The sequence below is a fragment of the Lactuca virosa genome, chromosome 3 (assembly GCF_052849685.1).
Source record: "Lactuca virosa cultivar CGN04683 chromosome 3, Lactuca_virosa_CGN04683_v6, whole genome shotgun sequence".
In the NCBI taxonomy this organism is placed as follows: Eukaryota; Viridiplantae; Streptophyta; class Magnoliopsida; order Asterales; family Asteraceae; genus Lactuca; species Lactuca virosa.
The window spans coordinates 147,112,079-147,180,821 of record NC_136428.1 but is presented as its reverse complement, the minus strand read 5'-3'; the positions used below and the strand labels follow the sequence as shown (position 1 = coordinate 147,180,821).

At 35.0% G+C, this 68,743-nt stretch overlaps 2 protein-coding genes, 1 long non-coding RNA gene and 1 other non-coding gene across 8 annotated transcripts; 1 reads left to right on the top strand and 3 right to left on the bottom strand.

Annotated features, from left to right (window-relative positions):
* Nucleotides 1-1,898: 1,898 nt before the first annotated feature.
* On the bottom strand, nt 1,899-3,971 carry LOC145166680 (uncharacterized). The gene is made up of 2 exons (XR_013740657.1): nt 3,804-3,971; nt 1,899-2,765 (listed from the first exon to the last, which is right to left on the bottom strand). It is a non-coding gene; the product is annotated as an uncharacterized LOC145166680 (long non-coding RNA).
* A 6,182-nt stretch (nt 3,972-10,153) lies between these two features.
* LOC145166679 (trihelix transcription factor ASR3-like) lies at nt 10,154-19,973 on the bottom strand. Of its 4 annotated transcripts, none has more exons than XM_079085702.1 (2): nt 19,542-19,973; nt 10,154-10,317 (listed from the first exon to the last, which is right to left on the bottom strand). In XM_079085702.1, exons 1-2 carry the CDS (start codon nt 19,936-19,938, stop codon nt 10,313-10,315), a joined length of 402 nt encoding a protein of 133 aa, XP_078941828.1. In that variant the 5' UTR covers nt 19,939-19,973; the 3' UTR covers nt 10,154-10,312. The 4 variants fall into 4 exon arrangements, with proteins under 4 accessions (XP_078941828.1, XP_078941827.1, XP_078941826.1 ...); XM_079085701.1 differs by lacking the exon at nt 10,154-10,317 and adding an exon at nt 11,566-11,905; XM_079085700.1 differs by lacking the exon at nt 10,154-10,317 and adding an exon at nt 14,676-15,289.
* A 76-nt stretch (nt 19,974-20,049) lies between these two features.
* TRNAA-UGC (transfer RNA alanine (anticodon UGC)) lies at nt 20,050-20,122 on the top strand. Its single transcript has one exon. It is a non-coding gene; the product is annotated as a tRNA-Ala (tRNA).
* Nucleotides 20,123-22,341: 2,219 nt separating this feature from the next.
* On the bottom strand, nt 22,342-26,909 carry LOC145166677 (auxin response factor 8-like). 2 transcript variants are annotated; one of them, XM_079085697.1, is made up of 14 exons: nt 26,846-26,909; nt 25,927-26,039; nt 25,724-25,822; nt 25,561-25,617; nt 25,314-25,469; nt 25,142-25,226; nt 24,924-25,014; nt 24,682-24,846; nt 24,477-24,599; nt 24,278-24,353; nt 24,064-24,211; nt 23,104-23,981; nt 22,833-23,023; nt 22,342-22,755 (listed from the first exon to the last, which is right to left on the bottom strand). In XM_079085697.1, exons 1-14 carry the CDS (start codon nt 26,892-26,894, stop codon nt 22,578-22,580), a joined length of 2,409 nt encoding a protein of 802 aa, XP_078941823.1. In that variant the 5' UTR covers nt 26,895-26,909; the 3' UTR covers nt 22,342-22,577. The 2 variants fall into 2 exon arrangements, with proteins under 2 accessions (XP_078941823.1, XP_078941824.1); XM_079085698.1 differs by lacking the exon at nt 26,846-26,909 and adding an exon at nt 26,272-26,835.
* Nucleotides 26,910-68,743: the final 41,834 nt, after the last annotated feature.

Genomic DNA, 68,743 nt, shown 5'->3' with positions numbered 1-68,743 from the left:
CCTTCGTCCCATATTTATTGTCAAATTTTGACTTTTGAAGTCTTTATTCTTCAAATTTGATCTCAAATCTTTTTGTTTTTGATATGTAACACTTAATGCAAAATATATGAATGGATTGTGTTTTAAATGTCTTTTCATTGTTATAAGTTTTATCACGTAATTTATAACACAAATAAAAATATTTAAGGTCAAAGTATAAAAATAAAAACTTCAAAAGTAAAAAATAAACAATAAATATGGGACGGAGGGAGTATAATTTTTTTCCGTTTTACCTCCCAACTCCAGCATTTCACATTTTCATTTTTTTTCCTCCATGACTCTTACTTTTCAACCTTTAAAATGTTTCAACCCGACATGACACAACATATCTATAAGGTTTAAACCTTAACCCGAAACCCGACACGAAAATAAATAGGTTGACACGACACGACACGATAATTAAACGGATCGGGTTAGGGTCAAGCACTCTCAACCCGTTTAATGTCTTGACACGGCACGAACCCGACACGACATGACACGTTTGCCAGGTCTACGTTTAACCCACTTATTTTTCTCTTCCAACTACCACACTTTGATAAGTAATTTCTCATTCATTTCTAATCCGTTTTGGACGTGTGATATATCAAAACGAAGGTATCACGGAGGAGAACACGAACACATAACCATTTGTCCTTTTTGATTACATTGAAAGTTCGAACCATGCTCAAAAATGGAGAAAATCAATTTTTGGAAATTAATAAAATTAATTTTCCAACAAAAGTGAAAGGAAATAAAACTGTTTACTTGGTATACAGTCTGATAAATCTCAAGGAATGATGGATGTAATCTAAATTTATTTCAGTTATGGTTCATTGGCCTAATTTTTGTTCATTTCTAGTCTAATTATATACGCATGGATCGAGTTGAACAAGATCAAGCCAAATAATGTCGTTTATGTCATGAACATCCACACATCGGACTAACTCGTGACATTGTACTTGAAGATGTTTGAATGTAACTAGTTTCAAGATACGTGTGTTTGAACTTACAACTGGTTGAGTGGCATTAACTATTTGCAATATAAAAATATAGGGTTTTCTATTAATATGACCAAAATGAGGGTTGTTATGATACTATATGACACTTTTTAAGTACCACAAATTAACAACTTACTTTGTAAAAATGAATTTTGAGAAATAAAAATTGAAATGACAGAATTTTGTTCTAATCTAGCCACACCAAACTAAACCGAAACTCATTTATTTCCATAATCTCAATTAGGTAATCCCAAAGAAATCATAAGTTTTATCAAAATCGACATATAACACCGTCAAAGATTAACCATCATGGCCTATAATTTTGAGAAATTATAGCCGAAGAGGTCTTAATTTTGAAAAAATATGCTAATTTTCATAATTGTTTTGCTGACCATAACATCAAATCTTGACTACTTCTTTCAAAAGTATTTCAAAAAATATTACTTTAATTTGTGAAATTGTTTTGTTGAAAGGGCATCATAGTTCTCAAAACAACATCATACTTCGAAACTTTAGGTTTCACAAATTAGATAAGAAAATTGTGTGTATATCACAAAGCTTGCAGTATCTTCTATCACAGAAACACACTTCAATGGAAACTCTGTAAAGCGTAACGACTGAAACATTGACTTTGTAACATCTCATTTTTAGGGATAAATTAAATTTATTAAATAAAATTATAATAGTACTAAAAGAAATAGGTGTTGTTTGTGTTTGCTTATTTAAAACAATTTACTTTTTTGTTTAAAAATGTTTACCGACTTATACAGTTAAAAAAAATAGAGTTTTAAAAATATATTTGAACTTTTAAAATAAATAAAATAATAAAAGAGGTCGCAGGTTCTAATAAATTCAGGGGTTCCTAGCTTTAAAACTGAAAGATAAAAATAAAAAAGTGATCTTGAAATAGGGATGGCCTATAAATTACATAAAGTAACAAATCATTCAAGTCAAATTTCTCCTAAATAGTAATCTTGCCAAAATTATTAAGACAAAAGCATCTCAAAAGAAACTACAAATCATCACACACGTCGCTGTTTCCTGAGTCGACACCCGTTATGTGGCTTCCTAGTGGTATCCTCAATATACACAATCGGATTCCTATCTGATCTGGAATGCGTATATCCATCTCTAAACCCCAAAATCGCCAACTTTTTCCTTTTAAAAAAAGTAAACCCATTAACCTTCACAACAACCGACTTCAATCCCATACTTTTGGCCACACGTCCCACATGTTCAGCTGTTGCTTCAGCCGCATATTTTGACACCTTGGGCCCACCTTTCATTTCCGCCAAACATCCCGCCGATGCCCCCATTTTCTTATTCCCCTTTGAATCCGTTACAGTCACAAACGTGTTGTTTCTCATTAGTTTGATGTGGACTATATCCGCGTTTTGCTCGCTTCCGGATGAAGGATTGTCTTTCATTATTCCTCGGACAAAGTTCATGTCGCGAGTGAACGGCCGAGTGTCCCGATTGAACCGAAGCGGTTCAATCGGACGGTCTGTGCCGGAGAATCTCCGGCTCAGACCGTCAAAGTAGCCACCACCACCGCCGGTTCTGACCGGGGGTTGTTGGTTTGGACTGGTGGTGGTGGGGCCTCGCTCGAACTCGAACTCCTTTCGAGTAATGGAATGTATAGGACTTGCAAATTTTAACGAATTTGGTTTTGGAAAATTGAGTTTTGTTGCCAAATTAGCCAAGAATCTAGGCATGGTGTTGTGAAGAAAAGAGTTAGGAGTCTAATTCCTGCAAAATAAAGCGTGTTTTGTAAATGAAGAAATAGTTTTTGTTGGGTTGTTTTTCATTTTTTTCTATTGTAGTATTGTACTTTGAAAAATCTACTAAATTATAACAGCTATGTCATAAGGTACATATCAAACTTGAATGCTATAAAATGGTAGATTTTTCTGGGAAGAATGTCTTTAATATGAAAAAAATTACAAGTAGGATGCTATAATAAACAAATAAATGAAAGCATGTTCCTATTTTACTTGTTTTAGCCATAATACAATTTTTTAAAGTAGAATGCTTTAGAAAGAAAAAAAAAATTAACAGTACAATATTCTAACAAAAAGAATGTGAAGATAAACAAATAAATTCAAGTAGGTTTCTAGTTCTTGCATTCAGCCCTAATGTAAATTTAGTGTTAAATGCAACAAATAGCAATGGAATTTTATTGATTTGCTTATTAGAAATTTTGAAAAATTAATGTCTAACAAGTTAAACCACATTTTCTTGCATCTTAAATGGACGTGTGGCTTTATAAATTGGCAAACAAAGTACTGCACTTCTAGTGTTATCTACTTATGTTGATCATTCCTGATGATTTGTTTGTTACTTTTAAACAAGTTTTTTATTTGGTGCTAAGATACATAATGAAGTGGTTTTTCTTTTCCATAGTTAGCTTATTGAATCAGATAGGCCCATTCAAATCTTGTTAAAAAAACAGATGCACGAGTATCTTTTATCTTACTGGATCAGACATATGGATGATTAAGAGGTTTATTAAGTGAATTTTAAAACAACAGCCCAGACTAATATCAACAAAATAGATTATAAGCTTCATTGATTCCAATAAAATTCATGATTAAAAAATAGCATCAGCTTATCAAGAGGTGTACAGAACCAGAAAAAGAAAGTGGGATTCCAACCCAGAAATTAGGAACAAGAATTGAGCTCGAGATTCAAAATCGAAAAAGAAAGTCATATGCTTCATCGATTCCAGAAATCAAACATCATGTATCGATCCAGATGGTGTAACCGGATAAAGAAAGTCGGACTTACCAGATGAAGGAGCAGTAGCCGTAGCCGGCGCCGGCGATAGGAAGTCTGGAGCGGAGATAGGAGAAAGGTCGCAGCTCTTCTCTCAGTTGAAGGTTGTGAAGGGAATGAACCTAACGGCGTGAAAGAGGGTATTTCGATTGGGGGAGAACGGGGGTATTTCGGTAATTTTAACTTTAAAAGGCCAAAAGCTATTAAAAAGTCAGTCCTTACTTATGAAAAGTTGAATTTTGATTTTTGAGCAATACCAGAAAATTATTTCGAATAAATTCCATATTTCATATCCAAACGTTTTTTTTTTTTTTTTTTTTTTTTTTTTTTTTTTTTTAATAACGACCTTACTAAACCAATACTAGAAAGTAATACAAGACGATATGTTTATTGTTTTAATTTTCAATGAAATCCATAAAGGCATGTTCGTTATATGAAAATTTAAAATACTTATTCAATTAAATTTACACACAACAAAACAATATTCGGTTTTGTTTAGAGAAAACCAAACCCACCATAAAAGAAAGTATGGGTTTTGGTTTTTTTGCACATTGCATACAGTAACAATGTACTTCCAATCAATAAAGCGCAATCCAATGTTGTAGCGAAATGAAAGTATGTTGTTATCATGTGTAAAAATTAAGTACGTTGTTAAGATGGGTAGAAAAATTGATGCAAATTGAGATGTTTATGCTCAGATGTTTAACAAGGAAAACGAAAAAGCAGAAGATGCAAAACCGGCAACAGTGCCACCTGTTGCTACAAGTTAACAATATGATCCCATGGATTTTAAACATGGGGTTATCACTAGCAATTTCTATCACTAAATAGCAACCTACTTTTTCATTCTACTTTTTTTCTTTAATACTTTCAAATTTCCTTCCAATCAATTGGTCATAATATATGTTCTGATACATATAAAAAAAACAATACTAATAATAAATAGAATGATAGTAGTATTGATTAGAAAAATAACCAAGTCAAATATAATCAGATAACAATGAAACGACGGCTTTTAATTAAAGAAAGTTATGCAATAACACGAGAGACTTGATCACATTCTGGATTCCTAAGTGAAATAACTACCTTTTTTTCCGTTCTAAATTTAATGTGGTAAATTCAATCCTAAGCTTCTAACACTAATACTACATTTTTTTAAATGTCTAACAATTGTGTTTATGAATACACAACCATCACCTACGGCCTGGCGGCCTGGCGGCCTGCCATTTTGAAGTTTCATTGTGGTTTGTTAAACAAAACTAAATGTTCGTATAATATTAAGTAAAAACAACCCAATTTTTGCACATGAATATATATGTTAAAATAAAGAGTAAAATGTCCATGAATGTATATCATATATAAAATAAAAAAAGTCTAACGGGTGTTTGGGATTGCTTATTCAAAACAACTTATGATAAGTAAAAGTGTTTATCAGCTTTTCCAGTGTCAAAATGGAGTTCTATAAAAGGTGTTTGGATTAGCTTATCCGGTATCAAAACATAATAAGTTGATATGTTGTTTTTTAGTGAATGGCAATTTATGCTTATAGATGTGAAATGACCAATAAGGATAGGATATATATAGAAATATAGTTACAATAGGGTTAATATGGTAAATTAGTTTAAATAAGTCAAAAGTTATTTTAAATAAGTTATAACACATGAACTTATTAAAAACTCCTTATTTAAGCCAACAACTGTTTGACACTTTTATTTTTAATCCATCTAAACACTAAAAACAGCTTATTAGCGATGTCAAACCGCAATAACCTAATAAGCACCTTAAATAAGCAATCTCAAACACCCCCTAAATGGGACATTTTGGACATGCACCCATGCTATTCGTGTAAATCTCATACAACATGTTACAACCTAAAGGGTGGTAGAACCAATGGACATATTAAAGAAAACACAAACATTACAATACAGTTCATCACATTGGGCATATACTTATGTAATGTAATCTAAATAGAACATACCTCCGAATATATAAAGTGACAAGTACTCTCATCAATCTTCCTAGGACAAAAGGGTGATCAACTAGTATCGATTCATCCTTCCGAATATATAAAGTGACAAATACTCTCATCAAGGGAATCGACCAAAGGGCATGAATGTGGGTGGGCATGTCCTCTCCTTATCATAGGCACCACAGAGACCTCAACCAAATCAAAGGGTTCCCATATCTTTGTGTACACGTCTTGTATACCGGTGGAGTTTTGAAATATGACTAAGGCACCTCCACGACATCATGTGTAGGTTTGTCACCTTGAGAGGTACACTACAACAAGAAGAGGGTACAATATCGCAAACATTTAATATTAAAACTATACCTCGGGATCCTCTAAGGGCTACTTCTGCTGCTCCTCCTTCTGGGGTTTGTTGATGTACAGGCGTAGTAACATCACCGTAAAATAAGAAAATCTTTATAAAATGTTAAATGATCAACAATATTGTAAACACATAATATTAAAATTATACCTCAATAACCTATGAAGGCACCTAAGCTTGAGCTACGTCGTTATACAGGTGCAATAATATTACCCTACAATAAGAAAATGATTATACTCCCCCCATCCCATATTAATAGTCCATGTTTCCGTTTTGGTTTGTCTCAAAATAATAGCCTACTTCTAAAAATAAATATCCATTTTACCAATATACCCCTCATTATTAGTTAACCTATCATGGAATTAAATGCAATAAAAGGGTGGAATTAAATGCAACTAAAGGGTACAATTGTCATTTCATTTAATAAAGTTAGAGGTAATTAATGTTTTCTTAATTTGTGTGTTTTTTGTATGTGGACAATAATTTTGGAAAGGAAGGAGTATAATTTTAAATGATCAGCAATATTGTTAGCACGTAATATTATAATTGTACCTTGGCATCATGTGAGGGCCTGTATCGGGGTACGTTAACAACATTACCATACAATAAGAAATGAGTTATATAATTTTATGACCGACTTATTATAATAAACATGTGATATTAAAAAAGTATTGCGGCATCTTGTGAGGGCCTGTGCCTCGAGGGTACGACAAACGATTCTACTACGAACATTCACTCGGGAAAACGCCATAATGTATGGGGTTTAGCATCTCTAATCTAGGTTATGGAAGTCTTCCCAACACACCCTCGATCAATGAAAGACGAACATAATATGCTTGTACAATACCATAAACGAATATCAACAACCTCTTATATTCATTAACATCTACTCGTAACTCCATTATGATTATGTTCTTTGCTTCTGATGTTGTGCCTCTAGTGGTTTGTGGTGGTGGTGATGGAGCTATTGGTTGTGGTGGTGTGGATAGAGATGTGATGGGATTGCACTACATCTTCTTATGTTGTGGTGGAAAAGGAGGTTACCTTTTTGGGGATGGTGTGAGAGATGGTAAACTGCCATGCGGTGATGGAGGTATGCATCCTCGTATATAGTTTGATAGTGTTGTAGGTAAATCATATGTGTCCATGTACCCTTTTTATTAACATTTTTTTTCAAAAACCTTACTTAGGGATATGCCTACAAAGTTATACTTCAACATTTTTTTTCTTATGAAGGCAATGTGCTTTGAAAATTTTATCAAATTTATTGCAATAACAATTGTTATGTATTCTGATGAAAATATTATACTTGGTTATATTTTTAAAATATCTCAGGCTACCTCGTGTGGAAATCTTTCATGTAGTGTTTGTGATACTCAACTTTTGTTGAATATAAAATATCGACCTCTGAAAATTCTAGGTGCAAAAGTATTCATATTTTGGTTTAAGATGTAATTTAGATGGTTCATTTTTGCATGTATATCCTTCAATTTGGAGTTAATTTGATGTGTTGAATGATCAGACTCTCCAAAGTTGCAGTTTAAAGTGTTCCAAAATTCACACCCAACAATCATTTGCTATTTGTTAGTTTCCACATTCATTATCTTCCAAAATGTCAATGTAAGCTTTTGCCAACGCCATTTCTTCATATTCAGTTATGGATTTCTGATGTTGTGTCGATTTGTCACTTTATTCTTCGTGTTGGTTTGGGTGATTGTAGGGGAATGGCGACGACTAGCATCCATTTGGGTATGAATTGGAATGAATATGGAGAAAATGTAAATGGAATTGGAAAGAATTAGAATAGAATTGAAGAAAGTTGAAATGAAATTGGAGAGAAGATGTGGCTTTTGAAGTGGATGAAGGTTGTATTTATAGTTGGTAAAAACGATAACTTTTTTTTGAAAATTTGACCATTGGTCAAACGAGAGAGAGAGAGAGAGAGAGAGTTGCAATGGTTTAGTTAGCCCATTTCTTCTCCCAGATGGTGGTACCACTCGAGGTGTAGCCAGTTGTGTAGCCGAGCCAATACCGCCTGCCGCCTTTAAATCAGGTGTTACCCAGCTCCGCTTCGTCCACCCTTATAGTTTAAAAAATTTACCTAGTATGATCCATATAATATACAATTCATATAATACAATTCAATAAAAGTTATCTTATTTCTTGCATTTAACCTAACATATCTATGTAATAAAGCCAATTTTGTGGCCTAAACTTATAAGCTCTAAGAATCAAACCATTCTAACACAATTTTTCTTATCTCTTTTCATCAAGTGTTGTCTTAATAAATAATACTTAAAACATATTTGAAAAACATGAAAGAACACTTTAGAAATTCAAAAGGAAAACAAATATGTAACGAAAATAGAACTTAATGGGATAAATCTAGTATCCCCTGTATTTCAATCAAGTCGTTCTTTCTCCATATATATATATATATATATATATATATATATATATATATATATATATATATATATATATATATATATATATATATATATACTAGCCGTTTACCCACGCCAAGCGATGGGTACGATTAATATCTTTCAAAAATTAGTTTCTAGGGACGATTAGTTATTTTGTGGAAATAGTTTACTATATCTAAATAATAATCAGTCAGAGTCATTCCAGCAAATACAAAATTAGTTAGAATAAAAAATGAAGAGTTATGATTGTTTACAAATGTGTACAACACATGATTGATCGTACATTATTAATCATCAAATACTTTTTTATACACAACATTTAATGTATAGACTTCACTGCCTTTGAATTGTTCGTCCCACTTCACTAATACTTTTGTATTGACACGTGATATCCCTTTGGACAATGCCACATAAAGTTGGTCATGCGAGAAATAGATTCTCGAACTACATTTGGAATTGTTTGTCCTGAGCTTTATTGATTTTCATCGTGAAACATAATCGAATTGGACATTATTCTCTTTAGCTTGAATCAGAACATGTCATCCTCAAACAGACATAGATAAATCCATGGCAAAAATACCCTCTTTCCATCATGTTGACCAACAACTATTTCGGCACTAATGACACTAAACTGAAAAGTTTTACATATCAACCGATTGCTATTGCACAATCCATTTCATGGGTCAAGATGCCATAATAGTATTATCGACATCGAACTTTTAAACATAGGTAATGAGGGGTAAACCACTAACAGTAAATGTGTTCAGGAATTACACATGATAGAAGTTATTTATATCGTCTATGACTTCATCAAAACTATAGTAAATTATGTATTCTTCATGGAGTCGGTCGATCAAATAATCATTAATCTCATCGACATTCTCATTTTTTGTGGATAATATTGCCCATGAAATAATATAATATGATTCAGATCCGTTAATTCCAAGGATAGAAAGATTTTATTTTGTTTTAAGCAAATAATTTTCAGACGACTCTTATTTTTATTTGGACGAATATTCGTTTCAACCTTTAAAGTTTAGGTAGGTGTTTGGTGAATATTTTTTACATAATATGGTAGTACTCGGGCAATGCAATGATGGCACAGATATATAAGTTAGGGATGAACCTTTTAAGCTAAAAATCGAACTGGAACCGATTAGTGGTATTTGATCAGGTTCTCGGTTACCCCAAATAAGGGGTGACAAATTGTTTCGTTCTGGCAGCGACAAATAATTTTATTTGAACATAGTCTTTTTTTGGAAATTTGTTTTATTTTAAAAAGATGACTTACAATTTAAAGAATACATAATGTTTTGGAAAGTGTCATATGAACAAAGAGACGAATGAGAGAGTTACAACATGGTAATTTTAAATCGGCTTAATGAATATGAACCGAAAGTTTGAATGAAAAAGAACAAAGTTTAGAAAGAAACATATGCGGTTATTACAATTAGATTGGACAAAAAGGAGTGGTAAGCGCCAAGCCTTGCCAAGAACGCCAAACACTACCCTTGGCTCTTGACAAGGACCTCGCCAAGCAAGCCTTGCTAGCCGGCTAGCCAAAAGAGAGAGGAGAGACAAGGGAACGGTGGTTTGTGACCGGTTGGCACTAATTTGTTTGTTTGTTTTTTTTTAAATCAAACTTATTTAAATGACATCATTGTCACTCCCAACTTTTACATGGCAAACATATTTTTGTGGCAAATGTTACATGGCTTCAAAAGGTCTATGTAACATCATGCTAGCCTCACCATTACTCCCTCTAACCTAAGAGATATAATATTGAGAGGTGGGAAATGGAAAAGAAAATACGATGTTAGTAAAAATATATAAATAATCATAAAAAAGAAAAATAAAAAAATATAATATTTCTTGTACTAATATACATTTAACGATAATGTTTTGGACAAAAAGATTAATCGTTGTTCCTTATCAAAGAACTTAGAGAAAAAAAATCAATTATACAAGGTGTTGAAACATACCCTTTCCCATCAACAATATCATTTCAAGTAATATTGATCAATGAAAACTTAACTAATATTATTTCAAGGAATATTGACCAATGAAAACTTAATAGCTTCCTAATTTTAACATAGTTAAATTTATCAACTTTTATAAATGACGTCTCCAGTTAATTTTTAATTTAGTAATTAACAATTCATTAGGATAATTAGCCCTCCCAATATCTGCTAATACACAGTAAAATTCAATTTACCAGTTCTTGGGCAACCCAACACGTACGAAAAAATATTACAAACCTTAATTTTTGGCATCAACAAAAAGATTAGCCCTCCCAAAGTTTTTTTTGGAAGCTATTGTTTTTCTGATTCTTTAATTAATTCAAGCAAAAAAAGATCGCAGATCAATGTCTTTTTTTTTTAAAACAAAAAATAACAAAAAAATTGTTTTGTAACATTAGTTTTATCCATGTGACAAACATCTTGCCAACATATTTAATTTTTTTTGTTTGGCAAAAATCATGTTTTCCATTTAGATTTATAAGGCTAATAATATGAGATTAGCATCCAATATACGTTTCCATCTTAAGGTACATTCCTACTTCACATTAAGATATTCACATGCTTATTAGTTTTGGTTAATAGGCATTCAAGGCTATAGTAATAACACTCAACCATCTTAAGGTACATTCCTACTTCACATTAAGATATTCACATGCTTATTAGTTTTGGTTAATAGGCATTCAAGGCTATAGTAATAACACTCAACGATCCAATTTTGGTAAGAATTAGTGGTGATTTCAACATTCCATAATAACCTCCTTAATTCACTGTATTCGATTTTTGGTAAGTATTACTTGTTTGTCTATGCTTCACTTATTTGTACATCAAGTTTTATATTTTATACCTCTTAAAATTCAAGAATTGTCCAATATACTTAATAATATAGTAAAGATATATATATATATATATATATATATATATATATATATATATATATATATATCTTACCATACTAAATCGATTAAGTAAAAAAAAAACATCATTTAAAACCATAAAGCACAAAACATCCCAATTTTCACTTCCAACAAACTAATGAAGATTATGAAACAAATTTAGAAAGGCGATCAAGGGCGACAACAAGATTGCTAAGGCAAAGTATCAACTTATCACCATCGAGTCTAGTCAACTCCTCATTAGATCCACCATTGACTAAATCCTGTTTCACAATAGCTTCGATTAATTCTGCATTTTCTCTAAGATTTTCAGCCATTATTTGTTCTTGATTCTCATAATCAATTACACTCAAAATGTCATTTGTTGGTATGGAACTGTATTCCTCCACTTTAATCTCTTCGGTTTTGATGGGTTTCTTTGGCTTTGGTGTGTCTTCTATGCTGCGTTTTTGAGGTATTTTTCTTATTTTTTGTCTTCAAGAACAAATATAAACAACAAAAACTTAAAACAATTGCAGATAACAACTTTAAAACAAATACAAAGACTGTTAAGTTCGAATATTCGGATATGGAAGATGATGAAGCAGAATCTTCTTATACAGCTACAAGAAGAGGCAATAAAAAGAAATATGAGTTCAAAATGCCTGTCCACAATGGTATTCCAAATAGTGGTCAAGGATCCAATACGATCAATGTACTCAATATTGATTGTATCCAAGATCTAAAACTCAGAGAAAGAGTTGTAGAAAAATGGGTTACTGAGATTTCACTAATCTTACAGACAAACCCAGATGAATTTGAAAAAGCAAAAAATGTTCTACTACTTTTAGAACACAAAACTGATGGAATTGTGCAAAAATTCCTAAGAAACAATAATTGGAATGAAGAAATGCATGGTTCAGATCTTTTTGATAATATCATAAATGTCATATACACTACTTTCTTAGGTCTTGATTATATTTCTAATAAAGACTTCACCATTAATAAGAAAGTTGACATAGCAAGAGTTTCAATGACAAAACTCCAATTACATGATATTAGTCTTCTCGACAAATACACATGTATGTATGAATCATATCTGTATGATATTCCACAAAGAAGTGAATATGCGCAATGGATATCTGCTTACCTCATGAAAATTCCAATTATTGGAGAAACCTGTACAGACAGATGGAAAAAAGAAGTTACTGGAGAAATCCAGCAAACCAGTCTTTCTTATGCAACAAAAATTGCAAAAGAAGAAATTGATAGAATCTGTCAAGACAGATATAAACAACAAAAACTTAAAACAATAAGCAAAAATTATTGTAGCATTCTCTCTGATTTCAAAAACTTTGATATTGGAAAGAAAAATTATAATAAGAAAAAGTATAAAAACAAAAAGAAATTCAAATCTTTTTGGAAAAAGAAAAGAAGAAAATTTTCACCAGGAAAATACTTCAAAAAACCTTCAAAAGAAACACCTAAGAAGACTACTTCCTGTCCACAAGGAAAGAAAAAATGTAGGTGTTGGATCTGCAATGAAGAAGGACACTACGCCAATGAATGTCCAAATAGAAAAAAATACCCTGACAAAGTCAAGGTTTTACAAACCGCTAACAATGGGGGCTATGAAGCTCTTGAAGAAGAGTATGATGGTACACAACATGTTTTTATATATCATGTTGAGACAGAATCTTCATCAGACACTGATGAATACGAATCAACAACGGATGACTCAGACTAGTCCCATACAGACCCCACTTTTCAGAGAGGAGGAGATTAACCATTTTTGCGCAAACCTCCAGAAGATTGATGATTCCCTTATCATGAATCTTACTAATCCAAACTCTATTTATGTTTCTGCCTTCCTTAACTTTAAAGGATATAAAAAATTTAGAGTACATTGTTTTGTAGACACAGGTGCATCTTTATGTCTTGCAAGCAAATTCATCATTCCGGATGAACTCTGGGAAAACGCTCCCAAAGAAATTAGTGCCACTATTGCAAATGGTGAAACCATAAAAATTAATAAAGTTTGTAGAAACATTAATCTCGAACTTTCAGGAGAACATTTCAACGTTCCCACTATTTACCAACAAAATTCAGGAATTGATATCATAATTGGGAACAACTTCTGTCAAGTTTATGGACCATTCATACAATGGATAGATAGAATCGCCTTTCATCTTAATAATGATATGGTAATTATAAAAAAGGTTACAGAGGCCTATAGCAAAGGAAACCCAGGTTTTCTTGAAACTCAAGAAAAAAGTTCTAAAGAAAAACAAATTCCAGGTACTAATATAACCCATGAAGGGATTAATAAAGAAAAGATTATTTCTATTCAAACTACCAGGTTCAAACAGATTGAGGATCTTCTTGAAAAAGTTTGTTCTGAAAATCCTATTGATCCAAATAAAACCAAAGGATGGATGAAAGCTTCAATTAAGCTTATTAATCCCAAGACGGTTATTAGAGAAAAACCTATGGTTTACTCTTTACAAGATAGAGAAGAATTTTCCAAACAAATCAAGGAATTACTTGATATGAGACTAATTATAGAATCAAAATCCCCTCATATGTCTCCTGCCTTTCTTGTCAATAAAGAAGCAGAGAAAAGAAGAGGAAAGAAGCGCATGGTTGTCAACTACAAAGCAATCAATGATGCAACTATTGGAGACTCACATAATCTTCCCAATATGCACGAACTCTTGACTCTTCTACGAGGAAAAAACATTTATTCAAGTTTCGACTGCAAGTCAGGTTTCTGGCAAGTTCTACTTGATGAAGAATCGCAGCTTCTCACTGCCTTCACATGTCCTGATGGACTCTTTCAATGGAAAGTACTACCCTTTGGGCTTAAACAAGCTCCTAGTATTTTTCAAAGACACATGCAGAACGCTCTTCGAGGCCTTGAAGGTTTCTGCACTGTATACGTTGATGACATCATGATCTTCAGCAAAAATGAACAAGAACACTATGTTCATGTCACACAGGTTCTCAGAACTATTTTAAAATATGGAATAATACTTTCAAAAAAGAAAGCTCATCTTTTCAAAACAAAAATCAATTTTTTGGGTTTAGAAATAAATGAAGGTACTCATTGTCCTCAAAAGCATATTCTTGAACATTTACATGACTTTCCAAATGTTTTAGAAGACAAAAAGCAACTACAAAGATTTCTTGGTGTTTTGACTTATGCTGAAACATATATTGAAAAACTTGCAGCCATGAGAAAACCTTTACAGGCAAAATTAAAAAAAAGATGTCATTTGGAATTGGTCAAGTGCTGATACAGACTACATCAAAAAGATAAAGAAAGTTTTAATCAATTTTCCAAAACTTTATCTTCCAAACATTGAAGACAGTTTAATTATTGAAACTGATGCTTCTGATGAATTTTGGGGAGGTGTTTTAAAAGCTAAAAACCCCAAAAGTGAAGAACAAATTTGCAGGTACACCTCTGGCAGTTTCAAAGCAGCTGAGAAAAACTACCATAGCAATGAAAAAGAATTACTCGCTGTAAAAAGAGTTATTACAAAATTCTCTGTATATTTAACACCAGTAAATTTCCTGGTTCGTACAGATAATAAAAATTTTACTTATTTCCTCCGAACGAAGATCGCAGGAGATAACAAATTAGGCCGGCTAATACGATGGCAAGAGTGGTTCTCACGATATACATTCACTGTTGAACATCTCGCAGGAAACAAAAACGTACTGGCAGACTGCCTCACTCGTGACTTCAGGTATGCCTTACATCATCCATGATCTCACTCGCTCCTCTCGAGCCCTATAAAAGGATATGATCCTCATGACATATTTCCTCACAAAAAACTTCACCTACAAAAAAGAGAGGGGGAGATTAGAGAGAAAAGTAAACAAAAATTGAGTTTACAAAAATGGAAGACCTCAACATTTTGAGGATGAAGAAACAAATGCTCCTCATAGAGCTATCTGCAATTGAGCAGAAAATCAACTTGTATGAACAAGTAACAACGGTCACCAATGTACCGGAAAGCGAAAGCTCAAAAACAAAGGCTATTCCAGTGCAAACGGCACCTGGTAAAGAATCAACAAATCCGTTGAAAGCTGATGCTTTGCTAAAAAGCATAATAAAGGAGACAGCTACTCCTCTTCCTAATGGAAAAACTAGCTTATTGGTTGATCCCAATCCTTGTACTGAAGGAATCAGTAAAATGACAACTTTGTCACCCACTAACAAATCTGTGCAGGAGTTTACACCAGATTACAAAAAAGCTCTTAACAAAGAAGCTGAAAGATTTTATGTAATCTATAAAGGACCCCATGCCGGTGTTCATACTGACTGGGAAATTACAGAAACCTTCTGTAAAGTTGATAAAGTTACTTGCAAAAAATTCAGAAATGAAACATCTGCAAGATTAAGCCTTGCCACTTATCAAGACGATACAAGCAAGACTAACCAACCACTTCTTCGACCAAAAATTCAAAAAGTCAAAGAAGCCCACAGAGACCAAAGGTTTGACGTTCCAATTGACGTTCAACAAATGGTTAACTATCCTGAAATCTCTTTTGAAGATTTCAGAACAATCTGGAAGAAAGCAAGAGCTGCATGCCCAGAAGACCTTGTTCATGAAAAGTTTTTCACTACGGACAAGAAAACAAAAAGTCTGTTCAACTTTCTCGAAGGAGCAGATGCAAAATTAGTCTACCAAGCCTTTCAAGCTGGACTAATCGACAATATCTACCCAAGCTGCAACCTTCAAGAACTCAAATTCTTCCCAAGCAGCATGGTAGAATCCATTAAGAACTTTCGAAAGAAAGTACTTAAAGCAAAAGATAATCCGATCTACATCAGATGCATCTCTTCACTCCCAGAATGGATTCAAGAATCAACTCTTTCTCCATACCACTTTCTGGAAATTGGTCTTTCTAAAGCCAATAGAGAGATTGAACAATCTCAACCAATGGAAGATAAAGATCTACCTTTCACAGAAATTCTTCATCCTAATCGCATCAATGGTTTAAGAAGAATATCAGAAAAAATCATTGAAATTATCTCTGGTTCAAAAAAGAAGATTAATTATACCGATTCACATTGTATAATTACAAGCTGGAGTTACAACAACACCAGCCAAGAAGATCTTCGTCTAGCCTCCAAGTTTGGAGAAAAATTCATGAACAATAGCATGGAAGTATCCAATGCTACACGCCAACACTTCTGCCGACATGCAGAACAACTTTTCGAAGAACATCTTTGTCACTTTTGCGAATGCAAAGATTCGGAGACAAAGGAGGGACCCCCCTCTGAAGATGACAAATCCTCATCATCTTAAAGAAAGATGCTTCACGTGTCAAATGGCCCCGCCACTCAAAATAATAATGCCTTTTCTCCATTATTAGAAACTTTCCAGCTGTCCACAATAATGTAATCTTTAGTGGATAAAAACGTCATGTCTGACATAATAGGCAAGGATCAGACCCTCTCAATGTATCTATAAATTGAGAGTTATGTTTTGTTTTAGGGGGAGGAAGGACGAGTGCAACAAAAACACTCTCTATCTTGTAAATTTTCAGTTCAATGTCTTGTGAGTAAAATCTCCCTTAGAAGGGAGAGATGTAAAATATTGTAGGAGTACTCCCATTTCGGGAGCTCTTTTATCAATAAATCTATGTTTTGTTATACCTGAGTGTTCTTACAAATTAGAGTCATGAAACTTGTAAGTGACAGAGTGTCAGGTCGACGATGGTCAACAGTACCACAGGCATGAGGCCAACAGGGAAAGCAACCACACAGACCAATGAATGACACAGGCTGGCTTGAATAGTTTCTATCTATGTAAGTAATACTCATACTCCAAAACACTTATTGATTAATGAGTTTTCTCTTTACAATTTTGTGCATCTATTTCCTTCTAAAAACATTAAAAATAAGAAAAATTCCGTACACACAAAAATGGTATCAGAGCCTGGATAAAAATGGCATTACATTATAATAAAACACTTTACAGTGTAATTTTTGAAAGAATTCATAATAAAGAAATTGAAATTTCTCAACATAAAGAAATACTTTTCAATAATAAAAAAGATTTAGTGCATATAAATTTCAGAATTCTACAAGCACAAAATAAACATACTCACGAATATATACCAACCATGGTTAATATACGTAAGTACCTCCTTCATAGGCAAAAAATGCATCAAGAACACCTTGATAAAGCTTTAAACTCAACTTTCTCGAAGGAGCAGATGCAAAATTAGTCTACCAAGCCTTTCAAGCTGGACTAAAATAAGAAAAATACCTATGAAGAGGCAAAAAAATGCCTCTTCTTCTTCTGATTCAGTGTCAGGTTCATTTATTTTAGTCATTCTAAAATATTGATCAAAAAGTTTGGGTTCTTTTTGATACAATTCTTCACATTCTTTAGTTTCTAATGATAAAAGTCGAATAAGTTTTTGGTCAGCTTTATCATAATCTTCAAATTGAAGGTTAAAGAAATATTTCTCGAGTTTCTCAGAGATTGTTTCTTTCATTTTCACTCTTTCCTGAAAATGTCAATTTTCTGGGAAATTTTTGAGCTTCCTAAGTCAGGGTTTCCAACACTAGGATTGGGAGGTGAGTATTTCTTAAGACCTGAATATTTTCCTGGCTTGGATTTTTGTTCTATGATGGAGATATTTTTGATGTGCTCAAGAATGTCTTTATTACAAGGGCAAGAGTTAATCTTTTCAGATAACTCCTTAATAATGTCTGCAATAATTTTTGCAGATGCTACTTCCAACTGGGCAATGGTTACGTATTTATTGACTATTAAGTCCAAGTTTATAATCAGCCCATCTATTTTTTCATTAAGGAGGTTGATTGATCTATTGAGCTCGGGTATCGAGGTCATCCTATTAGTTGTTTTAACTGATCATGTATATTAGTGATCTTAAGGTTGATTTCCTTAAGAGTGCCCTCAATATTCATCAGAAGCATCAGTTTCAATAATTAAACTGTCTTCAATGTTTGGAAGATAAAGTTTTGGAAAATTGATTAAAACTTTCTTTATCTTTTTGATGTAGTCTGTATCAGCACTTGACCAATTCCAAATGACATCTTTTTTTAATTTTGCCTGTAAAGGTTTTCTCATGGCTGCAAGTTTTTCAATATATGTTTCAGCATAAGTCAAAACACCAAGAAATCTTTGTAGTTGCTTTTTGTCTTCTAAAACATTTGGAAAGTCATGTAAATGTTCAAGAATATGCTTTTGAGGACAATGAGTACCTTCATTTATTTCTAAACCCAAAAAATTGATTTTAGTTTTGAAAAGATGAGCTTTCTTTTTTGAAAGTATTATTCCATATTTTAAAATAGTTCTGAGAACCTGTGTGACATGAACATAGTGTTCTTGTTCATTTTTGCTGAAGATCATGATGTCATCAACGTATACAGTGCAGATATTATCTTTGATCTTTGTTTCTTTGAAGCTTCAAGGAAACAAAACAAGTTTGTTTAATAAGGGCAAAAAAATTTCACATGTTAAATAGTACCAAAAAATTTTATAGTCAAGACAACTTATTTTGTAGATTTGAACTTTTTGTTTTTATACACAGGCATTTGTTTAAGCTACAAAAGATAGATTATCCTTACACAAGTAAGAAAGTTTGTGACCTTGTATAACTGAATGAGTAGTTTTAGCTTGATTATAAAGCTATATCTGGAAAGGAATGGATAATCATATAAATTACCAACAGGGTTGTTTAGTTTCAGATTATAATGCAAAATTGCATTAGTTAAAAGTTCAAACAAAGCAAACACTTTAATACCATTTAAATTGGAGCAAAATCAGTTCAAATTTAGAATCAGTGAGCTCCAACTCCATTTTAGAAGCTTAAACTGAAAATCCCAATGGAGATTATCAAAAAGAAGGAGTTAATCTAAAGAACTAAGACTAATCACAGCATAACAAAACCTAATCCTTTTTTTTATTTAGTTAGAATTCATACCAACTTTCTGGTGATTTGAGGCAGATATTGGTCTATTTGTTGTATACTTCTATTCCCGATTTTCATTCAAAGCTGAAGCCCAGATTACTTAATCGAAAGGCTATGAAATGCATAAATTACATACCAGATTGTACAAAGGAAGCAAGAACAGGCTCCGGCAGCGCCTCAGGATCACTATCGGGATCCGTATCACATCCACCTTCGTAGTCCCTCACGTACCATTCAATCACCTTAAACAACTCGGAATTGAAGCTCACCTTTTTGGATCCAGACTGTTTGATTTTCTTGTAATCGGAGAGCAAAGAGTCCCACTTCCTACGACACTGGTTCAGGTTGCGATTCACGCCCAACGCGTTGCAATTCTCGACAATGATCTTCCATTTCTGGAAGGAAGCGAGGGTGTCGCCACAATCAGCTTCCACCGCAGAGACCTCGTTGACCAGAATTAGGGATTCCTCCACGGTCCAATCGGGCGCCAGCTTCGATCGAGTACGGAGGGCACCAACGCCGTCGTGCTCCATGGTATGGTATGGTGAGTGTGATGAGTTCGATTACGCGCTAGAGATGCGTAGGATATCATATTTATCATGTATATTTAGTTTTGAATAATTATCGAAGATGCATAAACAAATGGGGATGTAGCTCAAATGGTAGAGCGCTCGCTTTGCATGCGAGAGGCACGGGGTTCGATCCCCCGCATCTCCATTTGATATGATAGTTTTTAACTTTTTTTTTTTTTTTTCTTGTAATTTTCAAAAGGACAAATCATAATAAGAAATAATGTACACATATTTTGGAGTTTTAATTTAGGGATAGTGTTTTTGAAAAATAGTTACCAACTAATGGTACTTTGAAAATTATTTACATATTAATTGGATTATTATTTAAAGAGAAAAGAAAACGGTCAGTTAATGCTTAAAATGGAAAGAATTACCCTCACACGCATTTCTCTTCTTTCCCTCACAAACCTCTTCTTTTTTTCTTTTCCTTGTGACTTCGTGATTTCGCCGTTGCCCCACCATTCGTCATGGGTGCCTCTTTGTCAGACGTAATTGGTTCACCATGCCCTTACCGTTTCCGACTCATCTACTATTATGTTTGTGCCCTGAAGGTTGATGAATATAGACACAATATTTGTGCAACCGGAAGAGAGATAAAACATCTCTAGCATGTTTTTGAAGTATTGATAAATAAAGTTTTGATAACACTTTGTTTTTGTATTTTTTATAAAAGATAAATTAAATAAGAAAAAATGTACATATACTATGCTAGTTTTCAACTTATTTATTTATTTATTTTTCTTTTTGTAATTTTCTAAAAGGACTAAATACAATAAGAAATAATTATAGGGAAAATGATGTGTAAAGGAAAGTATCAAAATTGTAAAAAAAAAAAAAAAAAAAAAAACAATTAAGTTTGTGTTTTTTTTTCTAATCTGATCATTAAAATTATACTTAATAGGTCATTAAAACACAATTTTATTGAATCTGGTAATCATGTTGCTTAGATTACATGACATGACACATAGTTCACGTAAGTTATACATACGAAGAATTAATGTTATTTTTTTTCTTTTGTTGATTGACAAACAAGGGCAACTAAAAGAAAGTTATGAAACCTTAGGGACTTATTTAAAAATTTGTTATTTGCAAAGATTCCACTCCCCGTCTCCTATTTAGGGCGTGTTTGGCACGGAGCTTTTGGAAGCGTTTGAGGTCTCCTATTTAGGGCGTGTTTGACACGGAGCTTTTGGAAGCGTTTGAGAGCTTCTAGCTTTTACCTTTTGACAAAACGTTCTAGTTTAAACAAAAAACTTCGTTTGGCAGTACGAGCGTTTAGCTTTTAGATTAAACAAAACGCTTTAAATCTAAAAGGTACTTCATGTAGCGTTTAACAAAACGCTAATGAGCTTTTGAAAGCAATTTCCATAATTACCCTTAAAAATATATTTATATATTTATTTAGTTTTAATCAATTGTCCTTTTATGTAATTTTATATATTTTAAAAGCTAACAGCTATTCTTGCCAAACAATCATATAACAAATAAAAGATACAGCTTCACGCTACCAGCTACCCGCTACACGCTACCAGCTACTTGCTACCAGCTAACCGCTACCCGCTTCCAGCTAACAACTACTTTTGCCAAACACGCCCTTAGTTCGCTGTTTGAACCTTGCTTCTCCACACTCCTAAAAGAGAAATTTCATTAAATGACCAAAAGGGAAATGGGTGTTTGAACGTTTTGACTATGAAAATTTGAGTTTTATAGAATGACCAAGGGATCCTCAGAGGGGCTCTGCGAAAGTCTTTTACCTTTTGAGGAATGTGAATAGTAACGAGGAATTGAGGTGGCAAGGTAAAAAAAAAACAGTTTGTTGCATAGTTCCTCAAAAGGGGCTTTGAGGAAAGGTTGTTGAGGCTCTGCGAATCTGTTCTTCATCAGCACACCTCTGAGGAACTGTTCTTCGGCTAACTGTGACAAAAATCGGGATTTCATTAGCCGAAGAACAGTTCCTCAGAAGTGTGATGATGAAGAACAGATCCGCAGAGCCTCAGCAACCTTTCCTCAGAGCCCCCTCTGAGGAACTATGCAACAAACCATTTTTTTTTTGTCTTTTTCCTCTGCCACTTCAATTCCTCGTTACTATTCACATTCATTAGAAGGTAAAAGGTTTTCGTAGAGTCCCTCTGAGGATCCTTTGGTCATTCTACAAAACTCAAATTTTCATGGTCAAAATGTTCAAACACCGCCTTTGTTTTGGTCATTTGATGAAATTTCTCCTCCTAAAACCCTAAAAGGTTGAATTCAAGAACAAAATTTATATTTCCGGTTTGTCAATAATATTTTACTTCAACAAAATTATCTTCGAACATTTTGCTAAGCTAACAAATGATAAATACAATTCCAAAAAAGAGAAGGAAAGAAAACAGAAATAGCGCACACGATTGATAAATGTATGGTCAAATTACAATTCCACAATAGTCAACCACTCATAATAAGTCAAAGATTGTGTTCTAAACTTGGAATTATTACCACAAGTATTCATCCACATCCACAGAGAGCGAGCTAACACAATACCTACTAAACGCATCAAATCAAAACAGACCAAAACAAGCCAAAAAAGAAACTCGGACTCAGTTTCTTTTTTCCCTTTTTGATCAAAAATCAAGTGATCCGGACCCCATCGATGGAGGAAGTCCCGAAAGAGACAGGTGGTCTCTGTGGATTCTTTCACCCGAGTTTTGGCCTCCTAAGGATTCCACTTCTTGCTTCCCGAGTTGTTGCACATCCTCAGGAGATAGTATCTTGATATACCACACACTATTTACAAATGCCCTGCATACACATTACACACACATATTTCAATAAATCTTCAACTAACTTAACTTTCGATTAATAAAGCGACTACTTACTCCCAAGGGTCGTCTCCAAGGAGAAGAACATCATTCTCCCTGTCAACGAATACAAGCTGCCAGCCTGATCTTTGAGGGTCTTCAAGCAAACCCTCGATCCCAAACATTTCACCCAATTCCTCACGCAGCTCATGGTAGCTGTTGAATCGGCTCATGTCCAATGACCTCCCTACACACCCCGATTTATAAACCTACAAAACACACACACCAAACATTTCACTTCGCCCAAATCCATCTACGTCTTTACTTTTTACAAAATTAGCAATAATACCTTCACAAATGTCCGGTTACGATTAGGGGTAGTTTGGTCAATTTGTCCTCCTCCTCCTCCTCCTCCTGTAGGTGTTAACAACTCGGAAGAGTCTTGCATGTAGTAAGGCATTGTGGACAAATCGGTGGTGTCGATTGTTGGAAGTAGAAGCCCGGATGAATCGATGTTAATTTGATTAAATAAATTGTGATTTTGTGTCGCATCCAAACTTGAAGATTCCTGATCAATGGAATTCGAACTACCTCCATCTTTCCCTTGAAAGGGTGAAGTCGAACAAGTGTTGACTTGTGGTTGACCAAATTTCGATACCCACGATTGTGTTTGACTTTGACCTTGACCGGTTCTTGAAAAATTTGGATCGGATCCCAACATGGTAGGAGGAGGAGGGGCGATATTGGAAGTGAATTTGGGATCCATGAAGTCTGTCTTTGGAAACGAAGGAGAGGGAATACTCGATTGCATCATGTTGTACGTCTCCGTGTATGGATTTTGCTGATGTTGTTGACTCTCTTGGTTCTGAGTTGACCGTGTCAAATTCTCCAACATTTGACCATGACTATGAAGAAATGACGGATCTACCCTTTGCTGTGGGATGATCGACATTGACTGGTGGGTTGAATGTTGAAGGTATTGAACAGGTTGTTGAAATTGTAAGAGTTGTTGTTTCAAAGCATCGCCACTTCCTACACCCTGTAACCCTGCTGCTAATGCAGCTTGATACTGGTGGTTGAGGTTGGTTTGGAGAAATGACGGATCTACCCTTTGTTGCATCCATGGAAACATTCCACCAGATTGGAAGTTTAGAGAATTAAGTGCTTGCTCACCTGTTTCCCCTCTCAACCATGCCATTCCATTGACTGCATCATCTCTGCTGTCTCCTGAAATAAATAATTTCAAATTGAATATAAAAAAGATTTGGAATTGGAATTGGAATTGAAAGAAAGATTGATAGTTTCATACCTTGAAAAGATGAAGCTCCAGGGTACCATGGTCTTTTCAACCGAAGAGGAAACAAAGATGGATACATGGGAAAAGTTGTTAATGGTTCAATTTCCCATAATGACACACGTGGCTGCCTTTCCCCTGCTGTTGATTCATCCCATCCAACCTATAAAAAAAATAATGGTTGAATGGAATGGAATGGAATAAGGAAGGTAATGGAATCAGTAATTACCTTGACAGATCGCCAATGAGAATTGGGCCAACGAGTAGGATCTAAATCACCAATGCCAGTAATTGTCCCCATGTATCTGATTTATATTTAGATACAAATCATTCCCATGTAACATTAACATAGTACGAAACAAACATAAAGTTTGATTTTCATATGTTGTTGTGTAGAAACTAGAAAATTGGAAAAGAAATAAGAATACCTGCGTACACTTGATTCTTCAGTTTCAAACAGCATACGAAAACGCATCCCAACAGAAACACGCGTATGATACACAGCTTTCACATATTTCGAAAGGGGAATCACAAATTCCGAAGGACTAGCCCTGAATGGAATTGGAATCACATTTGTTAAAAAAAGTCAAAAACCAAAACAAAATACTAAATCATAAATTATTTAAATTCCACCTTGGATTGTAGAAGATTGTGAAGCAACTGTTAGTTGCAGCTGCATGAGCTGCAGCTGCAAGAAGACCAATATGCATACTGTCACTTGATAGAACAGATGATGGCATCACTGTTTGTGGGCGACTTGCTCGCCTGATTCCCAAAAGAAGCTGATTTTTCTCATTCCTGATTTTCATATCAACAGTAAAAGTCAAAATTTAAATAGTCAACTACTCAATTGCAATATCAAATTGATAAATTACCAGATGAAAAGAACAGAATCTCCTGCAACGAGTCTTTTTGCACTAACAAACACACTCCACCCTGTAGTGAGAAGATGGCGTTTCGGCTGCCCTGAATGTGAAGGAGAAGAAAACATGTAATGATTCAAGATTCAAGAATGAGAGTGAGAATCTTTACATTTTTTTTTGTAATATTTGGCTCATATAAATGAGAAGGGATCCAAATATCCAATACCTACCCCTGAAAATGTGTCTGAACTTCCATTCAACATCATGGAGATCTCTTGCAATAAGTTCTTGAGCAGGTGGTTGTTGAGAGAAATCCTGAAGGAAGAAAAAAAGAAGATGATTTAATTAATTTAGAAAAATGTGTAAGTTTTAAGTATAAAATAGAAGGAATAATAATAATACCAGTGGAGGGAAAACTTTTTCAGCAGCACGTCTAGGAACAGAGAAGCCACCATGGGTGCTTGTGTCACTAGCTGTTAATGTCTTGCAGAAGTAATTAGTTGGTTGTCTACTTGGAATTCCCAACTCAACAGGAAGAAATGTATCCTTCTGCTCTTGCTGACATCATATTACACAAAAAAAGAAAAAAATCAACTTTTTTTAATCCTCCAAATGGTGAATACATCAACATTGGTGATTTTTAACTTACGGGTGTCAATGGCTGCAATGTCATTTGAGCATACACTTCATCTGTCTCAACATCTGCCTGAAATTGCAACATGATCAGTCTTTCTTTGAGGATATGAAATTATACAAACAAGAAGTCAAGACCATATATATTTGAGGATATGAAATTATGAATGAAAACACACATGCATTGTGACATTGTGGAGTTGGCAGATCAATTGAGGAGGAAGGCTTGGGTAGTTGGGAATGTGAGAATCGATTTCTTTATTTGTAGTTGCAGCAACCTGGTTTTCATTTTCAAGTAGATAGATTATAAGTCATCAAAATTAAGTAAATATATACACAATTTGGGTGAATAAGAAGTATATAAGAAGGAAGAAGGAAGAACCTGTTCACTATGACCCTGAGGGAAATAAATTACACGAGAGCCTACTGTCGGTAGGGAAACAAGAGGGCCTGCACAAGCATGCCATAGCTCCGAATTCAAGCTTTTCTTTTCTCCTTCAATAAGCAATAAGAAACAATCAATAAATTAATCCCCATAGACACACAACTTTAGGTTAAAATACTTGATTAATCAAGAGTATACCACGCGGCCATTAATGTATACAATATATACATGTACGTAAGAAGAATCCAAGAAAAGGACACTTACAGACATGAAAAGTCAAAAACAAAAACAAAAGAGTTGGAAGGAGATAGATAGATATAGATAATTAGATATGATATATACCTTCTTGAGGCTGCTGACCAGACCCTGATGTTGAAAGCTTCATATTATTTTATCTAAATCTTAACTTATTATATAAATATGTGTATTATTAATTAACTAATTTCATAAGCATGAGCTAAACGAATCCTCAGTGCAGCAGCAGCTTCTCGGGGCTTAACGATCGTCGAATCCTAAACCCCTAAAAACTGCTGAATTAACATTCACCTATCCTATTATCAGCTCAATCTCTTCCTCCACACTCTAGAACACCTAACCTTCACATGCATTATTCCAAAGCTAAAAATCCCCCCTCCCATAGCTAAAAAGCAAAACCCTAACTAACCGAGCTCAGAAAACCAGTGGTTGTTCTGAAACATCGCCATGAGTGAACTTTTGTCCCCGATCGCTATCGAAAAAGTTGAAAAAAATAGTGAAAAGAAAGGAGAGAGAGTGGAGCATGGAAGGGGTTATATAGGGGGTGGATATTGGATCCCGATCCGACCGACCGTAGTCGACCTGAAGCAGAGAGTAGAGTAGAGAAAAGTGGAAGTGATAATGGAGGAAAAATGGATCAGAAGCGTAGGGAAATCCGTACCTGGAGATGAAGACCGTCGATTATAGAGGAGTGAGATGACAGGAGGCATGTGCCACCATCCTTCAGTGGTCGTTGTCAGAGTACGGACCTTCCGATTATAAAATTAAATTCCTATTTTCCATAAATTTAAATAAAAAAGATAAAGCGTATTAATCATTTTATTTAATTTTTTTTAATATTGCTCTTTATAGCAAACCTATTTTGTAGGCCTATAGCAAATCATTTTTTATTTTTAATTTTTAATATAATTGAGATTTGAGAGGAAATGCTAAAAAGGCATAAGTTACATTCCTAATCTTTTGAAAAATTACTATAGAAAAGTGTTTCCCACTAAATATTTTACTTTCTAATTTAAGTCATTTTGAGTTTTGACGGTTCCTTCGTATTGATTCATGACCAAGGGTTGTTAGAATTGAGGAGGGTATAAAGAAATAGATGGTTTGATAATTTATGGATATTTGGGCAATTTAGGAGTCGTGTAAAATTATTTTTCATATTGATATTTTCATTTATGTTCGTGTTTCTATAAATTTTATAAATTTAATATGTGATAATCTTTAATGGGATTTTGTCGGATATAAACATTTTTTTGGGTTGAATTTCAAAAAATAGACACAAAAAATCGAATTTTCAGATATTGACATGGATTCCGCAGAGGTGAGCTCCAAGGACACCGTGAAATCGACTTAATCTCCGAGAAATCGATGTGACACAAAAAAAAATCTGAAGAAGCATTTCGTGGAGCTACCTCCGATGAATGAACTCATTACTTGGAGGTAGCTCCGCAGAATGGTTCTTCAATTTTTTTTTTCACATCGATTCCTTTAAGCTTATACTCATCCGCAGAGCAAAAGTTCATTCATCGGAGGTAGCTCCGTGGAATTGTTCTTAAGATATTTTTTTTGCCATATCAATTCCTCAGGGCTTATACTCATTCCGCGGAGCCCTCAGAGCTCGCCTCTGCGGAATCCATATCTATATTTGGAAATTCGATTTTTTATGTCTATTTTTTGGAATTCACCCCCAAAAAATGTCTATATCTCGCAAAATCTCATCTTTAATAACACTTTCAAATTTAAGCACAAAATTGAAAACATTGTTATCGGAAAGTACACGTTCATAATTTTAAGAAATCTTCAAATTGGCAAAAATATAAGTGAAAATACTCATACGTATGAAACATAGATAAGATTGACAGAACTTTGTGGTATTCTAGTGGAAAAATTCAGTTTTTGGAAATAAATGTCAAGCAACTTTAGCTATTTGGCAAAACTTATCAAATGATTGAGGCAACTGGGTTTATGTTGCCACCTACTTCGGTTGTTAGGAAACATGGTTTCTAGAGAGCATGAGAGTCTTCGACCATACCCAAAACCTACCTTATTGCCATTATTCTTTTATTCTTGTCATGTTTATCCATTGAAATTGTAACCGCCATAGGCTCTGCCCTTTGGGGATTCAAAGGGGATTGACTTGAACCTTTCGTCGTGCTCAGGATCAAATATGTCTTATATATAAATTTGCACTCAACATCACCTAACATATATGATATCACAGTTTTAGCCTCTAATTACACACGTTCTAATTATAATTACACTAAATGGATCGTGACACTAAATTCATCACAATTTTTTATAATACGACATAATGATACTAAATTTGTTGCACTTTTAATGAGGGTGCTTGCAACATCTTGGGTACCTAATATCAATCATCAAGAAAAAAATTATTATGATACACATTAGGTTTGAACTAAAATAATGTACTTTGGCAATCATGATAATATGGATTTGAGGGAAAGAAAGAAATATGAGAATAAGATAGTCTAAAAGGATCTTTTCGTTATTTGAACTAAACTTAAGGTATTTGTAGTTTTATGTAACGTTTGCAGATTGAGGCTAGTCAATTTAAAAATAATAAGTGTTAAAAATGACTTTTTAATAGAAGATTATTTGGGATAAATAATTTTAACCAAAGTCATAGTATATGTGACAAGGATTCCGTACATATAAAGAACGTTGAAATCTGACTTCATATGAAAAAGTTATGCTTCTTCGAAGTTTCGCGATTAAACCGAACGACTCTGCATATCGTAAAAAAAGTGAATTTTTGATAAATTACTTTTTAACCTTAGTAATCAAAACGAAAGTCATAGTAGTCATCAAACCAAAAACATGCATATCGAGAATGTCCAAATCTGACTTCGTAAGAGGAGTTATGGTTTTTTGAAGTTTCAGCGCGGCAGTGCGGGCAGAGAAATCGAAATTCTAATCGGTTGATTGTTAGCCAAAACAATCTAAACAGGAATTGAGAATCTCATGAATATGAACCTATAGATAAAAAGATCATCGAAAACGGAGTCCGTATGTAGGAGTTATACTTGCTGTAGCGATTTCTAATAGCCTAAAGCCCTAAACCTATCAAAAATATAAATTTTTTGATAGATTGAGAATTAGTTGTTGGGGTCTAAAGGAAAGTTGTAGATCTCGTAAAGAGCTTTTCGGGAATATAAAGAACATCGAAAACGAAGCTCGTATGAAGAAGTTATGTCATTTTGAAAATTAAGAAATTGTGCTCACGGAGTCCGTGGTGTGCATGATGACGTGGCACAACAAGAGAGCGCCACGCGGCCATGTCGCGGAGCCCCTTTCTTCCGAGACATACCGACGTGGACCAAGGAGATTTTGACATGTGGCACCATAGGAAGGTGACACATAGCACCTTCTAGAAAAGGCATACGCAGACAAATGAGGCGACGACACATGGCAGAAGCCCAAAGGAGCCAACGGGGCCATAGGGCACGGCGCACTCCCATACATGTGTGGCACACTTGGATTTTCCTGGCTATAAATAGTGTCCTTCGTATAAGCATTCACCCCCACACTCCTACACACATTCCCTCTCGAGCAGTCTTCACTTTTAGGAAAATTTCCCTTAGTTTTTGTGTTCCGACGAAGCCCTGCGACACATTTAGTTATTCAACCAAGTAGTAGCCATCAAGAAGGAGACCTACGAGTACGATTTCTGGATTTTGGTCAGGAGGAACCTCTATCAGTTAAGCTACACTCTATTTCTTTCAGTGTAACTTTTATTTATAGTCATAATTCGTTATTTTAAACCTATAAATAAGAATTATCAGTAAATTCAAGTTATAATACTGATTGATCTACTTACGGGAAAGATGACTAGAATGGTCATGTTGTCTTGGTTGTTGGATTTCAGAAAAGGCTACACGCCGAAATGGTCCTGCCTCCCAACTATCCTGCCTGGCTGATCCTATTTGATAGAACTATCGGTATTTATTGGAATGATTTGTAGGTCCAGGATATCATTAAAAACGTTAGACTAAGACTTTTTATTAGTGATACTAGGTCACGTCAAAGGAAAGGTCAAGTGTTAGAAACGAAGCGTTGCCTGAGTTTCGAATCATCACTTTAACAAGTGAGTGCATAGTTACTTTCATCTTACACATATATATGATGTATCTAATTAATTAATTGTTATATGTGCTTATGTGCAAAGATATTATGTGTTGGATGAAATGTTATAAAGATAAGATTATATGATTTATATTGTATATGTATTTTTATTATACATTGGGTAACGAGGGTAGTGAAAGATGCCATAGTACGACGAAAGATAGGGTGTCATAGTATGATGAAAGATGTAAGCAATGATAGAATGTCACAACTTTAGAAATGGTACTAGTGTGCCAATAATGTAGGAATGGTACTAGTGTATCAATGATGTAGTCACCTAACAAAGTATAGGTGACGACCACCAGACTATTCATGACCGTTCCGTGGAACACTGGAAGCGATGGAATTCATGCCTATTAGATGAATACTGACAGCGACGGACTTCATTCCTATTAGATGAATATTGGAAGCGATGGACTTCGTGCCTATAAGATAAACACTGGCAGCGATGGACTTTGTGCCTATTTAACAGTCCTGTGGAACACAGGCAGCGATGGACTTCATGCCTATTCCTTAGGACAAATCCTTAGGAATGAAAATAAAAAGAAATCTATTGACATGTATTGTGGAAAAATCAATGTAACCGTATTGTCAACAACGATGACTAAGATGACCCTTAGGATAAATCCTTAGGGAAGAATAAATAAGAAAATGGATATGGGTAATTGGGTTAACTGTTGGATAACTAAACATATTAACTATATTATTGTGGGTTGAAAACCTTATGTACTCACCAGATTTCCCAACCTGACCCATTTAGCTTCTTTGTATCGCATGGAGCAGTACAAAGTTACATGCATGATGAGAGATTCAAGGAGATGTAGATTGCTAATGTAAGATATTGTAAGACCTGTTTATGATTATGTTTTGTATCAGTTATGACACCCCAAGCTTTTTATAAATCAATGAAAAACATTTCTTTGGAAATACTTTTATGGGACCAAATTCCACATTTATAAATAAACTCTGTTTTAAATAAGCATAAAATAAAAAGTTTTAAAATGACCGTAAATTTAGGGATGCCACAGTTGGTACCAGAGCATTAGTTTAAGCAAACTAGGAATTTAGAGAATTTCTAGACTTAAACTTAGAATGTTAAACGATGATCATGAGATGTGTGGTAATACACCTTAATTGACACAAGCACTAGTTCACTTAGGACAAGATGCCTAATTTGCTTTTATGTGCTAAATGGTTTGTATTATAGCATGCCTTAGGTTGCCTATCTAAATTGACACTATTAGGTTTAAGGTCTGTTGCCGACCTAGAATTTGGAAATTTTATGTGTTCAATTTCTAAACGTTTAATTACGGTATTATAACTGGCATATAAGTTTTCGGAGTGATAAGGAGCGTTATACGTCGAAACCTTCCCTATTTATATTCTCGTCTCTATACACTAAACGGCTACTTTGGTGTATAGAATGTCATGGTGAGCACACGAAGAAGATTAGGAAACGGTAATGGGAATTAGCAGCCTGAGCCCCCTTAGTGGAGCTTGCACCCGAAGCAGTACCGATAGTTGAACTTTTCACAATGGCGATGATTAGGGATCTGTTAGCCGAACAGAGGGAAGAAATGAGATAGCTCGTTCGAGAAAATGGAAGAGATCCTACTGTGCATGTCATGCAGCCGGAGCTTAATGAGGAGCAATCTGAGGAAGCGAATTACAATAGGACAATGAGTCATATGGAGCCCCAAGTGGTTAGGGGAATAACCCTGAAGGAGAGATTGAAGGAGGTAGATGTAAGTACAAGGACTTTATGGCAGCCAAACCACCGAGTCTTTATGGAACCCCAAATCCAATAGAAGTCATCGACTAGATCTCCGGAATGGAGATGGTGTTTGAAAGTTGCAACTGTAGCAACAAACAGAAGATTGTCCTCGCAGTTAGACATTTAAAGACTAGAGTACTGAGCTGGTGGAAGCTATTGCCAAATACTATGCCGAGGGGAGAAGCCACTAATATGTCTTGGGAGAACTTCCTTGAGCAGTTAAAAATGCAATACTGTGCTGAACAAGATCTTCTGGAAATCAGCAATGAATTCTAGAATCTGAAGAAAGGAAAGATAAGTGTCAGCAAGTATGTTGCAGCTTTCACTGAAAAGATGAAGCTAGTCCCTCACTTGGTTTCTACTGAACTTTCCAAAGTAAATAAGTTCTCTATGGGACTATCAGCAAATAATGGGCTATTAGTGAAGCTAGCAACTACTCTGAAAGCATCCATCTGGGCAGCTAGGAATGTGGAGGCCCAGATAAAGGAGAAGGATCTACAAAGAGATGAGACAAGAGAGAAAAGGAACCTGGAAGGAACTTCAAGGTCCGACAAGAAAAATAGGTTCTCAAAGTATGACCAAAACGACAAGAAGTTTGGAGGTAGCAGTGAAGCCAAATGATGCGATAAGTGCAAGAAGAAGCACTTTGGGATATGCGATGGGGAGGTGATTTGTTACAAATGTGGAAGATCGGGTCACTATTCCAGATATTGTACATTCGATGAAAAGAATTGTTATAAATGTGGAGATGGTGAGCAGATTTCAAAGAATTGCCCAAAGAAAAACGAAGCAGAAAGGCAAAATGTGTCGTTGAAGCCGAAGGCAATGGCATATCATATAATCCTTGATGAAACAACAATAGTTCAAGAATAGAGCAGTTTATCTAGCGTTTGGGATATGATGAAGAAAAATAGTAATATTAGAACGAGTGGCCTGATGTAATAGGCATGTAATAGAAATGAATCTTGTAACCATTTTCAGAGATAATTCAATTTCCTAAATTATATTATATGATTGAGTTTGTGTGTGATTTACTTTTTTGAGATAACTTAGTGAACTGTGAGGCAATTCCTGGGATAAGAATGAGTAGGTGTGAAAGGTAGTAGAGGCCTATACTACCAGAAGCACTGGACTGACACTTGGATCAGAGAAAGTCACAAGGTTACTAAGTCTCTAAATAGTTGAACTATTTTGTTCCTTTCCATCATTACCTATGTTTCACCAATGACTTCGAAGATAAATATTATTTCGACCTTAGTGGTCATATCGAATCGAGTCCGACTAATCTACAAAGTAAGGTCGATGTAGTGTCCGACTTTAGTTAGAAAGATCGAAGGAAAAGGGAATCAAAGTGATCTATAGAAGTGTCGCACTTGTCGTTGAGACTAAACAACCTATAGCTAGAAGTAATACATGCTAGAATGTGATTATATCACATTAGAACATGAAGGAATGTATCATTCATGCTAGAGCCAAACTCAAAAAGACCTGATTCTAGCCATTGCATCATACGGTGAGAGATCATTAGAACAAGACTCATCCGTTTGTTACGGTAGTCGAAGTAAAGACCTTATCATAGGTTAATTCTTTTGTAGAAGGAGCAAGAGTCTCCGATGAAGATCAAATTTAGAATGAAGAGTAGGTGCAAGATTAAGCACCACCAACAGTCAAGAAGTCTAAGGGTTAGAAACTCAATAGAAAAGACATAAGAGTTATAGATATTACCTAGGATGGAAAGGAAACGTGCAGAGTCATTATACAAGCCTTGTTTTGTTGATGATTCTGGGATGTAATCATCCTAAGGGGAGATAACTGTAACGCCCGCAAATTCGGGCTAATCAATTTAGAAATAATAAGCGTTAAAAATGACGTTTTATGTAACACCCGCGTTTCCTAATAGATTAGTCATAGTCTGTAATCACGTTGGTCAACCATTGTAATCTTTATATGAACGAATAAGAAAGGATTATTCATATATTTATATGCTTACGTGTTTTATAGGTTATTATGTGTAAATTATATGAATATTTAATAATAAAATAAATTATATTAAAATACGCATTGAAGATAAACGATTACTTAGGACAAATAATCTTAACTTAGTTATAGTATACGTTATAAGGATTCTGGAGGTATAAGGAGCGTCCAAATCCGACTTCATATGAAGAAGTTATGATTCTTCAAAGTTTAGCGATTAAACTGGTACGACTCTGTGTGTCGTAAAAATTAGATTATTGATAAATTAATTTTTAGCCTAAGAGATCTAAACAAAATTCGTGGTAGTCGTTAAACCGAGAGCGTGCATATAGAGAACGTCCAAATCTGACTTCGTGATAGGAAGTTACAATTTTTCTAAAATTCGGCATAACAGTATTCAACTCAAAAATCGAATTTTAGATTGGTCAACTTTTAGCCAAAATAATCTAAACGAGAGTTGAAGATCTTGTTAATAGGAGTTAAACGATAAAAATTTTGTCAAAAACGGACGCCGGATGAGAGAGTTATGTTTTTATACGGGCTTTAACAGTCTAAGCCTGTGTGAAAAGATATAAAGTCACAATTAGCCAACGGAGTCTAAACGAAAGTTGTGGATCTCGTTGAGAGCTTTCCCAAGATATAAAGAACTTCAAGAACCGTGTTTGTATGAAGAACATACACAATTTTGAAAATCTAAAATTTGGTACGTGTGCGCGTCAGGAGCTCGGCACGCCCAACAAGACCACGTAGCCCCACCCACTTTTCGCCACGTGTGAGGCCAGCATTTCGCCACGTCACTGTGTCCCGACCAAGAGCACATCACGACACTATGGTGCACGACACACATCCCAATAAATTTTCGTGTAAGTAGCAACTCATTCCTTCTTTAATCCTCACACCATTCCAATCGATTTCGTTTTGAGATACTTGACATTTCGAAAATTTCCCTTCATTCTAGCCTGCGACGAAGCCCTGCGATGCCCCTGAGTACTCATCCGAGTAGTAGCTTTCGATTAGGAGATCCCGAGTCAGTATTATGCCCACTTAGATCTCAGTTCTCATCGATAGCCCTCTGTAAGTGAGATACACTTACTCTGCTTCCGTGTAATTTATAATTATAGTTATAAATCGTTACTAGGAACTTATAAGTAAGATTTATCAATGATTCCAAGTCTTTATACTTCTTGATCTACTTACGAGAGTGATGTCTATGCTGGATTTAGTGAGGTGTTTAAAGTGGGATTTCCAAACAGTATATTTTATATGCCAAACGGACCCTACCTCCGATATGATCCTACCTGGTTATTACTTATTTAGATATTAAAGTAGACTTTGGGGTTATTGAGGAATCTAAACCCTTAGGATAATTGTTACATGAAGTATGAAATTAGACTAAGACTTAGCGTTATGTACATCCAGGTCTTTTGGAAAATGTGTAAGGCGAAGCTCTGCCCGATTCACCAATCACCAAACACTTTTACCAGGTGAGTGCGTAGTTATTATCAAGATCATAATATAAACTAAAAGTATTATTTATATAAGACAATAAATGTTTACCTGTATTATCTGTTCTATATGATATTTGTATAATAAGGATAATACTATTGGTTTAGAAACCGTATTGGAAATCGATTGCCTTTAAATATAGGTATTGCCTTAGAATAAGACTTTTAAAGAAAACTTAGTTGAAATTCGGTTAGATATCTATTAGATCTCATGACTGGGGTAGAGTATGTGAGATCAAAGCAGAGTGTTTCTCCTCTTTCTTGGATGACCAAAAATGGTGGGTCCAGATCAGACAACTGGTAAGTATTTCTAGGTTATCGAACAAAGTATATGACAACATTTGACTATTCTAGACGATCTAGTGAATTACGTTGCTAGCACAGACTTATAACCAATAGACGTAGATATAATGGGATACCATATTTATCAAATCTCTGAACATTGGTTGCCTTTATATGACTTACACTGGCCATGGAATCCCTAGCCGTGTAGTCAAGCAGTTGCTCAAATGATTCATCAGGTTGGGTGATTTCTCCTGATAATCGTTGCTTTAGGATCTGTGAGGATCGATTGGATTGGGTAGTTAGTCTTAGGTCAGGTTTTATATAAATTATTCTAGATAACATTGTTTTCCGGAATGATATTAATTATTATCATTAAAATATTATGGGTTTGAAAACCCTACGAATCTCACCAGGTTTTCCCAAACCTGACCCATTCATTTTTATGCATCACATGTAGTGGAACCAAGGTTGTAGTAGTCTAGTTAGGATGTTGAGTGGAATAAAGTGATGCGACTGTAATTTGTAGTTTCAAAACCTTATATCTTTTACGCTGTAACGTATGTTTGGATATGAACAAATTACATCCTCAAGGTTTTAATAAAATAACTTTCGTTATCCTAAAAATGTTTTATTTAACTGGGAATTTCGCATCTCAATTTATAAAGCGTAAAGAAAATGTTTGAATTGGTTCTGAAAAATGGGGGATGTCACATTTTAATAGAAGAATATTTAGGATAAATAATCTTAACCAACGTTGTAGTATATGTGACAAGGATTCCGTACATATAAAGAACGTTGAAATCCGACTTCGTATGAAGAAGTTATGCTTCTTCGAATTTCACGATTAAACCGGCATGACTCTGCGTATCGTAAAAAAAGTGAATTTTTGATAAATTACTTTTTAGCCTTAGTAATCAAAACGAAATTCATAGTGGTCATTAAACCAAGAGTGTGCATATAGAGAACGTCCAAATCTTACTTCGTAAGAGAAGTTATGATTTTTTGAAGTTTCGGCGCAACAGTGTGGGCACAGAAATAGAAATTCTAATCGGTTGATTGTTAGCCGAAACAATCTAAACGATAATTTAATATTTCGTGAATATGAACCCGTCGATAAAAAGATCATCGAGAACGGAGTATGCATGTAGGAGTTATAATTTCTGCAACGATTTCTAACAGCCTAAGCCTATCAAAAACATAATTTTTTATATATTGAGAATTAACTGTTGGGGTCTAAAGGAAAGTAGTAGATCTCGTCGAGAACTTTCTGGGAATATAAGGAACGTCGAAAACGAAGCTCGTATGAAAAAGTTACGTCATTTTGAAAATCTAGAAAATCGTGCGCGCGAAGTGCGCGACGCGTATGATGACTTGGCACCACAAGAGAGAGCCACGTGGCCATGTCGGGGCAACCCTTTTCTTCCAATACATACCGACGTGGACCAAGGAGATTTTGACATATAGCACCATAGGAAGGTAACACGTGGCACCTTCTAGAAAAGGCATATGTGGACAAATGAGGCGACGACACGTGGCAGAAGCCCAAAGGAGTCAGCAGGGCCATAAGGTCGAACCCAAGTAGGGGGAGAACCAAACCTTAAGACAACGGTGCAAAGTGGGGGAGAACCGAACCTTAAGACAATAGTGCGAAGGGTAGTTTGACTTTCGAATTCGACGTCAAGGTCCAAGAGAGTAGCAGTAGGAGTAGGCAGAGGTTGTTAGTTTTGATTTCGTTGTGAGTAATAGAAGAAAGAATTCTTCTGTTAGATTGCCCATAGGCTATGAGTTTCTTGCTTCTCGAGGAAAGGTTGGTCTGTCCTTCCAAGCATCTAATAGGATTTAGGAATTAGCCAAATTCTCAGGTACGACTCAGATAGCCAAGAGAACCGTCTAGGTTTGTACGTTCGCGAATAAAGAATTCATCCTCACAGCAGATGATCAGGGATTCAATAGGTAGTATAGTTTTCCATATAGAGCATCGTGTACTCAAGGGATACACCAGACTTAGAGATTTGATTTCAACTATAGTAAGAATTTAGTTAACCCATGCCAAAGGATTTTAGCAGGAGGATCAACATCAAAGGATAGAGTGTTTTCGTAAGTACGATTAGTGACCCATAGGAGGAGACCTTTCGAAAAGGACTATGCCCATTAAGCATATGGTAATACTTCAGTGTTATTTTAGGCTTAAAGGTAGAATACGTGTTTAGTTTAGTTATTCCTTTAGTCGATAAGCGTAAGAATTAATAGAAAAATAGGATCAAATTTCAACGTTCATAGGTTGACATAGGGCAAAAGTTAGACTTTAGCACTTGTACATTGTAGATTAAGGACCTCTAATTAGTTATAGCGTCAAACCTTTAAAAATCAAGGATCTGTTGTGATAAGTAGATATCGAGGAAGGATGAAGATTGATTTCCTTTAAGGACAGTTGGATAAAGGTTGTGAGTCTTTAAGACCACTGAAGGGTCGTGAGTCTTCAGGACCGAGTGGAGATGATGACAAGAGCGATCCAGCATCGAAATCCCAGTAGTTGGATAATGTCACGACATATTGTTAGGGGTTATAAGGACAAATTGAGCGAACAATAGTCATACCATAATGTAAGAAAAGTAGTTAGAGACCTGCAAGATGGCTATTAGGCGACCTAGTGTTAATTATAATCTAGTAATATGGAAGATAAACAAGCCTTACAATAAGGTCGTCACCAATAATAGAGTATTGGTTCCAGTGTTTTCAAGCCAATAAACCCCTTATAGTAAAACTCGGGATGTTGGAACACCTAAACTAGGTAAAGAAATCATTTGCAATCTAGATTTGGGTGTGTTTTAAGGACAATGCATAAGCCTTTTTAGAGGCATGTTCCGAAAGGTGGATTCAGTTAGGATGTCGTAGAAAATTTTCCGTGCTTAATCCCTTTATATCGAGTCAACAGTGTTCCTAGTCAAAAGAACAGATCAACATTTCACATCTGAAGGTGATCATTCGTTGTAAAATATACATTCAGGAAGTCCAGACCGACGAATTCCCAGTTTTGGAAGACTTCGCGAGGAATGTCAATGCAACAACGTCGACTAGATCATAAGTTGATATCGATAACTCCGATAACATAATGTATAGGTACGCCACGAGCAAGATTTCAGGGATGAAATCTTTGTAAGTGAGGGAGAGTTGTAACACCCCATTTTCACCTTTAAGTATGATTCAATATAAAGCGTTGTTTATAAAATTCGAAGTAGAGATATAGCACTCTTTAGCCCAAATGATCATTATTAACATGTAGAATACATCGATACAGTTTTCGTAGATATATAAAATGCTTAAATCCAACTTCGTATGAAGAAGTTATGCTTCTTCGAAGTTTCGCGATTAAACCGTCACGGCTCTGCGTATCGTAAAAATTGAAATTTCGATAGGTTTCTTATTAGCCTAAGCAATCTAAACGAAAGTTGTAGTTGCCATAAAACTGAGAGCGTGCATATAGATAACGTCTAAATCTTACTTCACATGAGGAAGTTATGATTTTTATAAGTTTTGGTATAGCAAGGCGTGACATAGAAACCGAAACCACGATTGGTCAATTGTTATCCAAAACAATCTAAACGAGAGTTGAAAATGTCGTAGATACTATCCCATCAATATAAAAACAGTCGAGAAGGGATTTCATATAAAATATGTATGAATTTTAAACGGAGTTTAGTACTGTAAGACTTCTAAAATAATAAATTAAAAATAAAGTGAGAATTAGCCGACGCAGTCTAAATGAAAGTTGTGGATCTCATCGATAGCTATATGTGGATATAAAGAACATCGAAAACTGACCTTGTGATTTTCCAAAAATACCAAATAAAATTTTCATTTTTAAATATGTCAATACTATTCATTCATTATCTCAAAGACGATCAGAATAACAATGTTCTCTAAACATCAGAGTAATTCGTAAATATTCAGTGCGGAATAAATCTCTAGGAGATGCAGTGCGATCAAGCCGGGACCTTCCTTTTGAAACCAGAAGTACCTGAAAACATTTTAAATATAAGCCGTAAGCACAAGCTTAGTGAGTTCCCCAAAATACCACATACCATACATATCATTGGGCCTAACCATGGGGTATATTCCAACCCAACATACAATAATGGGCCCAACCCTGTTGTTTCTTTCAACTCAACATACAATCATGGGCCCAACCCTGGGATATATTTCAACCCAACCTACAATAATGGTCCCAACCCTGGGGTTTCTTTCAACCCGACTGTAACATCCCAAATTTCAGGACCAAAAATTTCATTTTTGATTTGAAAATTTAGATAACATTTATAAGAAAACATAACTGAGTCATATCATTTCATAAAACCATCATCTCATGTTTCAAAGTCGTATCATAAAATAGTAACAATGTCATAGTACAATCCCAAGAAATCTCATAGTGCGGAAATCCTGCGTGTGTGTGATGTGCCGCTACCGCGTCGGCTCCTTCCCCTTCGCTGAAGAGGCACCTGAAACAAAACTGAAAACTGTAAGCACGAAGCTTAGTGAGTTCTCCCATCATACCACATACCATGCAATCTCATAACAAAACATACTGCCGGACAATTCTGGGGTGCCCGACCTACCCGGTCCGGCCATTCTGGGGCGCCGACCCACCCTGTCAAGCAGTTCTGGGGTGCTGACCTACCCATGTCAAGCCATTATGGGGTGCTGACCTACCCATGTCAAGCCATTATGGGGTGCTGACCTACCCTTCGGTCCTAACAACCGAACTCCGGGGACTATTATTTCACCCCTACTACTACTATCACACATATCATAACATAACCATACTGTCAGACATATCTAGGGTGTCCGACCTACCCTTCGGTCCCTACGACCGAGATACGAGGAATATTTCAACTCCTACTACTACCACATAATAACATAGCATAAACATACTGTCAGGCATATCTGGGGTGCCCGAACTGCCCTTCGGTCCTAACAACCGAACTTGGGGACTATTCCCCTCTTACTACCACTATCTTATATAACATATCATGCTAGCACATAAACATATCAGGTAGCAGCAAACCTAGATGAATATCACAGAGACAATCATCTAACATACAACTCCTACTGGTGGGCTGACATTTTGGCCGTAGACCCACCGCTACTGGAAGGTAACTCACCTCGATGTCGTCTAGTATCTGCACAGTCCTCGGCACGGGAATCGAGTCGTCTCTACTCCTCAATCCCTACACAACAACCTTTTCTGATTACTATTGCATACTCGTAACCATTACAAGGGTTAATCCAAGTCCAAGTCAAAGTCAAGGTCAAACCCTGGTCAAAGTCAACATCCAGTTGACTTGACTCGCCGAGTTGGTCCACCAACTCGTCGAGTCCCTATCCTTTCAAAATGATACAACCCCCGACTCTACTCGTCGAGTCTAGCAAGAACTCGACGAGTTCACCTTCAACCATAGCATCGGGACCATCTTCAACCGACTCGCCAAGTTCATCCTTGAACTCGTCGAGTTCATCTTCGTCTTATGAGTATGTCCAGTCTATGACTCGCTGAGTTCTATGAACAACTCACCGAGTCCGTCTTCATGAGTTGGGAGATTGCCTTGGACTCGCCGAGTCCGTTCATACACTCGCCGAGTCCTATGATTTCCAAGTCCAAGACAAACCCCTAGCAGGCTCTGTGTTCCTTCCACTCAACCAAAACCATTTCCAGAAGACGCTTTGGGGGAAAAACGTCCCGACTCACCGAGTCACCCAAGTGACTCGCCGAGTCCCTCTTTGTCCAAAACTATACAGTCGATTATAATGGGTCTTAACGCGTCAAAACCATAGATCTGGCCTCCTAGGGTCCATTTTATACGTAAAGCTTGAAACTTGATGTACATGCATGGGGCCTTTGGCTCAAAAACCATGAAAAGGAGGTCTACAAGATGCATGGGGTGTTTATGGAAACAAAGTTGATACCTTTATGCCATAAATACCCCCAATAGCCCCATATCCGAAGTGCAACTCTAAGCATATCCACAAAATATGATTTTTCTTCTCTATACTCATAAAAAGGGTAGAAATAGCCCTAAATCAAAATCTAAGAGATAAATGGTCAAGGTTCCAGCTTTTTACCTTAAATGAGTTGAGAATGAAGTAAAACTTCTGGATCTCCTTGCTTCTACTTGAACTCCCAAGCTTCCTTCTCTTCTCCAACTTCAAACACACACAAAAATGCACAAAAATTGATGGGTTTTGAGCATTCTAACACTCCTATGGTGTACATGCAACCCTATAAACCTTGGATCTATGTTTTCTCTATTATACATGCAAATATTCAATATTCCAAGGTTTCATCCTAACTAGCATAATATGAACCAACTATACTACAAAAGCCTAGTTAGATGACATACATTTTAATGCAGCTTGAAGTCTTGAACTTTAAGAGCTTAGCCCCAATAGTGTGGAAGCCTCAAGTGGAATCACAAATCACCAAAAACACCTTGGAAAACTTGAGAGAATAGTTAGTACTTCTAGAAATTGGCCCACCCTTTGTTCTCATACACTAGTGCCAATTTCAAGTGCCAAGGACCTCTTTATATAGTATGGAGGATTAGGGTTACATTCATGTAAACCCTAATACCCATGACCTTTCATTTCCATAGGATCAATGGGTTAAACACTCCATGGACTATCCATGAAAGCTTAGCCCAACCTAAATGAACTTGGCCCATTCCATATATATATAAAAGAGTCCATATTTAATATGTTCCTTTTTTATCACTAAATTAATTCTAAATTAATTCTTGATCAATACTAATTAAATAATATGATTCCATATTAATAAATTAGAACTTATAATATATTAATATAAATCATAAACATACTATTCTCAAAAGACTATCCATATAAATTGTTCTGGTGAAGTGCAACTCAAATGGACCATGCCAAGTCGGGTCGAATACATACTAATTATAGTTATGGACTTAGACACTAATCCAACAGTCTCCCACTTGGATAAGTCTAAAACTATTATTGCGTATGACTCTAAAACCCGACTAGCAATCGTAGCTCTTAAAGTCGTTGTCGAACTCTGAACAAATCAATGACGCGTCCATTAGATAATGGATCATATATTCCTCCATTCTAGATATCATATGGACTAAGACATGGATTATAATCATTCTCTCTGTCCATTTGTTGTTTCCTGATTTCCGATTTATGACGACTGACTAATTGAACAAATCACATCAGTCCAGGCTTGGCCAAGCACTTTGGGGTGTCATCACTAAATCATCGAAGGGCCCACAAATATCGCTTTTATCCCTGCAAGGGTAAAAGGAATGGATAAACTTCGACTCATATGCTTGTTCTACTACTTGTTGAATCATACACAAAGGCACGTTTTATAACATTGAGTTACCAATGCGTTTTCATACAATCAATGTATAACCAACTCATAGGCAACAACTCATATCTCTAGGTTTGAAGAATATAAGATATTATCGTCTCATGATCACTCGTGATAAAAATCCATGAAGTGAGTCAAATGAGCGTGGGTTTAATCCAATACTCAGAACTTATGAGCACTCATGAATGTTGTAACAACTCTTGCTATGTCCACTACCTTGGACATCTACAAACCAGCTTCATGACAGTCTTGACTTAATACCTACTTCCAACGTATTATCGACTGTGGATGGTTTGAACAACTTAGTCATTCAGGAAGAATGACCTAGTTATTCTGGAAGTCAAAACATGCAAAGTGAAACACAAGAATAATCGAATCTAATATGGCCTCAGAACTTATGAATATAAATAGAACACCTTTTATTTATCACCATATTGATTACACATCATTCATTGTATACTGTTTCAAATTATCAACTTTATACTTGAATCAAAACAATAGTCATGCCATGCTCCAAGCATGCACACTATGTTTATCCAAACAACAGTCATGCCATACACCAAATATGCACACTATGTTTGTCCAAACATTAGTTATGCCATACACCAAGTATGCACACTAAGTTTGTCTATGATCTTTTACTTTGTGAAATAGATCGATTGAACATAATTCCAATGATTCTCATTTCACAATCCCAAATCCTTATCGTAAATGCAAGAATTCCAAATTCTTGCCATTTACCGAAATCTTGTTAGATTTTAAACTTATATGCACTGATCCTCTTGTAATGATTATGCACAAAGTCACAAAGACTTGTCAACAGTCATTACAGAGTATTCCAATGGAGATCATTCCATGGAAACGAAGTCTCAAATTCAAAGTACATTGCTTTGAACATCCTCCTTGCATTAAGTTTCCTAATCTTACACAGATTTAATGAATAATTTCCACTTATGGGAATATTTCCATATTCTCATTTTGGCAATCACTTCTGAACAAGAGTTGCCTCTTTTCAGAATATGTCAATATGGTCCTCTCCAAAAATTTACACCATACTTCCAACTTCCCCTGAGCAACCAATCTTTGGTAAACCTTAGATTGTCCTTGACAATTGCTTAACCAAATTAGTCATATCTAGTTCTAGTACTTTTTCCCTCTTAATGCTCTAGGTATTTGGAAAAATTTAGAACAGATGAATATTATAGCACATGCAATCGACCCTATATCCGAAGCACATGGGACACGATTCATGATGTCTCACATAAAGACATGATACTAGACCAGTCTTTTGCTATAATGTTTCTATTTCTATTTGCCAAGTTCTCATAATTCAGATTATGAAAAGGGATGTCGTAATCATAATCAAATTTTAGAACGCAAATAATGGACCCATATATAGAATTTCCTTATGTTGAGCCATTCCAACATAAAATTCATATATATCCTTGACTAAAGATGATAAAAACCTCAATCTAAGCTTTTAGAATTGAAATGAAGTATAATTTCCTCTCCCTTAATTATAGCAAAACAACTTTTCCCAATTGAACGTTTGTTTTTCTATAATTAACATTGCTAACTTGCAACACTTATCATAATTATCATGCTCCCACTAACATGACGATTATTCGCATAACACTTATGCTCCCACTAGCTTTGACATGTACTCAGAAATCAGATGGACTTCTAGAAATCAATACTTTATTGACTTTCTTACCAAAGTTCAGATTCCTGATACGAGATGCTTTGATAAAACTTTATCAAAATCATACACCTTTCCTTAGATAGCACACATGTATGTCTGCATAATTTCAAAACTATGAAAAGGGATGCCGTAATCATAGTCTCAATTGTTTAGACTTTTGTCATTCCTCACAAGTCCATGTTAGTGTGCTGGTTAACCACACACGCTCCACTAACGACTTTGAGAATGCAAATATCACAATTTCTATCTACTTAAAATATACTTAGTGAAAGCGTTTCCTCACCATCATTTTCATGAATCGGAGAGAAACCTTATGACACTTAGATTTTATGGTGTATGTGTTCCTTTCCATGTGAATTTGTCAAAACCATAATCACAAGACACGGTTAGTGACAAATTCATATGGACTGAACTTGTGCAGTCTTAACTTCTTCCCACCTGGCAGCACAAGGACCTGCCATTGCTTCCAAGTTGTTATGCAATCAATTGAGAACTCTCAGAACTCATATGCAAAGTCAACTTTAACTAGAATGGGCACAGAAATAGGATTATGTCAACACGATAGGTTATAAACCTCAAGTCGTGTGCTAGTGATAAATTACAAGTTTTTATTCTTGATTAGATCTTGAAGCTTTTTCAAGATCTTTAGACTCCCACTGTCCTCTTGACATATAAGAATCTCTTGCCAAGAACCATTCCTTGACAAAACAAATATTCAAGAGATAGTGCGGATTCTTATCAAGACAAACACTTTACACAATTGATCTTAGTTGGTCTTTGTTTTATCCAAAACATCACAACTTACTAATTTCAAATGTACAAGAGTAGAACACATTTTACTCTTACATTTGACAAGTGTTAATAAACCTTCTTTAAGATGTGTCACTCAAGTTACAATCTTGGAGTATGACTCTAAGACTTGTTTGGAATGAAGTATGACTCATCTTCTTGATTTAACCACTTCAACAATTCATGACTCCTCTTCTTAGCCATAAGAATGCACTAAGATGTCCCTAGAGGATGAATTGTGATATGGTCTCACAATCATTAAGATGATCATAAAACATGATACTAAAGTACTCTCCCATCTTTTCAGATTTGAGAAACTTTTATCTTTCTGCCAAATTTGATTCTTCTCTTTCGTTCTGCCATACATCGAAACTTTTCCAATGCTTCAGAATTATACTTAAACTTGTAAGTATAACCATATTTACTCAACTTTAGTAAATCATGACGAATAAACTTATCGATCTTTTGTGGTGGACTTGACCAGTGCATAAGAATGTGTACTCGATCCCTTAGTCCTTCATTTGACTCACATATACATGTGAACAAGGAATTAGTCTTAATTTTCCAAAGATGAAAATTCTCATTTATCATACGACTTGCATGATTCCAAGTTTCTATCCAACTGAAACTTGGATGATGAGAATCTTTCCTTATTTGGTAAATTATGACACTACCACAACCGAAAGAATCAAATCCATTTTCCAATGTTGCTATCACTGGAATCACAAAAGCAACAATTTTTCCACAAATGCCATTGTAAGGATACTGAAAATAAATAAAAACGAAACTTTTCTTTTATTTAAAACTTGCGGAAAAAACTTATCCTTACAATGCAAATGCATATGGAAACAATGTTGTTATCTATTCTTAAGCAATCTATCACAACTCTTAAGCAGCAGCTCAAAAATTCTGATCACCGAACCATACGATCGAAATCCATCTTCGCGATCAGAATCAACTTACTCTTCTTTAAGCTTCCTATTTTTTTCTTTGATTCTTAAAACTTCAACATGTGACCCAGTCACATCATGTAATAAGAATCTCCAAATATGAACTTAATAGATTTAGATAGTGGACTTACCTGAAGTAGAGTCAAACTTTTTGACGTGACCAAGCTTATGATCTTTCAGGTAAATAGGGCAGCTTTGCAACCAATGCCCCTTCCTTTGGCAATATAAGCATATGGACTCTTTGGGAATGGTACACGAGACTGTCTCAGACTTAGCCTTTCTCTTTACCATTTGGTCAACCGAGTTGACTATGGCCGATCCCTTTCCATTGGGAAGAGAAAGCTTTTCTGGATTTTCAATGTTACCATTGTCAATGTCCATGGAAGTTTGGGAAGTTGATCTTCTAATCAAATTTGCTTTACCAGTGCTCCAAATCATTGCTGATTCAGCAGCACCTAGCAAATAGATAAGATCATTAAGGGTCATGTCATAGTCTGTTTCATAGTAGTACCAAAGAAACTCACTATGTGACTTAGAAAGTGATTGAGCAACCAACTTTCTCAAGACTTTGACACCCAACTCTCCCGGCTTGTCAATATGTGATTTCATCTCCAAGATGTGAGCACACATAGACCTTGCTTGCTAATAGGGCTTGAGTGACCTTGAACTATTCAAGAACTTGTGGGTTAGGGAGAATAATTGGAGGAGGTGAAGGAAGAGAAGTATGATTTCCATGAACCGACCATGGGACATCATCTTCATTAGGAAAGCTTGTTCCTAGGGATTTGGGAAGATCATAGTTGTCTGAACCAGACATCTACAATGGGAGAAATTCAAGTTAGTTGATTTAAATCCTTAATATAACACCCAATATGAAATATTAAGGCTAGGACCCAACACAATACTTTTATAACTTGGAAGAGGGATGCCGTAATCCAAGCTATAAAATATTTGAAGGTAGGTGAATGACGATTCACCAATTTCCACCATGAAAAAACGAAATAAATTATTAGGTTTTTAATTGGCTTTGAAACTCCTAGATCTTTTGAGATTCATTGAACTTTTCAATGACATGTTTCAATCTCGATTGTGCCCTCTCAAGTTTTGTGACTGGGATGCCGAGGATCACAAAACAAGGTGTGAATAACCATGCAAATATACTTGGTACCCTTAATATCTATCACTTAATCGATGTGCCGGTTAACCACACGCGCTCCACCAATCCTATGATAAACATTAAGTTACCCTTTGCCTACCTTGTTAAATCCAGGTTAGTGTGCCGGTTAACCACACACGCTCCACTAACGACTTAAGCAAAGTGTAAAGTGTAATTTAATGGGTTACCACCAAATTCACATTTTCCTAAGTAACTAAGATTGGGAATTTATAAGAGTTTAGTTACTTAGTATTTATCATTAATACTTTTGATGAAGGGAGAATTATAGTCCTTGTCCTACCCGTTCGGCTAACGACCCTCCACCAGTCAAGGAAGCGGTGGGTGAGAGTGGACACCCATTAAGCTGCCATTTTATAGGCAACAACCTTATACCCCCCCTTATAGACCGACTTCATGAATGAGGCCTACTAACGGTAAGACTGACTTGCTCTTATATATATATATATATATATATATATATATATATATATATATATATATATATATATATATTATTAAGTTATAATACTATAAAGTATAAGGGTTGAATTTTAACTTTTAAAATTCTAAGCGTTTAACTTGGAATTAAAGTATTCATGAGGGGAAACTTTACAAATTCCAAAACTTGAGGGCAAGTTTTGAACTATTCAAAAACTTTTGGATTTTTATAACTTATGAGTTTAATTAAGGTTTTAAAAGCTTTAATGAAGAGACTCTTAAACGTCCATAACTTGAGAACAAGTTATGGAGTTCATAAAACAAAAGGACTCTTCAATTTTGAAACCTATGCATTTTAATGAATCTTTAAAAGAAATGACTTTTGGTAATCCATAACTTAAGGACAAATTATGGACTCCACTAAAACACATTTAGATCAAGATTTAACTAACAAACAATTTTGCAAATAATTCCTATGATCTACCAAAACTCATAAGTGTATGAACAATCATATCAACAATTTCAAGAATTACATAAACACACATAAAGCTTGAAATTTTGATAACAACTTTGAAATTGGTTTACCATAATCATTACCACATCAAAAACAGGTTTTATAGGTCCAAAACAGTTTAAGGTAATGATTCTAGACCAATTCCAGCCTTAAAACTCGACGATATGCTGTCAGGGGGTCCAACTCGTCGAGTGCATGAACCAACTCGGCTAGTTGGATGAATTTAGGCATGGACTTGTCGAGTCCCTTAATGGAATCGGCGAGTCAGCTGTCCAAACAGCATACAAACTTCAATTTTCAGCAATTTACATCAAGTATAAAAGAAAACAAGCCTAGGCTCTGATACCACTGATGGGTTTTGAGCATTCTAACACTCCTATGGTGTACATGCAACCCTATAAACCTTGGATCTATGTTTTCTCTATTATACATGCAAATATTCAATATTCCAAGGTTTCATCCTAACTAGCATAATATGAACCAACTATACTACAAAAACCTAGTTAGATGACATACCTTTTAATGAAGCTTGAAGTCTTGAACTTTAAGAGCTTAGCCCCAATAGTGTGGAAGCCTCAAGTGGAATCACAAATCACCAAAAACACCTTGGAAAACTTGAGAGAATAACTAGTACTTCTAGAAATCGGCTCACCCTTTGTTCTCACACACTAGTGCCAATTTCAAGTGCCAAGGACCTCTTTATATAGTATGGAGGATTAGGGTTACATTCATGTAAACCCTAATACCCATGACCTTTCATTTCCATAGGATCCATGCGTTAAGCACTCCATGGACTATCCATGAAAGCTTAGCCCAACCTAAATGAACTTGGCCCATTCCATATATATATATATATATATATATATATATATATATATATATATATATATATATAAGAGTCCGTATTTAATTAGTTCCTTTTTTATCACTAAATTAATTCTAAATTAATTCTTGATCAATACTAATTAAATAATATGATTCCATATTAATATATTAGAACTTATAATATATTAATATAAATCATAAACATACTATTCTCAAAAGACTATCCATATAAATTGTTCTGGTGAAGTGCAACCCAAATGGACCATCCCAAGTCGGGTCGAATACATACCAATTATAGTTATGGACTTAGACACTAATCCAACAAAAATGGCTTGAGAGCACTCAAACAAGGCTAGGGTTTTAGTTTAAGGTCTTCTGGAAGTGTGAGGGACGATGGAGGCTGATATGGGAGGAGATAAGTTGTTTAAATAGGGTGCAAACCCTAAATATTAGGGTTTTGTCCAGACAGCTCCTACTCGTCGAGTAGGTCTCCCGACTCGTCGAGTAGGTCACTTAAACCCCCAATCAAAAGTCGAGTCTACTCGACGAGTTGGGCCTCCAACTCGCCAAGTCCCAGAGTGAATTGCAACATTTCTTGAATTTTAATACGTACCAGGAATCAGGTGCTACACCGAGTCCTATGATTTCCAAGTCCAAGACAAACCCCTAGCAGGCTGTGTGTTCCTTCCACTCAACCAAAACCATTTCCAGAAGACGCTTTGGGGGAAAAACGTCTCGACTCGCCGAGTCACCCAAGTGACTCGTCGAGTCCCTCTTTGTCCAAAACTATACAGTCGATTATAATGGGTCTTAACGCGTCAAAACCATAGATCTGGCCTCCTAGGGTCCATTTTATACGTAAAGCTTCAAACTTGATGTACATGCATGGGGCCTTTGGCTCAAAAACCATGAAAAGGAGGTCTACAAGATGCACGGGGTGTTTATGGCAACAAAGTTGGCACCTTTATGCCATAAAGATCCCCAATAGCCCCAGATCCGAAGTGCAACTCTAAGCATATCCACAAAATCTGATTTTTTCTTCTCTATACTCATAAAAAGTGTAGAAATAGCCCCAAATCAAAATCTAAGAGATAAATGGTCAAGGTTCCAACTTTTTACCTTGAATGAGCTGAGAATGAAGTAAAACTTCTGGATCTCCTTGCTTCTACTTGAACTCCCAAGCTTCCTTCTCTTCTCCAACTTCAAACACACAAAAATGCACAAAAATGGCTTGAGATCACTCAAAGAAGGCTAGGGTTTCAGTATAAGGTCTTCTGGAAGTGTGAGGGACGATGGAGGCTGATATGGGAGGAGATAAGTTGTTTAAATAGGGTGCAAACCCTAAATATTAGAGTTTTTTCTAGACAGCTCCTACTCGTCCAGTCAGTGTCCCGACTCGTCGAGTAGGTCACTTAAACCCCCGATCAAAAGTCGAGTCTACTCGACGAGTTGGGCCTCCAACTCGCCGAGTCCCAGAGTGAATTGCAACATTTCTTGAATTTAAAGACGTACCAGGAATCGGGTGCTACACCGACATACAGTCTTGGGCCCAACCTGGGGGTATATTTCAACCCAATCATACATGTAAGAGTCATAAAGACAGCTAGCATTCTACATAACACAATCCAGTGGGCCGACATTGGTGCCTTCGACCAACAAGTATAGTGAGAAGACTCACCTCACAATCTGAAAAATTGTTGCACAGATCACTGCTCCAAAAGTTATCTCTACCGACCACCTATACAATTAACAGGGACCCAAATCTCAACTACTATTCAAATTACCCAAAATGTCCTTAGGTCAAACTTGGTCAAATTTCTAGTCAAAGGTCAAAGTCAAAAAGTCAAAGGGTCAACACAGGTTGAGTACGCCCAGCGTATTCAGTCACTAGGCTCAGCGTAGTAGATCCCTTCTTGGTTACAGGGCTCCAGCCTGGTACGTTCATCGTACTACCAGGTACGCCCATCGTACTCGACTAGTTCCATTTTCCTTCATTTAGTGCTTATTCCATTAAGATCTCACGTCCAAAGCTCAAATCTAATCCCAAATAACATTATAAGTCATAAAGTTTCCAACTTTATGGCTTTCCATGGCTAGAAGAAGTCCAAATACCAAAACCCTAACTTAATACACAAACAAAATCATCATAACTCTTGCATGGAGGGAAGAAAGGGACCAATATCACATTTTTATGACTCAAAGCACTCAAAAATGTCTGAAATGACAACTCATTTGGATTAGAGTAAGCCATACTCATGAACACCAAGATTATGGGACCAAAATGCATAAAACTTAAGAACTTAGCAAGATCTAAGGAAACGTTCAACAAGTTTTTAACTTTATATCTTCTGAAGTTGAGAAAAGCAATGTAGGCTCTGGATCCACAAGTTTGACCGTCAACAATAAACAAGCTTGGAGTTATCTTTCATCGAAAATGCACCCAAAACACATAAAAATGCTCAATATTTGCTCTAAGGGGCTAGGGTTTCGAGTTGGAGGCTCAAGAGGATGGAGGCTGATGTTAGGAAGGACCTCAAGGGGTTAGAGTCCTTAAATAGGGCTCAAAACTAGGAAATTAGGGTTTTAACATTGCGGTGGTACGCTTAGCATACCATAAGTTATGCTTAGCGTGACACCCTAAAATTCGACCCCTTCAGCCTAGTATGCCCATTGTACTACCTAGTGTACGCCCAACGTACTGCCAGACTCCATTTTCCAACTTAACTTCAAACAACCATAACTTCTTCATTTCAACTTCGTTTTCGATGATCCTTATATCCACGGAAAGGTATCGACGATATCTACAATTATCTCTTGATACATGTGACTAAAAACACCTCGAACTAAAATCCTTAATTTATGCAAAAAGCTTGAAACATAACATTTCCCATTTTACCCCTCAGCTTCCATCGAACAATCCAAGGTTTAAATCACTTATCCAACATACACATCCAATAGAGTCTAAAATCCATTCCATTGAAGCCCAAGGCCTCCATTTGATCCACTTATTGTCCACAATCCTGAAATAAGAACTTCTCGAAACAGGATGTTACAGAGCTTGTATGAAGAAGTTACAGAATTTACAAAAAATTAGAAAATCGTACGCGTACGCGCACTATGCGACATTCAACCTTATAGAAACGAGACATGTGGACCACCAAGAAAGTGACATGTGGCACCACAGGCACCATCCAAGTGCGTGGCGCGCCTGGTAGTTATGTGCGACACGCATCCTCGAAAAATTGCCTATAAATAGCTTTTGAAGCCCCATTTCATTCCTTACACCCTCCAAACGTTTCCCCTCGAATTTCCATTCATTGAAATCAAATTTTCTTAGTACCTAGGGTTATTCGACTAATCCTTGAAGTCCTAGAGAGCCCAAAAAATATAAGCTTTCGGTTTCGGAGTTCTGCCTGCGAAATTCCCAGTTTTCGTTAAAAACTCTCTATAAGTTAGGCTACACTTACTATGCTTAAATTGTAACTTATATTTATATTCATAGTCGTTGTTATGGATATATAAATAGGATTTATCAGTAATTCCAGTCATAATGTTGATTGATCTACTTACAGGAGAGGTGTCTAGAATGGTCACGTTGGTTTGGTTGTTGGATTTCAGAAAGACTATACGCTGAAATGGTCCTGCCTCTCCACTGTCCTGCTTGGCTGATCCTTATTTGATAGAACTCTCAGTATTCATTGGGATTAGTGGATGATCTAGCTTTCATTACCATATCAACATAGAGATAAATAGGTTAAAGTATTATCGGTTAATACTTGTTCGACGCATTACCTACTAGTTGGATCGCCAGTAGGATCACCCATATAGTTGTCAATCGTAGGAGTAATTGCTCAAGTGATTATCTCACTATACTATATATTACAATACATGTCCATATATGTTAGGATAGAGAACTAGTAGAATAGATAGAATAGAATCTATGTGCTTAAGTGTAAACTGGTAGAAAGTATAAATATGCATGTAGAATCTACAACGCATTCTCCATGTGCGTAATTAATTTGACATTAGAGTTAGTTAGAGGGTTGATGACGGAACAACCAAAGTACGGGAGCCTATAGACCCGCATATATTTAGTTAGGGTTGATAGCGGAATGACCAAAGTACGGGAGCCTATAGACCCGCATAGATTTAGTTAGGGTTGATGACGAAACAACCAAAGTACGGGAGCCTATAGACCCACATAGATTTAGTTAGGGTTGATGGCAGAACGATCAAAGTACGAGAGCCTATAGACCCGCATAGATTTAGTTAGGATTGATGGTAGAACGACAAAAATACGAGAGCCATTCTTTATATGCATGTATATGTATTGTGGTATATGATATTTTTGGGAACTCACTAAACATCGTGCTTACCCAGTTGTTTATAAATGTTTTTGAGGAACTTCACTGGTTTGTGAGACTGACAATGTTCGATTGTACACGCGCGCATTCACAACATGTTTCCACATAATGTAATTATGCTATAATATATGTAATAAATAAAATAAAATTTTGGGGTTGAAAATCCAAACCTTATACCTCTACCCTAGATCTGACTTATGGGTTTATGTGTGTTTCTTATACAAGTCCCAAAAGGAATAAGCAAACATGCATACACTTGAATTACAAGTCTTAGTTCTTGATTTTTTGAGCTTCGGACTAGTTCTTAAGCTTCCAATGAGTTTTGGATTCGAAGATTAAATACATCTTGTTCGATTTATGGGTTCAAAAATTTATAGGTTCGTAAATTAAACACATGTTTTTCGATTTTTAGGTTCAAACCCTTAAATACTTGTTGTTTGAAACCCATCAAATCTCGATTCAACGGTTATGGTTCAATTCATGGTTCACCAGAGTTCATTAGATTTGTGTATGAACTTGAAATCTTAATTTGTTCATGTGTTCTTCAAAAGTGAGTTCCCGTGTTCTTCAAAAGTGTATGTTCATGTGTTTGAATATGAACCACTAGATTTGTGCTTCAAACTCGATTTCAAATCAAGATTCAGATCGAAGATAAAGAACCTAAATGAAGAACAAAGTTTTGGAAACTTGGAGATGAAAAATAATGTTTTTGGAAAAATAATATTGGTTAGAGACGATGATTGGAGGCTCGTCGGAGATGACAAAGTCGTCGTAAACCGACTAACCCTATGATAGCCGGTCATAATGATATTATCTAGAATATTGTAAACAAGTTTAATAGTGATATTTATGAAAAAAAAAACCATAAAAATGAGAATATATATATGGGTAAAGTTTATTATCATTATAAATTGTTAATCTAACTAATTATAGCTTCCAAAAGTTTTGAATATATGTCTTATTCATTGATATATTTAGTATTTTAGTCACAATTTTAAATCTGTATAAGTTATATATCAAATGAAATATTATAATTTTTACAAATCGACTCACATGCGAACACAAACATACATACATGTAACACGTATACACACACTCATTTCTATTTTTCCTTTTAAATACTGGAAGGCTACATGTAGAATGATAATTAAAGCATTCAACAAAGATTAGACTGAAAGTGATGACATGGTACAATATCTTTCCACAAAATCTAACCAAAGGGAAAAAGAGTTTGACAAAATGGTCCAAAGTGTCCGGCCCTACTACCCTACGCTAACCTCTATTGCAAAATACACCATGCTCCAACTAGGCTAACGCCTACCTATATCTATCTATTTATATAATTTATTTATCTTATATTGATGTTATATTCTTTCAAATATTCTTTAGACGGTATATTAGAGCATTGGGTGTGGAGAGCTGATCATAACATCAAATTAGTGTCACCTCATATGCCACATAAGCAATGATGTTATAACAACAAGTGAGAAAATGGTCACCATGTTATAATAAGATGTAACACCAACTTTTTTCTATGTCATAATTTTTTTTTTCTTTTTTTTTTGAGTTTCTTTTTTATTTTTTTTTTCCAGAATATATTTTAAATAAGACATAATATCTAAATAAAATATATTTTTATAAAACATAATATTAAAAAAACAAAAAAAGACATAGTTTTTAAAAAACTAAAATTAAGATTATAATAAAAACAACATTAAAAGACTATTAATTAAACCTAATACATAAACATTTTACTACGACGTAGTAGTTTTATTCCACATTGGATCAAATCGCAGCAGCTCCCACGCTTTTTCGAACTCAAACATATGTCCCATCTCGACCAGATATTGTTCTTTTGCAGCTTTGAACAAATCCACGTCGTTGGTTCCGCTTTTTTGTTGCGCCTTAAGCCAGTTGTAAATACCATTGAATTTTGTGCACCGATTGCTAATTTGAATCCATTTACCACTAAGCATGTCCGTATTGCGATATGGTTTTTTCTTTAATATAGTGTGAAATTTTTTGCACACCGCCTCCCAATAAGCACCTTTCTTAATCATATTTCCGCGACATTCGTCTTTTGAAGTACCACATCATACTTGCGCCAAAGCATTTTCTTCATCCAATGTCCACCAATGTAGAGCTTCCTCATTTTCCATGTCAACCATTATAGCTTTTCCTCTCCCTGCAGTTTGCGTTTCAACGGATGGTTGTGTTGGAGTGTTTGGGTTTTGATCTATTTTTTTTTATTGGTTGAGAGAAAGTTTATAAAATATAGAAAGAGATGAGAGAAAGATGTGAAAATTTTGGTTAAATTGAGTTAGTATTTATATAAAATAAAAAAGTTAACTTTTTTTTTTTTAGTTTTTAAACCGTTGACAACGGCTAGAAAAGAGGGCAACGTTTGGATTTTTACTCGTTGCTGTAGGTTGTAACGACAACGAGATGCCCCTCGAAAAGAAGCAACGAGAAATGGGGGCGGTGTGCAACGAGATGCAACGCCGTTTTAGGCGTTCACCCCAGCCACAACGAGCACGAGATGTGCCTACACTGTATGCTCTTAGGTGGAGGAGCGATAACATTCTTAACATATTGTCATGTAGGTTCTTTTATTGTCATATAGGTTTTTTTTTTCTGTTACATAAGTTTAACATGTATGCATTAAAAAAAGGTAGAGTGGTAATATATGATTTTAATAGGTTTTATTTTGAAAAAAAAACCAAAATGGTCAAAAGTCAATACTATTTCTCTCTTGTCTCGTTGTCGGTGTAAGCGACCCGTCGTTGGCGAGCTCTCTGACGCGTGCTAGGGGCGGCATGCAGCGAGATTGGCGCCTCCTAGCGAGCCACTCCCTAAAGCTTTATCAAAATTCAACCAATGATTAATTACTTATAACTAGTTTTTTCATAAAACAATGTAATTTCACCTAATAAAAATAACCGAATAGGATATTTATATTGTAAAATATTATGTCTTTTTAGCCAACTTCATATCCTTTATAGAAAGAGTTTTAGAAAACATATATCAGAATAAATCAAACACATTTTTGACACATGTCACTTCTTCAAGATTTTTGTCACATATCATTACGTGGGATTTTAGAATTACTTAAATCTCATATCATTATGTGATATTTTTCATTTTTTATTAATTAATCAATTTCATTAATTAAACGTCTATTATATATGTAAAATATTAATTCTATTAAATGTGTAAATCAATCTTTCTAGATTTATCTTTTTTCTACTCTTTTTAATCTCCTAGACTTAAGACACAGTTATTGATACCTCTTTGATTCTGGCGTTTCAATGCCAAGATCCAAAAATTTAAATCCGTTAAAGGAGATTGAGACTCCAACCAACATAAAAGAAAGGAAAGTGTTTCGTATATAATAATTTTTTGCCATACACAACAATTTATGCATTATAGAGTTGTAAAATACACTATTTTAAAACGCCAATTGTTATGTATGAAAAAAAATTATTGTGTACAAATCATCTCTAAAAGAAAAACCATAAAAACGTCATTTTCTTTAATTATAAGAATACAAGTCATTACAACTAAATCAACATAAATGTCCTTATCAAATGCCAATGATTTTTTTTGGAAGGAGGCACGTCACTGATCACACCACCACTAGTTTAACATACGACATTTAATTTAACCCCATATATTTTGTTCCTCTTGTATATTTTTGACATCCAACGTAACAACTAGATAACTTTTATGTCGGTTATAACAATAATGAAAGTTACTGATTTCATTTCATAATCAACCTCGCCCTCACATCATGTTTTTTTTAATCAATTTACGTATGGGATCCATTGATTTATATGTTTTATATTATTAATTGTATTTTATATAAGATAGCTATTAATAATTGAATTTGTGTCTGTCATTTTTTCTTTTAATTGATTTGCATATACAAACAATAAGGTCAAGGTTAACCGGATTCAATGGAATCAAAACTCAGTGTTAGCTATTTTTGTATAATTTTCTAGTTTTTAGCTACGGCATATTCGGCAAAATTAGCTGGTAGCAGATAGCTTGTAGCGGGTAGCGAGTAGCTTGTAGCTTGTAGCGTTTTGTTAAACGCTACATGAAATAACATTTGGATTTGGAGTGTTTTGTTTAAACTAAACGCTAGAAGTTTGTTGTGTCGAACGAGACTTTTTGTTCAAAACGGAGCGTTTTGTCAAACGCTAGAAGCTAGAAACTCTCTAACGCTCCCAAACGCTCCGTGTCAAACACGCCCCTAGTCTCAAATAAAACTAAGTCGTTAAAAAAATTAAATGTAATTAAAATAAAAAAAATGCTATAATGACGGTATGAGGGCAAGAATGTAATGGACTAATTCATTTGCTTTCCCTAGGGTCTCTTTCGTCAAAGGGTCTCTTTCTCATAAATATCTTCATGACTACCTTGTCTCTACCCTTCTTTTTCGTAGAGATTGTAAATGTCTTGTTGACAGTGTTAAAACCAGACTCAATTACCGGAAGAATAAATCTCTCTCCTTTGCTAATCATCATTTCAGTCCTATCATATATGCATATATATTGGGCTTCTATTTTTATTTCTCCCAAGACTATTAATAAGGAGATTGAGAAGCTCACAAGAGGTTTCTTATTATGCCATGGTGAAAAGAGAAAGGGTAAAGACAAAGTCTTTTGGTATATTGTGTCCCCCAAAGACTCAAGGTGGGCTTATCATAAGGAGAACTGCCAACTGGAATATCGCTCTTATGACCCCCCCCCCCCTCTCTCTACACACACATTGTGTGTATCCTTACCAATAAAATTTTCCTTTGGGTCAAATGGATCCATTCTTATCATCTCATCAATCGTAACTTTTGGGATATCTTAGTTAAGAGTGGTATCGGGTGAGAATGATGTAATATCCTTGGTATAAATGTAATATTAAAGAATTCAATATTTTTGAGATCGGTGATGGAAACACCATCTCTGTATAGTATAATAATTGACACATGTTGGTCCCATTTCAAGTGGGTTTCTCTATTGATGTTAAGGTTAAAGACATTAATTGTAATGGGAGTTGGAATTGAAAACACATATGAAGTGACATGCATGATGTTCTTAGAGGCCAGTCCCTTCCTATTCTCTCTCAATCATGCCTTGATAAACTCAATTAGAGAATTAAGGTTGGAGTTTCCTCTCGTTTCTTTGTTAGGGCGGTTTGGCTTTGTATCTGACCGGGGGAACCCATTGTTGATTGAAATCATCTTTTACGATTCTCGCAAATTGTCCCCCGTCACGTGTTCATCTTATGGTGGTCCTAAATGACCATATCAAAACCCATGATAAAATTTGTACTAGGAAGCCTAATCAAAACTTCAGCTGTAAAGTTTGTCACCTATGCCCCAATTCTCTTAACCACCTATTCTTCAATTGCACCCACCTTTCTCATGTCAACTTTAAACTTATTTATTTCCACACATCTTCAACTAGTCAACATCTTTACAAAACAAAATTGCAAAAATGGTCCCTATGGTTGTCAAAATTATGCGGTTTTGGTCCAAAAACGTTTGGTGGTGCACCAGTAGTCCAATTTTGGATACCTTGTGCGGATTTGGTCCCTATGTCGTTAGCTTTAACAGGTTGACTGTTAACTTTTTTAAAATGACTATTTTACCCTCAGGGACCATTCTTGCAATTGAGTCTTTTTATCAAACCATATGGACAATTTCTGCATATCTTCTTTTTAACTTTATTGAAGTATTATATATTAGTTTTTTTAATTAAGTTTTTTAATTTCTTTTTATTGGATAAATTTTATTTATTGGATTATTATATATTAATAAATATTATTTTTAATATATAATATTTAATATATTGATAATATTATTTTATTGGAGTATTGATTTCTTTTTAAATTTATTTTTTATTGGATTATTATATATTAATAAATATTATTTTTAATATTAAATATTTATATTTATTAATGAATATTACTTTATGGGATTATCAACTTCTTTTAGTCATTTTTTTTTAATTTTTATTATATTAATTCTTTTTTGTCGGACCGAGTTTTGAGACATATTTTGAACAAAAACAACAATTTCGGACCGAGTTATAGTGGTAGTATTGTCCAAAATATGCTATCTCTCATATATTAAGTAATATTCATTAATATATATATATATATATATATATATATATATATATATATATATATATATAAATATTTCATATTAAAAATTATATTTATTAATATATAATAATCCAATAAAAAAGGATTAATCCAATAAAAATGAAACTAAAAAAGAATTAATTAAAAGAAATCAATACTTCAATAAAATAATATTATTAATATATTAAATATTATATATTAAAAATAATATTTATTAATATATAATAATCCAATAAAAAGAACTAATCTAATAAAAAGAAATTTAAAAAATTAATTAAAAAAACTAATATGTAATACTTCAATAAAGTTAAAAAGAAGATATGCATAAATGATCCCTATGATTTGGTAAAAAGACTCAATTGCAGAAATGGTCCATGAGGGTAAAATAGTCATTTTTAAAAAGTTAACAGTCAAACTGTTAAAGTTAACGACATAGGGACCAAATCTGCACAAGGTATCCAAAATTGGACCACTGGTGCACCACCAAATATTTTTGGACAAAAACCGCATAATTTTGACAACCACACGGATCATTTTTGCAATTTTGTCTCTTTACAAAGATTCTTCATCGACCATTATTTGAGCAGTTTCATGCCAAGTTTCGTGTTGGTCTACCACCTAAGTTGAAAAAGGGAGCGATTTGATTTGATTTCATTTTTTAAAACTTGTAAATAATGTTAATTTGCTATTCATTATTAAGTAAAATTATATTTCTTTTATTCTAACTATAAGTAAAAAAAAATAGATTTTACAACAAAAAAAGAACAAAACATTTTGCCATTTTTTTTACGGTTTTTATAATAGATACATTCATTAAACAATTTTGTATATTCTTCTTTTTTTTGGAATGACATAAGATTATATAAAATATACTAACAAGCTAGAAAAAACCATTATATTAAAAGTGCAAGCTAAAGCAGGATTACGAAGCCAATCGACCCAAACGATTTTAGCTTTTCTACTTCTATTAGCAATCCAAAAATACGACATATACCACATAATAAAAAATAACTGATCTCCTAGGGCTATTTGTCCCAAAAATAAGGGAATTCCTGAAATTCCACAAACTCCAAAAACAAGTAAAGACCACCACCTTAAATACCTTTCTTTGCCTAATTGTGAACCACACCAAGTCAGACCAAAGCAGAATAGACTGAATAGAAAGATGATCATGCACCTCAAATCCCCAACAAATGGAAATCCTACCCCACTGATCGACAAAAGAAGGCCATCACATTAAAATATGATCAACTGTCTCCACCATGGGCAAGCAAGAAAGACACATAATCGACTCTACCTCAATACCTATAACTGATAATCTTTCCTTATCCGAGATGCACTCCATACTAATTCACCACATGAGGGTATTCAACTTGATAGGAACCCAATTAATCCATCTAGTCTCAAAACTTCAAGAAATCAGTAAAGCACTGTCCAAAAAATGGGTGGAAGAGACAGAAAAGAATTCAGATACCTCCAACAACCACCCCAACCTGTCAGGCCCATCATGCATGGACACTCATTGTAGAGGAGAAAGAAACTGACTCCACTGATGTTGCTCAACACCTAATCTCGAGATCATCCTAAGAGAGGATAAGTGAAGACCCAACTCCAGTCTAGAACTCATGGACTCAACCTTACACGAATCAAGAGCAAACACCCTAGGAAAGGAAGAAGACAAAGGCCAATCACTAATCCAAACAACATACCATAAATAAATGGCCTGACCATTACCCACACGAATAAGACAAAACATCGTGCAAAATTAACACATGTGTCCCTAAGTTGAGCTACATTGTGAATACCATTATTACAAGGACCTTTACATGTAACCGAAGGAATAAGAGTATAACATCTCCTATCCATCCCATATAAAGCCTTCAAAACCCTCAACCACAAACATCAGGATCATGAAAGAATCTACATCTCCACTTAAATAGCATAACCATGTTAAAACCAAGGAGACTACCTACACCCAAACCTCACTCTCCTTTACTCGTCAACACCTTCTCCTATCTAACCTAATGTAACCTCCTATCCCTAAGACCCGTACCCCCAAAAAATTGGAATGTAAGGACTCCATCCTCATAAAAATTATGAGAGGCACCTAAAAATGGACATAAAATAACTCCCCAAACTCCCAAGGACCGACTTACTCAAAGTCAGGCGACCACCAATCGATAAAGTCTTAGATTTCCTAGTAGAAAAATTCTCTGTAAAACGAATAATAGCCTACTCCCAAGCTGTAATCCGAGCCATATTTTGACCCACCAAGACACCTAAATGAAAAAAGGTAACTAATCAGTTGCACAACCAATTAAACCTGTAATCTCCTCCACCCGGGCAAAAGGGAACCATACACCCACCAACTTACTTTTCATCAAGTTGATTTACAAACCCGGAGCCATATTAAGCACCGCAAGATACGAAAAAACCTCTTAGCATTCTCTAGGCCCTAGTCACAAGTAAAAATCGCATCAACCGCATAAACTAAATGAGAGATATCCTCATGAAGACCAACAATATATATACCCGTGAACGCCCCTGCTGACCGAGCTCGAAGAAAAACCACATGTAAACCTTCCATTACAATATTAAATAAGAAAGGGGAGAAAGGATCCCATTGTTGCAGACCCTTATGAATCCCAAACTCATCCATAAGAAAACATTAGCCAACATTGAAGCCCTAGCCTAATCAACCAAAGCTCTAACCCAAGCACACAAAATTGAGCCAAATTCCATAATATGGAGAACCTACATAAAATAATCCCATGAAAGCGAATCATAAGTGTTTTCAAAGTCAAATTTGAAAATCATCATCTGCTTATGATTCGGTTTACACTAGGCGAACACCTCATTCAAGAGGAAAGGACCATCCATAATATGACGATCTTTAATAAAGGTTGATTGCTTCATGCTTACCACACTACTAATCACAACTACCAACCTATTATCCAAAAGTTTGCCAATAATTTTGTATGGACAACCAATCAAACTAATATGTATAGAATCCTTTATGGACATAGGATCACGAAGCTTTGGAATGACCATGAAAAAAGACGCAATACACCCTTTCGGAATCAAATCATGATCATGAAAATGTGAAACAAAATTAACAATATCGTTGGAAATCACATCCCAACATCTCTTTAGAAAGCCAAAAGAAAAACCATATGCACCCGGGGATCTATCCCTATCACAATCCCAAATTACACATTTAATCCCAAATTGCACATTTTCTGTCTTCACCGATCCAATCGATAAAATGGGAGCCTACAGTAGGAACCCACCCCTGCCGACTAACAGAAAGATCCTACTAGAATCCTTTGAATTCTATCTTCACCAAAGTCGGATCATCCACCCACACCTCATCAATCATAACCCCTCTAATTGTAATATGACGAAGTTTGCGATTAAGAATCCCATGAAAAAACCAGAAGTTCTCATCACCCTCAATACCCCACTGAACCTTAGACTTTTAAGCTAGATCTAGATGAACATGATGATAAAGCTCCGTCAACTCCTTCAATTCTTTCATCATCGTCTCCCTAATATTCACCGTACCATCAAAATCCAAGAGAATGGCATCACACTCATCAATCTGCTGCTATAAAGAAATCCTACTAGCATCAATTTTCTGACGAGTCTCCTTGTTCCAAATCTTAAGATTATTTTTAATAAATTTGTAACTTCTTCTTAAAAACCACCCACGGATTACCACTACTATCCATATCCATAACCGAAGAGGCTCGAACAACATCATCAAACACATAAATATGAAACAAAGAATGAAAAAGCCATAAAGGATAAGGCCCATAGTCAACCAATGCTCGGGCAAGAGAATTGGACGATGATTAGGCAACTTCTTTTCTAATACCATACCTAACATATGCGAAAAAAACCCCATAAACCCCATCATACACCAAGAATCGATCAAATCTAGTAAGCTGCGACCCCCATATGTCACACCAAGTGAATAGAGGACCACCTAGATGTTGGAATAGGTGTTCAAGGTCATAAATAAATTGGTAAAGGTTTTTGTGGAATAAAAGAAAAGTCCTTTTGGGGTTGCCCTTAATAACTAGAAATAGCTAGGTAAATCTTTAGAGGAGTAAGGAAATAATTTATTAGTTTATTATATTATTAATAAATTAATTAGAAATTACTAAGAATTAAATTTTGTATTAATCAGAATTGATTGGAAATTAATTTTGGTTAATTAGAATTAATTAAAGGTGCAATAGTTGAGCAAAGTAGACATTCCAGAACCTTCCTATAGTGGGCGATTTTGGAGAGCTTCCAGATTGGTTCTGGAAGCCTTCCTTAACTGATACGGATAAAAACTTGAATAAGATAAATATGGAGTACTTTATTATTCAAATTAGGGTTAATCCTTGTATCCTACCAGCTATATATAGGGACCCTTGGCATAGGATTTTCGACCCTAACCTCTTGAGAAGCTAAATAAAAAAATTCCTTCTATGCTCTCTCTCTCTCTCTCTCTCTCTCTCTCTCTCTCTCTCCCTCCCTCTCTCTCTCTCCCTCCCTCTCTCTCTCTCTCTCTCTATATATATATATATATATATATATATATATATATATATATATATTGTTACTTAGCGTTTCTAGGGTATTGGATGTGAGCCATTAGAGGCATCATACTTTTGATTCTTGTTTTCCAAGGAACTGTTGAGGATTAAAGCTTGATTATTTAGAAAATACTCAAAGATATGTACAATAAAACTTGTGATTTTTGATTTTAGAAAGGTTAGTTCATAGTTTTCATAGTTAGTTGCTATTATGAGAAAAGTCATATATTTCTAGGTTGCATGTGCCCATAAAATTGTTTTATGATTCCGTTGTGCAAATTTTGTTGTTTTAACTTGTAATGTAACCTAGAAAACACATAAGTGGTATCAAAGCCTAGGGTTTGTCTATAATATGCACATTGGTGAAAAACTGGAAAAAAAACCAAGTTATACTTGATTTTCAAAAATCCCTAGCCTTTTATAGTTTTTCGATTTTTCCTTGCCCTCTTGCCTTTTTCTAAATATGCTAGGTTAAATACTAGTTTCCTTCATTGTTATTTTACTTTCATGAAATGTGAACATTTAATAAATTAGGTAATTTAGATAAACCCTAATTTGGAATTTTAAGGAAGAGAATAAGAATAAATATTATTTAATTGAAGGTCTAATTAAGATAATGAATTGATTCTTAAAAGATTTAACTTTAATTAATTAAAAGTTTAATTAAAGATAATTATTAAATCTTAATTGGTTTAAATATTAATTAATTAAAAGTTAATTAACTTTATAAGATTTAAACCTTGTATTCTTAAAAGTTTCGTAATACAGCCTTACACACACACACACACACACACACACACACACACATATATATATATATATATATATATATATATATATATATATATATATATATATATATGAGTTTATAATACTATATGTAAAATTTTAATAATTTGTCAGTCAAAAGAAGACTAGGTCTCATTCATGAAGCCATGCTATAAGAGAGGTCTTAGGAAAGGACCTATAAAATGACCATTGAATGAGGTCCTTTTCACCCACCGCTTCTTTGTGCGGTGGATTGTCATTAGCCGAAAGGGTTTTGATAGGACGTAATTCACGTTAAAAGTATAACATAAAAGTACTATAACATAAAAAAAATTCCTAGTTTAGTTACATAGGAAAGTATGAAATTGCATGCTAGTCCATGAAAACGCACATTGTTTCTTTGTGAGTCGTCAGTGGAGTGTGCGTGGTTAATTGGCACACTAATTTGGGACCACCAAGTAGAAATGATGAAACTGTTGGATTAGGTGTCTAAGCTCATAACTATAATTGGGATGTACTTGACCCGATTGTAGCATTGTCCTTTTGGGTTGCCTTCACCAGTGCAATTTGATAGGATGGACTTTTGAGAATAAGGTTATTTGTGATTTATTACTATATTATAAGTATAATATATTAATTGAGAAATTATATTATTTAATTAGTATTGATCAAGAAGTAATTTGGAATTAATTTAGTGATCAAAAGAGACTAATTAAATATACGGGGACTGATTAAGTAAATCAATGATTCTTATAGTATGGGCCAAAGATCCATGGTTAATTAGGATGGGCTAAACCAATATGATAGTCCATGGAGGTTTAACCCATGGAGCCTAAGTAATATGAAGGGTCATGGTGCATTAGGGTTTTCATGGATGAAACCCTAGCCTTTGTAACACTATAAAAGCAACCCCCTAGAGCCAAAATCGGTTCCCCCGTTCATTCTAAGAGAGTGATAATCGATTTTGTGCTAATTAGCCTATTCTCTCAAGTCTCCTCTTGCATTTGGTGTTTGTAACACGTTAGAGGCATCACACTTGAGGTGCTAAAGCTTTCTAAGGCCAAGAACTACAACTACATCAAGATGTATTCATCTAACTATGAGTTTTGTATTGTATATCCTCTATTGTATGGTAGTTAGGATGTATGCTTTGGAATATTGAAAATGCATGTATAATTAGAGAAAACATAGATCCAAAGCATCTAGGGTTACATGTGTACCATAGGAGTGTTATAGTGCTTAAAACCCAACAGTGGTATCAGAGCCTAGGATTGTTTTATGTTATATTTGATGCTTGTTAATTTTCAAAGCTGAAAAAATCGATTTTCTGGCCTCTGACTGATGAACTCGCCGAGTCCACTGGTTGACTCGACGAGTCCACTCAGTAAAAGGGCAACTCGACGAGTCCAGTTCATGTACTCGTCGAGTAGAGGCTTCTGTTTGCAAGAATTCGAGTTCTTGGCCAGAATTTGACTAGGATCATTACCACAAACTGTTTTGTAATCATAAAAAATGTATTTTTTGATTTGGTAATGATGATCCTCATCCAAGTAAAGGACAATTGTCAAATTTTAAGATAATTAAGTAATTATTTGTATTATTTGATATGAATTGCCTTGTTATGAGTTAGATTAGATCAATAATGAAATTATATGATAATCTTGTTTGCTAAAATTGAGCTAAGTTGTTCTTGAAGTGAGTTTTGTAACTTGTCCTCAAGTTATATGAAGAGTCTCATTCATGAACATTATAACTCATAAGTTTTCATAAGTTATGGAAACCAAAAGTTTTGAAGAGTTACAAAACTTGCCCTCAAGTTTTGGAATTTGTAAAGTCTCACTAATGAAACATTTAATTCCAAACCTTAGAATTTTAAAAGTTTAAAATTCAACCCTTATACTATTATAATATTATAAGTTTAATAATATATATATATATATATATATATATATATGTATAAGACAAGTCAGTCTTACCGTAGTAGGCCTCATTCATGAAGTCGGTCTATAAGGGGGTATAAGGTTACTGCCTATAAAATGGCAGTTTAATGGGTGTCCACTCTCACCCACCGCTTCCTTGACTGGTGGAGGGTCGTTAGCCGAACGGGTAGGATATGACATTAATTCTCGTTAAAAGTATAATGATAATTATAAAGTAACTAAACTTTTATTAAATTCCCAATCTTAGTTACTTTAGGAAAAATGTGAAAATGGTGCTATTCCACGAAATTGCACTTTGCACCTTGTTAAGTCGTTAGTGGCGCGTGTGTGGTTAACCGACACACTAATCTAGGACTAACAAGGGTGGCAAAGGGTAGCTTGATGTTAATAATAGATCAATGGAGCGTGTATGGTTAACCGTCACATTGATTAGGTGATTTGTAACATTGAGAGTACCAAGTACATTTGCATGGTTTAATCACACCTTGTTTGTGATCCTCGGCATCCCAGTCACAAACTTGAAGGGCACAATCGAGATTTAAACATGTCATTGATAAGTTTAATGAATCTCAAAAGAATCTAGGAATATTAATCCAATTATAACTTAATAATCAATTTCGTTTTTCATGGTGGAAATTGGTAAATCGTCATTTACCTACCTTCAAATATTTTGCAATTGGATTACGGCATCCCTCTTCCGAATTGTAAAATATTGTGTTGGGTCCTAGCCTTAATATTTTATTTGGGTGTTATATTAAGGATTCTCATCTAATCTAAACTTTGTTCTTTTTCTTTTCAGATGTCTATTCCAAACAATGCTTCAGGCTCCAACCCTTCTAGCTCATTCTCCCTTATGAATTCGGTTGGGAGAACTATCTTCGATGGGTCAAACTTTAACGATTGGATAAGAAACATTCGTATGGCCCTTCGCTACGAGGACAAAGAATATGTTCTCGATAAAGAGATGAAGGAGATTAATGAACAAACTGCTACTGCCGAACAAATCGAGGAATACAGGGTTCATGAGAAGGACGTGACAAAGGTGTCATGTATAAAGATTGCTACCATGATTGCTGAGCTTCAAAAGTCCTATGAGGACTTCTGGCCATTTGAAATGCACCAAGATTTGATGGAAAGATACCATCAAAGTGCTCGGCAGGAAAGGTATGAGATCATTGCCTCCATGACACAACCAAAATGAAGGATGAAGAGTCCATCACGACCCACTTGCAAAAGATGCAGAGATATGTAGACCACTTGTGTAACATCCCAAAAATCAGGTATCATTAATTTTCCATTTAGA

Bases quoted from the DNA above. Each gene is read 5' to 3' on its own strand.
- LOC145166679 (XM_079085699.1), bottom strand. From the start codon at position 19,938: ATGGAGCACGACGGCGTTGGTGCCCTCCGTACTCGATCGAAGCTGGCG. The intron at 18,899-19,541 runs GTATGTAATTTA...GTTTCCTTGAAG, and splicing joins TGCTTCCTTTGTACAATCTG to CTTCAAAGAAACAAAGATCA.
- LOC145166677 (XM_079085697.1), bottom strand. From the start codon at position 26,894: ATGCCTCCTGTCATCTCACTCCTCTATAATCGACGGTCTTCATCTCCA. The intron at 25,823-25,926 runs GTTCTTCCTTCT...AATGAAAACCAG, and splicing joins CTCAGGGTCATAGTGAACAG to GTTGCTGCAACTACAAATAA. The intron at 22,756-22,832 runs GTAAGTAGTCGC...ATGTGTATGCAG, and splicing joins CTTGGAGACGACCCTTGGGA to GGCATTTGTAAATAGTGTGT.